The sequence below is a fragment of the Triturus cristatus genome, chromosome 3_1 (genome assembly GCF_964204655.1).
Source record: "Triturus cristatus chromosome 3_1, aTriCri1.1, whole genome shotgun sequence".
Taxonomy (NCBI): domain Eukaryota; kingdom Metazoa; phylum Chordata; class Amphibia; order Caudata; family Salamandridae; genus Triturus; species Triturus cristatus.
The window spans coordinates 1,102,628,914-1,102,701,002 of record NC_140583.1 but is presented as its reverse complement, the minus strand read 5'-3'; positions in this window follow the sequence as shown (position 1 = coordinate 1,102,701,002).

Genomic DNA, 72,089 nt, shown 5'->3' with positions numbered 1-72,089 from the left:
GTTTTTCATATTTTGCTGCAATACTGGGGCTGTTGGGATATTCATACAAAATTGTCTCTGAACATACATGTTTTGTATTGGAGTTCATTGGGCTGGGGATAATGACTATATCTTTATCTGATTCACATTTCCTTGTATATGAGGAACAAACTCATTCTGGATTTCATTGGATTTTGTCAGCATTCCTGCTTCTAGTCCCCGATTTTACCACAGAAATGACAGGCAGTGCTCTTCATCAGCATGTCAGCACTTGTGTTGTAATGGCATGCGATGTAACAACCCATCGTTGTAACGACTTGCGTTGTAATGGCATGCGTAGAAAACGCATGCATTGTAACGAGAGCTATTCTTTTTATCATCTTAAAAAGAAAGCATGTTGCTGGAAATAGTAATGTGTGACAAATATGCTTGTGCATATTTGTTGGGAGACATTTTATATACAGTAGTAACATGTTATCTTGTTTTTTTGTTCTGTGTTTTGGCACTGTGGTTATGTTCTGCATTGATTCTTTTGTTGTGTTGTGCTTTGTTCTATTTCATTGTTCTGTTGCTATTAGCACAATATTGCATTCAGTTGTTTAAATATGTTTACCACTTGCTGCTACATTTCCAGTCAAGAGCAGCATGTTCTTTTAAAAGTCTTGTGACACGCAACTGCTTACCACAGTCTTAGGTGGGAATTTAGCGCTGTACCAGATCTTCAACTATAGAAGATACATGTCAGCCTAAAACTGTGGCAAAGACCTTGTTGTTAATTATCACTGGCAGTGCTCTTTTTGAAGCAGCCCCCTTATCCTCACCGTGAAGGCTGCTGCCAGAAAAGTTGCAGACATCCCCTGATACCTGAGTAATTCTTGGGCTCTTGCACTGATACACTTTTTCCGAAGCTTCTCCAACATTGGTATGGAACTTACATTTTTATTTTTTTTGTTCAATGAATTTTGTGTGAGGTATTCACGTTTTTGGTTCCACCCTGTGTGGAAGGCATTTGGTGGCCTTAGAGGGTAGCCGCAAGATGAGCTTGTTTCCTGTGTCTGTTGCCAGTTTCTCTAATGGCATCCAACCTGGATGCTGCTAATCACAATGCCTTAACCACATTCTCTCATTGAGCCTTCACTTTCTTTCTTTTCTTTTCAGGGACATCGATTGGTTCTTTTTTATGAATTGCAGGCTGTAGTCAGATGATCAGTGATAGGGCAAGTAGTGTTCAGTGGTGACCACTGGTACTTTGAATGGGTGCTGTATTGCATGCATGGGCAGAACCGTGGTTTGTCTTTAACTATGCTCCCACTGACTCACCTGACAATAGATTTTGCTTCATGGATTCAGCTTTATTCTTTCAACACCAGGGGCAGCTGACCACTTTGAAACATCGGAGGATGAGTTTAGGAGAAGTGGTTCTGAGGAAAAGGGAGAATGTGGTGAGGTGCTGAAAAAGAGTGAAAGTGGCAGGATGAGATATGTGAGTGAAGTCTCATGGGAGGAGTGAGTAAGAGTATTTAGTTGAGAGTGAGACGATTGTAAATCAGAGTTGAGGAACTGAAGGACTGGGTTATTCTAAGACCCAGCGGTGCCAGGGGACAACACCTGAAACCTTCGTGGGTTACCTGTTCTGGCGTACAAAACACAGAGACACGGGACACTTCCAGCGACGTCAAAGATCAGCGTTTATTACTGCAGGGATACAGAAATCACAAGAAGTACACAACGTGTAGGTTCTCGGAGACTGCGTCGAATTGTAAAAGTGGATCGCTCCTTTTATACACGTTTTTGCCATTGCACAACATGGCAAACAAAGGTTACAACTCAGTTCCCACAATAAACCTCAAAAGAGTCGCGTTCATGTTTCAGGAGGCCGGAACATAATTACGGCAGCATTGCCGGTTCCCAACTGTAAAAACATATCATCCCCACAGTTAAACACATTCCATTCTGACCGTAACGAATTAGAGGAGGGGACAGAAACAGATGCAAAGGAAAAGACAAGAATGTATAACAGTTTAGAAAACAGTGTAGAGGGTGATACCGGGAACTTGATTGCAGGATCAAAGACCTCGTGCCCAATGCATGCACGACTGAAACAATAGACCAGCACGGTAAGATGAGCCTCGAGCGGGGCCATCTGCCTTTGCCGTGTCATTTCCCCTATCATAAAAGTCACCCTCAAAGAAACACGTGCCCTTCGTGTAAGCTTGGGAATCCCAGGGTCACAGAGCGGACAAGGTCCGTTCGCTGGCTACTTGAGGGCAAGAAACAAAATGGATGCCGTATCTAAAATGGAACCCGAAGGTTCGGATGGACAAACCCAAAAATGAGACGAACCATACGTGGTTGCGTAGCGAAAACGCGTACACCCACTAAACTCGTCATTTGCGGTTCGTAGACACCAAATTCATCCATATTCGACAACACCCAAAAAGTGTCGTTCTGTCTCGCACGGAACCTCAGACGCTCCTTTTGCCCTCATGTAGGCAAGCACTAGTCAATGTCAGAATCGATTTCGATATTCATCAGGTCGTTCAGCTGCTGCTGGAACATCATTCTATCCATCAATGTCTCCTTGGTAACAGATGGCCGTCTTATACACGTTGTAGCACAAAGGCCACATAAGGCAGGACCACACTGTACACAAAGACAACACGTGAACAGAAACGTTACAAGAATCCCTACAACCATCAGAATTTTCCAACCCCAAGTGGATATCAAGCCCCAAAACCATCCTAAAAGTGTCCAATTACCTTCGTCCACGTGTATGGACTCGGAAATCTTGTGCAACTTCGAGATGGCTTGGTAAACAGTTGGAGCATTGTCAGGGATGAAAATGCAACAACTCGAATGGATAACTTTGCACACTCCACCTCTATCTGCGAGAACAACGTCTAGAACCATACGGTTCTGCAACGTCATGAGTCTATCCGCCTGAAGTTCTGCCGTCAAATTACCAAGAGCACTCGCAGTTATGTTAGCAGTCAATTCTACCACACGGGTCAACTGTCTTAGGTTCCTACTATTAACCATAGGTCCCCAAAACGGCAAGAAACCCTTAAAGAAGTCTCCCGCTTCTTGACCCGCAGTGTCTTCTTTACTGACAACGCCTCTCACAATTCTAGTCTTGTGATAGTCTGAGGCAACTGTAAAAGTCGGTGGTAAAAGATTCGCAATATAACAGGTACCCGAAAAATCACGGGGTAACCATGTATATGCGCGTTCATAACATATGAAATAAGTGCCCTTAGCAGTCAGAAAAACAGGGGAAGAGAGCATTGGTAGAACATACGTGTCAGTACAAGCACTGTTCCCAAGTTGTGCTCTCGGATTTTGACCCAACCCTTTCAAGCAGAAATTACCAAGGTGTGGTACAATCCATATTGGGGACGAACTCTTGAGCTGTCTATCACCCACTGACGTACTATACTCAGCCTCACTCAGATCCTTATAGGCTTGCACCTCTTCATCTGGAATAAGCGATACATCAAAAACATCTCTATCTAAATCCGCAATCGCTATCGCCAAAGGCTTGTGGTACGGACCAGGACCAAAGTTTGCAGAGCATGGCTCTCGACTGGGGTAGGAATCTAGTGCACTACGAAACATAGTTTGGAATGCTCGAACTGACCCTTGGGAGCTATAAGGAAGAACCAGATACGGAATACCCCTATCCATGGTATGTGGCATTAACCCACACACCCAACAGTTGGTAGTATTCATCACCAACTGATGCTGATGCAGGAGTTGAACGAAGGAGTTATTCATAAATTCCGCACGTCTAACCTGTTCGTGTTGCGGCAGGGGATGAAAAGAATGTGGGGAAACAGTGGTGACGGAGCTTAGTTTAGGAGAAAGAGTAGGTGAAACAGAAGGCAATAATGACTGTATTCCAAAATACACTCCGCCCACCAATAACATAGACACAGTCAGAAACAGTAGGAATACCTGAAACAGAAAACATTGTGTGCGCACAATCTTATGCAACTTTGATCTTTGCGTCGACATCCTTTCTACTTCAAACAGCTTAGAGAATGCCATCCTCTACAAACCGTCCGTGACGTACTTGACGCACTTCGTTCTGAGTAGCGATTATCAATTCCCAGGAGTTCCCAGGAATCGACAAAAGTAACCGACCTAGTGTCAGAAACTTGCTAAACAGAAAGGAGTACCCGCACGGCCCTACGGTAACCCGGATGATAGGTTTTCTCAAAACTTTCAGTTTTAATACAAATCTCTTAGCAGTAAAAAGCACATAAAAAGGCTCAAAAAGAAAGGATGTAATTGTCCACAATGTTCATAGCACCAAGAAAGAAAAAATATAAAACTAAATTTTATTAGTCCTTGCTACGTGGACGAAGAAAGTATCGATTTCTTCCAGGTCGAGTCTGCTCTACAAACAATTGTTCAGCTGGTGTATCAGTGTTCGGTGGAGTGGATGATGATTCGGACCTTGAGTTCTCTACGACTGATGACTCCACAAGTGTGTCTGGCAGCGACAAATTGTCTCCTACAAGTTGAGCATCACTAAACGGCACAAAGCTTAAAGGGGTCTCAGTTTCCGTTGCCGCAATCCCAGTTCTCACCCAACCATCCGTTGGTGAGGGGATCGGCACTTTTTTCGTGTGGCTGGCGTGAACCCAGTTCTTCCTGCCTTCCAATCGAACTGCAGTCCTCGTTGTTAATAAGACTTGAAAGGGTCCCACGAATCTTGGCTCCAAGTTACGTTTTCGACCAAAATTTCGGGTAACGACCCAATCGCCTGGCCGGAGCTGATGTCCAGGACCCTCTGTCTGCGCCGGTAGAGCTTCAAAGACCTGTTGGTGAATTAACCTTAGTTTAGTGGTCAAATCATGAAGATAATCAATTAGCATTGGATACTCAAGACTATCAAAGGCCTTAGGTCTCGGTACTCCCCAAATGTTCGCAGGGCGGCCGAACACAATCTCATATGGGCTGAGCCCTACTCGAGAGTGTACAGTCGCTCTGGTTGATAGGAGAGCCAGAGGCAAGGCATCAGGCCACGATAGACCAGTCGTAGCTTGTATCTTTGCAAGTTTCAGCTTCAGGGTACCATTGTACCCTTCAACTAAACCCGCTGCCTGAGGATGATTAGCACTATGGAATTTCTGCCGGATTCCAAGGCCCTTACATACACTCTGCATCACACTTCCCACAAACTCACTTCCATTATCTGACCACACAATCCGTGGCATTCCATACCGAGGAAAGTATTCCTTCAGTAGGATTTTCGCTGTGGACAGAGCAGTGTTATCCTTAAGAGGATAGGCCTCGATCCATCTGGAGAACGCACAAACCACAACTAACACATACTTCAGATTATTGCATCTCTCCATATGGATAAAGTCCAACTGGATAACCTCAAAGGGACAAACAGGGGGAGCAAAATGACCAGGTGGAGTGGGGGTGCCCTTGCCAGGATTATGCATCAAACACACCATGCAATTTTTAACCACTCTCTCAGCACATTTAGTAATACCATCATTTTTCCATACAGGGGACAAGAACTTGCATATCCCTTTCGCACTAATATGTGACAACCCATGCGCCATCGTCACGACAGCTAATACGTACGCATCCGGTAACATCCACCTCTGACGTTCCGTCAAGTCAACCCAACATCCATGCATATCCAACTTTCCCATGCTTTCTTTCCACTTGGTCTTTTCAGCTTCAGTGGCCTCGTTCTGTATTGCTCTCACACTCTCGACGGAGTCCTCACACATACCAGTTTCCGTCGACCATCTCGTTGAACTTGTCACATACATTCGAGTTGCAAGATTCTTAGCCGTTTCCTTAGCAATCTCATCCGCAAATGCATTACCACGACCAACATCATCCGTCACTTTCCGATGTGCACTACATTTAACGATCGCCACCTGTTTAGGCAATGTAAGTGCATCCAAAAGATCATTCACGAGCTGTCCGTGCTGGATCTTCGTACCATGCGATGTCATAAATCCTCTTTCTCTCCACAGTCGTCCAAAACTGTGCGCAACGCCGAATGCATACTGACTGTCGGTAAACACATTCACTCGCTTTCCCTTAGACAAAACACATGCTCTTGTCAATGCAATCAACTCTGCCGCTTGCGCTGAATTCTGATTCAATCTCGCAGTTTCCACAACCGTGCTCAACGTCACTACAGCATACGCAGTCGTCACATCGCCATTCGGCAATTTGAAGCAGGAACCATCAACATACAAGGTGCCATCGGGTTCTGTCAGTGGGGTGTTTTTCAGGTCCACACGACCCTTTGTTTCTTCCTCAGTTCGTAAATAACAATCATGTGGTGGTACATCATCTGATTCCATATTAGTCGGCAACAATGTCGCCGGATTCAGTACATTACAACGCTTGATCTGTATGTGACTTGCCAAAAGGGTCAGCTCATACCCAGACAACCTTGCACTCGTCAAATGTTGAGTCTTTGTCCGATTCAGGAGAGTGTCAACTGCATGCGGAACCATCACTATGAGCATATTATCCATGACTAGACCTGCGGATTGTCGAATAGACGCCGCAGCTGCCGCCGTCGCCCTCAAGCAACTCGGCAACGCTCTAGCTACCGGGTCTAAGGTCGAGGAAAAATATGCACATGGACGCTGCTTACCACCAAATTGTTGCGTTAAAACACTCAACGCACAACCTTCCCTCTCATGGACGTATAGTGTAAATGGCTTACTGTAATCAGGAGTACCTAACACAGGAGCCGAACACAACGCATCACGAAGTTCAGAAAAACTTTTCTGACATTCTTCCGTCCATGGCAAGGGAGTCGAAACGTCCTTGCACGTGAGAGCTATCAATGGCTTCGCTAACAGTGAAAAATTCGGGATCCACTGTCTGCAGTATGACGTGATACCTAGAAAGGCACGCACGTCTCTCTGAGTTGTTGGCACAGTCATTCGAGCAATTGCTGCAATTCTTTCAGGGGTCAACCTTCTTCCCGCCTTTGACAATAAGTGACCGAGATAGGTTACTTCTTGACAACAATATTGCAGTTTAGAAGGTGACACTTTGTGATGTAAGTCACAAAGATGTTGTAACAGTGACACTGTAGCAGCTTTGCAAGTGTGTTCAGTGTCTGCAGCTACCAACAGATCGTCAACGTACTGAATCAAGGCCGCACCAGTTGGCAGCACAAACGCATCGAGTTGACTCTTAAGAGCTTGGCTGTAGATCGATGGACTCTCACAGTAGCCCTGAGATGCGCGTTTGAACCGGAAGCTACGACCACCTAATGAGAAACCGAACAAATCTCTGCTTTCCTCAGCAATCGGAATGCTAAAGAACGCATTCTTCAGATCAATTACCGAGAACCATGATGCAGAGGCTGGAATCAGAGTCAGTAAAGCTGTAATGTCTGGTACCACGGGAAACTGTGGGACAACAATTTTATTTACCTCCCTTAAGTCAATAACGAGACGGTACACAGGAGGCTTAGAGGGATCAGTTCGCTTCAAAATAGGCAACACAGGACTATTACACACGTTACCTCGTGTCTCCTCAATGACATCTTTATCGATCAAATCATAAATGATCGCTAATAGTGCTCGTTCACCATCAAGGGAGATTCGATACTGAGGAATGCGCGGCAGTCGCGCGTTGGATTTCAATTGAACGACATAAGGTGGTATATCCAGTAGGCCCACATCATTGGGACCTGTCGCCCACAAAGAAGCCGGAAGAGAACTCAATTCCGGTGGGAGCTTATCGATCGACAAATACATAGGAGAGATCACTCGCTGACCCAATGTAAGCTCCACTCCCGCAGGAGAGCAATACAAAGTCGCATGTAACCGTTTCAACAAATCCAAGCCCAAAAGATTCTCACCACAACCAGTAGTCAAAATCAAAGGAGCTTCTAACTCATGAGACCCAATTGTAAGGGGCAAAGGGCTAGAAACTGGATTGCTAACGGGGGCGCCAGAGAATCCAACGGAAACATTCGTTAAGCCAGACAAAGGCGCGCCAGGGAGTTTCGAATGCATGATGGAACTTTTCGCTGCACCAGTGTCCAACAGAAAAGGCTCAACTACGCCCAATGTGGCAACTGCGACATAAGGCCCTCTCTGATCAACCGGAACTGATACTTCTCCCTTCCTCTGTCTACGGCTGTCCTAGTAGATACCATCCGCATCAACATCATGCTCGACATAATAGTCATCCACATGATACTGTGCAGATCTACCAGACGAGAGATCGCGTCGATCGAAACAATTCTGCGAGTCTGACGAAGTGGCAAAACGCTCGGCCTGATTCTGAGTAACACCGCGACCTCTACCACGTGAAGCTTGCTGAGGACCACTACGACCTCCTCGAGCCGAAACACCATTGTTCCTGTCACGTAAAACTGGACAATTAAACTTCAAATGGCCCTCACCTCGACAATATGCGCATTGATTATACCCCAACACAAAGCGAGGTGCAGAAGAGTCATTACGCCCCTGTGATCTAGAAAACTGCGATTGTGATCGATTTGGCTGTTGTGAGTCATTTTGATTCGAGCGCGGAGGATACGCTTGCTGCAATAAAACCTTAGTTTTAAGATCCTTCGTTTTCTTATCCGCGCGTTCGCGTTCTTCTTTCTCTCTGTTTTCGTAGTATTGGGCCGTGGCTAAGATCTGAGCAGTGGTAGAAACAGCCCACGAACTTTCAGAATTCTTCAACTTATTGCTGAGTTCAGGCAACAAGTTCGATACGAATTTATCAACAAACAACCGCTGACCTCCTTCAGAGCTCATGTCCTGACCGCTATGATCAATAAATGCCTCCTCGAATCTCGTAAAGAAATCGGAGACACTCTCATCCCTCTTTTGTTTGCACGCGGACAACTTGTCCCAATTAACGCGTATTGCTGGCATAAGTGTTTTCATAAGGATAATTATCCTCTGGGGCAACTCCACAATAAGCTGTTCGGGTTTAGCCCCACCAACTTGCTGGGCATCTGCCGCCACAAGAGCAGCCCAGTCACCGCCTAACTCAGCCGCGTGATTCTCATGACGGATTTTCGCCCAAATCGGCTGAGGCACTACATTACCAAACAACATGTCAATATCGGCAAGGTTCATAACGGTAGCATCCACTAGTTGGGACAACTCCTTATAATAACCTACAGGATTTTTACGGGGATCGGGCAAAGTTTGCTTCACCTGCAAAACTTCCGATCGCTTCCAAGGGAGATGTATCCAAACTCTCTGAAAACGTCCTGGAACAGCAGGATTAGCATTAGGATCGCCTGGCATCCATACTGGGGGAACTTCCCGCATAGGATACTGACCAGGTTTTGACATCCACTCTGCAGTCTCGTCCTTAAATAATGCTCGAGGTTGCACTGTACATCGAAAAGATAACAGGCATTCTAGAGCACATCGGACATTATCACCTACAATCACACCAGTCGTAAATTGATTCTGGAGCTCAGAGACCTCGGGCGGTACATTATCAACCGCATCATTATCCCACTCTTCTCTCAAAGATTTACACATTTCCTCAAACACGAATCTTTGTGTGGGCGCATTAAACTGAGAGAATGTCTCAAACACTATACGCGAAGTGTACTTTACAGGATGGCGAATCCATCTACGCGCCAGTTTTACCAACGACTCACGTTCCCTACCATCAGGAATCTGACTGCGCCTCTGAGCAACATCAGAAAGAGTTGACCCAAGTATTGGCCCAAAAAGCGGAGAATAAAGAGTAGCAACAGCATTAAGGAGACGGCTACGAACAGAAGGAGAAGAAGAAGGAGGTACAGGAGCAACAACAGTCGGAGTAGAGACAGTAGAAGTGGACGGGGTAGCAGGAGTAGCGGGAACGACAAGCTGAGGAGGGACTGGCAAAGGAGCAGTAGGAAGAAAAGCCGGTAAAGGAGGATGAACAATTTGCGGCACAAGAGGATTCGGGAGAGCAGGAGGAACGACGGGCTGACCTGCAGCCGCCAGAACAGCAGGTTGAGGAATAGGAAGAATCATAGGACCCACGGTATCTGGAGCATAGGGAGGTGGTGATTTCAATAAATAAGACAATAGCGAATCTTCTATCACTTCCTCCCCCGTCTTATCAGAATTAGACGGTAACACCGGATAACATTTGTCCACCGCCATATGGTGAAGTCTAGCACTGACTTCCTGCTCCTTCTCATCTTTGTCTCGCTGATACTGTTCTGCATTTCGCATCACCGTAATAACACCTTCTCTCTTATTTTTCTTAGTCTGTTTGATTTCTTTCTGCTTGGCCTCTTTGCGCCATAACCGGAAGGAATCAAACATGGCTGGCCTAGCCTTCTTTTTAAACAGTTTAGCTTCAAGATTATCTAAGACGGCAGTTTCGAAACTACCGTGCGATGGCCAACTAAGAACGCCATCATTTTTAGTGTAACGAACCCAATATTCATTATATACGATAGGACCTACGCCATGGCGACTATAGAGCTCATAAATTGGAGTTCCAACCAGAGGTATCGGGCATGAATCCTCCAGCCGGGAATCTGTTCTGCAACATTTAAGGAACCCAAACAAAGTACTACGGCCAGGCATCGTGCACACTAACCGAGTTTACAAACTTCAAGGGCTATCGAATTATGATGTCCTCGCACAAAAAATGCAAGACCCTCGGTTTTTGGCAATTGCAATCGTCAAATAAAACCCAACAACTAAGAACCAACAACTAAGAACCACAAATGCAATGGAACCATGCAAACCACAAAGGAACTCTGGGAGCGACCCACAAATACTTAACTGAAAGATCAATGGCGTCACCAGGAAGGCCCGTCTATCGTCTCGCCGTACAAAGGACAACGCCAGGCGCCAAAACAGGTCGACAGTCAGGGCATCAGTCCGTCGCAGCCGTCTGGAGGCGAGAATCTTCGCGGGAAAAGACTTCGGGCCACTTATTTCGACAACTGGATCGATGAAGCGGGGTGCACCTTCCCTCGGAGATTTCACACGAAGTTCCTCACGATCGTCGGGCTTTGGACCGGTACCGCTGATGTCGCCCTACGTTGGGCGCCAACTGAAGGACTGGGTTATTCTAAGACCCAGCGGTGCCAGGGGACAACACCTGAAACCTTCGTGGGTTACCTGTTCTGGCGTACAAAACACAGAGACACGGGACACTTCCAGCGACGTCAAAGATCAACGTTTATTACTGCAGGGATACAGAAATCACAAGAAGTACACAACGTGTAGGTTCTCGGAGACTGCATCGAATTGTAAAAGTGGATCGCTCCTTTTATACACGTTTTTGCCATTGCACAACATGGCAAACAAAGGTTACAACTCAGTTCTCACAATAAACCTCAAAAGAGTCGCGTTCATGTTTCAGGAGGCCGGAACATAATTACGGCAGCATTGCCGGTTCCCAACTGTAAAAACATATCATCCCCACAGTTAAACACATTCCATTCTGACCGTAACGAATTAGAGGAGGGGACAGAAACAGATGCAAAGGAAAAGACAAGAATGTATAACAGTTTAGAAAACAGTGTAGAGGGTGATACCGGGAACTTGATTGCAGGATCAAAGACCTCGTGCCCAATGCATGCACGACTGAAACAATAGACCAGCACGGTAAGATGAGCCTCGAGCGGGGCCATCTGCCTTTGCCGTGTCATTTCCCCTATCATAAAAGTCACCCTCAAAGAAACACGTGCCCTTCGTGTAAGCTTGGGAATCCCAGGGTCACAGAGCGGACAAGGTCCGTTCGCTGGCTACTTGAGGGCAAGAAACAAAATGGATGCCGTATCTAAAATGGAACCCGAAGGTTCGGATGGACAAACCCAAAAATGAGACGAACCATACGTGGTTGCGTAGCGAAAACGCGTACACCCACTAAACTCGTCATTTGCGGTTCGTAGACACCAAATTCATCCATATTCGACAACACCCAAAAAGTGTCGTTCTGTCTCGCACGGAACCTCAGAGCGTGGGACTGTACCAGGCAGGCCCTCCTTGATCTTGGATTTATCAAGGATCCCAAATGCCCTCAATACATGCTTGCATGCATTCCGGTGGCACATCAACAACCAACATCACTGAGCATTCATTTCTAAGTCAAATTAGGTGAGGAGCTGCGGAATGGTGGCAGTTCTGGAGAACATTCTTAGAACACAAGTCACATGAATACATGAACCCACAGGCAACACCCGATGGTCTCTGGCACCTAAACCTGTAAAGCATAGGGTAATTTGAGCTGAATTATTAGATAGAAAAAACAAATTTGATAGAATTTATTTTTATGTTTGTTTGAAAATCTTATTAGAGGTCAATGAGAAAAAATATTTTAGTTACAGTGTCTGATTCATAATCAGAGGTTTTCAGTAGTACATCATTTATAATGTAGTACATGTATTTTTTTTAATTCCAGCTTGAATATACTTTATTTACAGCTGTTTCATAAAGTAACAGAAAAAAACACGAAGATACACTCTTGGGTAATTCATTTTCCCTGTCATCCTCATTATCTCCAATAATAATACACTTTTCATTCAGCCAGGTGTCCAATGGCAGCCATGTTAAGTGGCATATTTTCTTTGCATTCCTCCCTTTACTCTGATAAAGGGCCAGCCAGGTCAGTGTGGTGGCAAGATATATACCGCTTCATCCACTCTTGAAAAGAGGGGGGTTCTGGGCTCATCCACTCTGCGGCTATATAAAGTTGACCAATGGTAACGCCAAAAAAGAGTGGCAGACGTATGCCGATATCATCATTCTGATCCAATGTAATCAGCTGCAAACCTGATAAAATCTGCATTTGAATTAGTGTCCGATAAGCTATAAATGACACAAACATGTGAACTATATTGTCCTATGCCTCTACACAGCAAGGGCATTGAGAGTTGTCCCTGAGGCCCAATCTACAGAGCTTCATCAGGGTAAGATACAATTTAAAAATCATTTGAAGTTCGGAAGGTTAAACTGCTTCACTTCATAGGTTCTGCAATATTAACTTTTTCCTGCATTTATGTTCAATGTTCTACCCCAGAGTTGATTTTGAATAGCTATGTGATCATTTTCCTAATCCATACAAACGTTATAAAACTTTTTAATATTGCATTTGCTTTGAAAGTTAGTTTTGTGTAGCACTGTAATCTGAACCAGGGTCACTCCTCATTAGCTCTCTTTATTTTCAGGTATTTGAAAACATTTTGTTTGGGCAAAATTAATTTCTCCTGGAAGGAGGAAAAGCAACATATTGGCACATTGCTTCAGATATCTCCTAAAGGTTGAATACCCTAGCTTCCCATGTCTTGAAGTAATTATCTCTAAAACTCAAGAGAATAATTTAGACTTCCATAAGGGTATATTAATATTGTACAACATAGTGATCTAATTTTTCCAATGCCTACCAGCAGATACCAGAACCTTAAACCGTCCTCTTTTATAATAGCTATATTCCAATTGCCTTACAAAAAGTCATTGGTGTTGTGACACAAATATAGCTCATTGATGGACCTCATACCAGTTATTTTTGAGTTATGGTTTTAAATCAAATGTCTCATAATTATTAATGCTGCAGCATAATAATAGTATTTAAAACGGGGGAATGCCCAACCACATTTATCATTTGGTGACCTAAGATACTTTAGGGCCCTTCTAGGTTGCCTATACCCCCACACAAAGCTGCCAGACAGAAAAATACAAGCAATATTGTCATTTTTGTGACATTAACATCGTCATTTGATTGTAGGATGTAATTGATTTAATAATTTTGCTTGTTTTCCCTCTTGGCCATTAAGGAGCCATAGTTTAAAGGTATTATCTCTTTAACCTCGAATGACCAATTCACCCCTAATTATGTAGCTAAAGTGATTGTCCTAGGGTTCTGCATTTTGCAAAAATAATTAGATAATATGTATGTTTTGCTACAATTCAACAAAAAGCCAGAAACCACCCAAAGCTTTCTGCCTCTGCTTCTATTTCCTATTTTGCCAAATCGGGTAACGAAGCCATAACAGAGATATCATCAGCATATGTGAGCAATTTGGTTGCATGCCTGTTAAGGACAATTGACTTAATGTTTTTATTTTCCATTAATTTCCGTACAAATGGTTCTATGTATACTGCGAAAAGCAATAGTGAACAAGGGCATCCCTGTCATGTCCTTCTTTATATATCAATTTTTCTGATTCTAACCCCATAAATTGTCGTATTGCTTGAGGGTTTTGGTGAAGAGTCTGAACAGATGCCATGCACACATTGTTTCTGACATATAACCCAATCCAACACTGCCAAAGGCTTTTTCTGGATGGAGCAAGATCATTGCCAATTGGATCTATATCTGGCGGCTAGATCAAACACAACTATAGTAGCCCTGTTAGCATGATCATTTGTACTTCTACCTAGTACGAACACGTTATCGTTTGGAGACTGCCTGCTCATCCATGTAGCCAATATCTTGGAATACATTTTACATCAAGATTTATTAGAGATATTTGTCCCTGTGACCCTGGATTTGATGCTGGTTTATTTTTTTAAGAACAGCAATTATATTTGTAAGTGTCCAGAATTGTGGAGAGTTTCTGGCTTAAGCTGCTGTAAACAGGGTCAATAGTGGCCCTGATAAAAGAGAGAAGAACTGCTTATAATAAAAAATCAAGAGGGATGCCATCAGGGAGAACCGCTTTTCCAGTCAGTAGTTATTTAATGGCTATTTTGATTTATTCTAAAGTGATTCAGAGTCTCACTCGCGTGATAGCTAAAGTTTTATCACTACTGCGTGCTACCTGTGATTAATTTAAAACCCTGTGCCGGGTTAGAAATCATGGAATTGGATTGATGATTAATGATACTGATGACTTTAGAAACCGTGACTTCATGCTCAGCATGTATGCCTGTCCCTTTCTTTATTTCCTGCTGATTCTCTGGTGTTTTGAAGCTTTGTGTGACATTGAATCTTGTCACCGCCTGCTCCTATGTAGCTATCACACTTGAATTTGCCTGTGCCCATTACGAGTTTGTTGTATTGGATTCAGAGAATATTTCAACACATAGCCCTTTTGCTGCTATGTTAGTGAAATCAGTCTTTTCCTGCACAAAGGGGTGAGATATCAGCTTCACTGTTTCTATCACTTGGGTACCCATTACTAGCAGCCAGGGCAGCTGATCCCAGAGCACAGGGCGCATGGTTCAATCCCTGGCACTGGCGGCAGCTCAGCTCAGCACCATGTGACTCTGGGCAGTATCTCACTTAATCTCCCTGATGGCCCCCAGTTTCTTGAGACCCTTAGGGGTGAGTAGTTTCGCTTTACATATAATGGATTCAGATTTAGTGTAGCAGGCAGTGCCAGCTCTTCTCCCGTCGAATCTCCTAGGTCTCCAACGGTGGACGTAAGAGGGTCAGCATGCGCGGCCACTCTGTTTATAGGAGTATCAGTTAACAGTCTGGGAGTGGTGAGTTAGAGGCTCTGTCACTTTGTGACATGTTCATGACGCTGACTTACAGCCCTTCTTTCTTATGGATGCTCATTTATGTCACCTGTGGCTTTAGGCCAGTGAGTGGTACTGCATAGGTTCCACCTAAATGAAGGGGCATCTCAGTGGATGCACATGGCACACCTAATTTCCCACAGTGCATTCCACAATGCCTCAGCATTTGCTTAGCACTCCTAATATTGGAACAAGTGTACGACCATTTCATTTTGTGAGACTCTAATTGCGTTTTTTTGAAATTTGAAATTAGGAACTCGCAAAATGCGATGTACTAAAATGTCACAGACACATTTAACGATTTCCAAAGGGGTTGCAAATGAAAATTACCTACCTCATCAATATTCATACAGTAGGTCGCAATTTGCAACACATTGGGAATGGCCTGTTATCATAGTGATGGTAGCCTGCTGGGTCAGCAAACTACCATGTCTCTGATTGCTTTTTAACAAAGCATTTTTTTAGGGAGCCAGTTTTCCTTAAAGGAAAATGGGATTCATTTAAAAAATAAAAATGAAAAGCTAACTTTTCATTTTTTTAAGAGTAGGCAGAGGTCCGTGGGAGCAATACCTGCTCTTAAAAATGTGGGCACCCACATTCACAAAAGGGAATGGGTCCCTTCGGGACCTCTTCCCATTTGTGAATGGGTTACCACCTCCTTCATGGAGTCGGTAACTTATGAATGTTTTGCGACCACATTCTGGTCGCAAAACATTCACACATGCCCCTGCGACTTGCTATTAGGGTGGGGCGCCTTTGGCATGCGCCTTTCTAATACCAACTCTCAAACCCTATTTTGCAAGTCAGTAATAGGTTACCGACTCGCAAAATAGGCTTGGTACATGCTAAAATCCATTTTAGTAGTCGCAAATGGCCCTATTCTTCATGTGTGATTGCTTAACACAGTTGTGCATCTTGCCCGTTGTTCTCAGTGCCCCCTTTTAAGGAGCTGGGTCTGTGCTCCTCCGTGGCAGAGTTCATGATCATCAGGGAGCATGGGCTATTCGTTACAAGTGATTAGAAGTTCTGCACCATGCTGCCATGTCTACCTGCTTCGCCAATCCATAGCACCAGTTCAGCGTATTAATTTTTGGGGTAAGAACTATTCTGGATGGCATCAACTTCATAATTTCTCAGAATGTCCTGTAGAATAAAGCCAAGCAAAATTCATAGAAGCAGGCATCATGACATTGCTCTGTGGGTCTCTAATTTGTGGCTGCATTGTGAGTTGGTATTGTATTAAGGAGGTGAATTAATTGCAGTATTCCTAGATTTACAACCCTCACATTAGATTTTGTAGTCTCCCACTAGCCAGCCTCAGCCTGTTCCCACCAGTTTATTTGGGATCTTGAAGATGTTTTAGCATGTGACGTGCAATGGGGTCAATGTGCTTCACCTACTCACGTGCCCCCCTTACACCCCATAATCCCCCCTGTGACTTGGATCTGCTAGCCAACGCACCTCTAAACTTGTCCTTACAGTGCCAGATTGTGGTTAGCAAGGTTTTTCTGGCTTCCTAACTTGTTGCAGTGAGGATACCTAACATCCAGCAGTTAGGTTGGCCTACCAGGCTTTTACATAGCAGCTGCAAATAGGCAGTTCCCACCATCAGCTTTCTCATGGCTTTTCTGCAGGAATAATGGAGGATGATATTTTTGGTTTATGAACCAACAGGCATATGGAGTGTTTCCACAGACATCACAAGTAAATTAGAGCAATCACATACTTTTCTGAACTACACAGGCTGTGGTCAAATATTGGGTCGAACACTTGGCGATCTAAGGTAACAGTTACTATAACGTAACATCTTGACACAGATAAAGTTTATCAAGTGGTTACACTGAGGAAGACATTTATGGGGTGATAAAACACCAACTAGAGAACCAAGCACACCCCTGCAGCACCAGCTGGTAAAGGTAGCAAGGGTATATGAGTTCATTGATTGGTAGCACTTGGGTAGGGATTTATGGGACAAATAAAACACCAACTAGTGAACCAAGCACACCCCTTCAGCACCAGGCAGTACAGGTAGCAAAGGCTAAATTAATGTGGGGAGTTGATCTAAATAAGAATTCTGGGCCAGGTATTTATTAGGTACAGCGTCACCCAAACTTGATAATCAAGGACTCTTCTTCAACACCGGACTCTGAACAAGGTTTACCCAGGATGGTGTTTGGAAACCCAGAACATGATAACACACTTAAGCTAATAATATGCATCCAGGCAGCGCCATTAATTTTTTTGTCACTTTACCACTTGATACCAACCTAGGACATGTCAATAGGAGTAAATGTATGGCAGGCTTCTAAAGTAAATAGAATGGATTGGTGACAAAGACTGTCCTAATTAGCACTGGCATGTTACAGGGCACAAGGTGATGTAGCATAGGAGGTTCAGGGAGATACTAGATGCCTGATAGTTATTGGAGGGAAGGGGAGTTTCTCAAATGTAAGATACATCTGAGACGCCAAAGACATGCCATAGTAATGTGGACATTGTCCCTCCACGTTCAGACAAAAAGAAAAAAAAAGAAAGAAAGAAAAGAAAAGAAAGGGGTGGGTATAGCTAAACAAACTTGATTTTCCAGCAATTGGGTAGCTACTATGGGTTTAGGAAGGTAGAGTTTGGATACCACTTGTTTCCGTGTCAATTTCTAGCATAGAGTTCAAATGACATTACAATTTATTAGGAAACACTATGCATTTCCATATTTTAGTGAAGCACTTATACGTTTGTCCCATGTTCCAACCTTCACAAGCCTTCTCCACTTGTCAGGATTTTGGAAATATCCTCTTCAGAATTTCGCACTGGGCTACACACTGTTGGATGGCGGGCATCAGCACTGTGACTCAGCCTCAACAGATTTGTGTTTGCAGATAGGATTGCAGTCAATATGGACATGAAATGAAGCATAATGCTAGGAAAATGCAATTTCAGCTCCGCATATGCCTGGTTTTGGGTGGAAGAGTCACAATTATCTATTCCACAGCTCTAATTAGATATGAGACATATCATCAAATGGCCTATGTCTTGTGCGTTTGCCACACCTACTCACACAATGAACTGGTGCTATGTAGCACTAGGCTCTACTCTGTACCTAGCATTGGAGCGGCCAGTGGGGAAAAAAAAGGTGCTTGACAGCAAAGGCTGCCCTAAAAGGGTGGTTATGTTTGCTTCAAACCTAGGACCCAATCACCCAGTCACATTTTTAGGCTTGACACCTGAAATCTCACTTTGGTTCTGCTTAGGGTAGTAACCATCTGTCACTTAACAAGAAACCTCCCCCCCCCCGCCCCAATCAGGCAAGCGCTTGATCTGAATTGCAAGATAAGCAGCATTACAGCTACAGCCCTTTGTCCGGTCCCAAATCCTAGACAGAGAATCACAAATTTTCACACAGTGCACAATAGAGTATATCAAGCAGAACTGAGATTACCAGTGGGGATAGTAGTTTACAATCTATCCCAGGAGACCTTTTAGAAAATAAATAAATGGCTGACATGCAAGAAAAATGCACTTAGACTGACCAAATGCAGTAGTCCATTGGCATATCCATTATTATGCTACTTTTGGATGTTATTACCTGTTGAGTGTATTATACCAATAAGTACCAGTGAATAACTAAGCTTGCCCCATTGATTTTGGGGACACATTCATAACGAAGTCAAGAAATGTACAATTCAATATGATGGGCGATCACAGCACCAGCAAGTACATGTAGGATCTGCAGCAAGTCTGGGGTAATTTTGTCTGATGACTCAGACATTTAGTTACTTTAGCTTGCATATTTACTGTGTTAAGCTAAGGATCCTAGTGGGCAGTATGAGGTATTCAAGATATTACGATATGATTAGCGCAGTATATCTAATGATAGTTTACCTCGTTATAGTGTATTAAACGGTTCGAAATCCCCGATTATGTTTAGTACGACAAAAAGGGCCGAGAAACTGAACCGCCTCCATCTTGGATTGCGGCTCTCTCTCTCACTTGGGAGTCACGTAGTCTTTTCCGCACACCCCCTGCTTTCCCCTTTCCTTGCATTTAATTAGGAGACAGGCTGAGTTGCTGAGAAGCAAGGTCACATCTGCTAAAAGGGAGTATCAGGCAAATTCCTCTAGGCCTGGGACGAGAAGGGAGTCACCCTTTCGACCTTCTCTGTAAAGATAGTAACCCTTTGTATGTGTAACCGAAACTAGAAATAGGCATGAGCTCATTAGGGGCGCCAGGACTAACTGGTACTTTTCCACATATATGGTTTTGTATGCTGTACTGATAATGTATAAAAGTGTGTTACTGTCAAGGAGCCAGCAGTCTTCCTCGGCGTACCTGATGGGTGAGGATCGACGAGGCTCCTCTATATAGAGTTCTGTGGTGGCTAATAAACGTTTGAACCTTCCACGTTGCCAACTGCTCCTTCTTACCTAATATTGCGGGCCAATGGTAAGTGTGGCCCTTGGGATAATTATTTTGGACACAACAGTTGGCGACCACGAAGGGACCCCGTGAAAGGGTCTCCCCCCCCCGTATTCGGGTGGTGGGGTTGGGGGCGTCCTGACCGGTTGGCGGGAGAGGAGCCTGAGGATTTCTCCCACCCTGCACGACTTTTCGGTACGTCCCCTGCTGCTAGTTACCCTTCACCGGGGTCCTACGGGCTTAACCCAGAAACTGGATCGATTTGGTCGGGAGGAGTTGGCAGCGGAGAACGAACATTCGTATCTGGGTGCACCCGGTGAGTATTGATTTGATTTTGACGCACGCGTTGTAAACGGTGCATTATTGGTTAAGGCACGCGTTGAAGACGGTGTGCTATTTGATTGATTTGAGAGCATTCGTTGAGAACGATGCGTTTTTGATTTTGAACACGGATTGCATTTGTTTGAAGCTCGCACTGGACAGCGGTGCATTGATTTGAAGACACGCACCGGAGGGTGGTGTCTTGCTTGATCGAGGTTAGCATTACCGTGGTTTGACTCGAAGTACGTACAGGTTGTATTTGATTTGAGTAAAAACGGCGCGCCGAAGGATTACAAACGGATTGCACGTGGAAGGACCCGCGACCTAGACTGGGTAGCCACAGGGCATACTCCTGACGGGGCAAGTCCTCGTTGGGGGCTGGCCTTAGTGGTGAGCCAGGAGGGTGGCCGGAATCCCGCGTGTAGTTTGGTGTTTGGACTGTGAACAAGAGTCGACGGGCTTGGTTCTCTGATACTGATTGTACGTTGTGTATGATTCGTGTTGATTGTTGTTTGTGTATACATGTCTGAAAACTAACCAAAATTTCCTGTTTTAGTAAATTGAATTGTTTTGGCTGCTGCTGTCGAACAAGTGACTCCAGACTAGCGGAGAGCCAACCCGCCCCGCCAGAGGGCAGTCCTAGCCATTTTATGTATGTCAAACATGGGATCTCTCCGTTGTTGTTTTGCACTCTGTGGCATAAGTATACCAAGGGCAATGAGGAGTTACGCTGGCCCAAAACGGGCTCATTTGATGAAAAGAAAATTGCGTTCCTACAGGAACAGCTGTTTTCTAGGCGAAGTAGGCAGGCCATGTTTGACGCCCTCATTGCATGGCAGAAGGAGGCCAAACAACGGCGAATAAGGGAAGAGAAAGTAGCCAGAGCCAAGGCAGGACAGAATGTTACTCAGAAAGCTATGGCCTATGACCGAGACAGAGTAGAAAGGGGATTGGATTGCATGAATCGTGAATTTCGACTGAAGGTGGATAAGAGCTATGTGAACCGCCCGAATGCAGAAGATGAGATAGAGGATTTACTGGACACCAGACCACCACCCCCTTATGTGCCACAGAGGATATATCCGGAGGTATCAGGGGCCTCGGCTCCGGATATGTCCCTGGGGGCCTCGGCTTCGGCTCCCCCGGCCACCACTACCCCTCCCTCCCTGCCGAACCTCTCCCGGTTACCGACATCTGTGTCTGAAGTTATGGCCATACTGCCTAATTTATTGACGACAGCTGCAGCCGGGACCCCTCAGCTGTCGCTGGGGTCAATGCCTTCCCCTTCTGTTCTGTCCTCCTCCTCCGCCAGTACCACGCCGGTAACAGCTGCAACTACTCCGATACGTCCGGCCAGTCTAACTGAGGGTAGGAAGTTGTTCACTCGTTCGGCCTTGGGAACGGAAGAAAGGGAAACTATTGCTACACAAGCATCCCAGTGGATGCGACATCCCATTTATACGCTTGCCGATATTTGGAGTACTATGAGAGACTATGAACCGGTGATGCAACAGCATGCTCTGGAGCATATGGCCAACCGTCCTATTTCTGTGTGGGAACAGGTACATCAGGAAGGGAAGGCTCCGGCTATATTATATGATATTCTTGATCAGGTCCATAAATCTCAGTTGACACCGGAGGAGGTGTATGGGAAGGTACAGACTTTGGTCTCTTATAGAACTCGTTTGCAGTCTGCCACTCCCGCCGGATTCTCCCAGTTCCCTATGCGGGAAGTGCACCCTATCTTCCATCCAGAAGTTGCCGCAGTAGTAGATGCCCACGGCGTCGTTACCCGTCCCGGGGTAGACGGCCGGTTCCAGGAACAATGGGTCTATACCCCCTGGAAGCGGAGTGAGGTACTATCCCTAAAAAGCCAGTTGCCAGATCCTAGAAAAAACCCCACCGCATATTACAAGGAACTGACCGAGGCCGCCTCGTCAGCGGTAATGACGCTGGCAGATATTGAATTATTCTTTGCCTTATTAGTACCGGTGGACATTTGGCGCCAGGTACATGACCAGGACCATGTTACGGAATTTGGTGGGACATGGGATCAACTGAGAAACTGGGATAGAGATCGGAAACCAGGGAACAAGCCCCGACCTGAGATACTGGCCTTGCCTGAGACAATAATAACCTATATGCATTCACTGATCCCACCCAGGAAAGTAGATTGGGACAAGCTGACGGCCTGTAAGCAAAAGAAGGACGAGAGTGTCTCTGATTTTTTCACGAGGTTTAAGGGAGTGTTCATTGACTTCAGCGGACAGGACTTGGCAACGGAGGGGGGTGTACGTTTATTTGTCAATAGATTCGTAACCAATTTGCTACCTGAGGTATCGGCTCGGTTACAGGCAGCTGAGAGTACCTGGACGACCACCACGCCCTCCACGATACTGAGCATGGCTCAGTATTATGAGCATCGGGAGAATGAGAGCAAGGATAAGACAGAAAGAAAGTCAAAAGAGTTGAAAACACAAGTGTTACTACAGCAAGTGGAGAGGGGTAGAGGAAGAGGACGAGGGTTGCAGAATTTCGCTCCAAGAGGGGCGGGACTGACGCAAACAGCTGGGCGAACAGATTTGGGCATAAATCAATGTGCTTTCTGTAAAGAGGAGGGGCATTGGAGAGCGCAGTGTCCGTTACTATATGAACAGAATACGGCTTCAAGGGGTCGCGGACGGGGAAGGATGAGTGGGCATCGTGGTGGACACACGAGACAAGAACAGGCAGCCCGAGGTGAGAACAGTCAGAATTATTTCGACCAAAACCAGGGTAAACAGTACTACAATGATGGACGTGTAACGGACGAAGACGCCGGGTATACTCAAGCATAGGACAGCCAAGGGCAGAGTAAGGGGCATGTGTCAATCCCGATAGATCAAGCTGGACCTTATGTCCATGCACGATTGTTGGATGCATCGGGAAAGTTTTTGGTTGACACAGGGGCTATGAACAGTTCTGTTTCACGTGCCCTGGTCCCGGGGGTCGCTCTGTCTGGCCAGACTAATGTGTCCGTGGGGTTCTCTGGAACTCCGGTGGTGAGCCCCATTTCAAAGCCACTTTCCCTTACTCTAGGACCGGTTTCGATAGAATCACCTTTCCTCCTCACCTCCCAGTGTGGGGAAAATCTCCTGGGTATGGATATATTGAAAAGATTGCATGCCCGCATCTATTGCTCCCCTGATGGGGTTTATCTGACCATCCGGAATACCTCTATCCCCTCCGTTCAATGTTTTTCGAAAACGGACTCACTACCTCCTGAACTTGCACAACTCCCAAAGGATCTTTGGGCCCTGGGGGACACTGACGTAGGATTCCTACAAATTCCCCCGGTGTCCATCACCCTGAAACAGAATGCCAAATTACCGAAGATCCCACAGTATAAAATAGCCCCCGCAGGGGAACGCGCTTTACTGGCCATTATTTCTGACTTGATTAGAACAGGGGTGGTGGAGGAAACGGCTTCTAATGTCTGTAACAGTCCCATTCTTCCGATTCTTAAACGAGCCCCTGTACCCCAATCCCCTGATTATGCTGATACCTATCGATTTGTGATTGATTTGCGAGAGATTAACAAGATTGTGGTACCCCAATATCCGGTGGTACCAGACATTAATTCCATTTTGACCATGATTCCTCCCACTGCAACATTTTTCTCGGTGATTGATTTGAAGAATGCCTTTTTTAGTATTCCCATACATCCAGATAGCAGACATTTGTTCGGTTTCTCATTGGGGGGCCGCAGTTTTAGATTCTGTCGCGCCCCCCAGGGGTATACCGAAAGCCCCAGTATCTACAGCCAAGCCCTAAAAAGAGTATTGGATTCTTTACAATTGCCGCCAGGTAATGTCCTATTGCAGTATGTTGACGACCTCCTTGTGGCCTCTGATACAGAACAGGGTTGCCGCGATGCTACGGTTACCCTGCTACGGCATTTGGCCACTCATGGTAACAAGGTGTCGCTCTCTAAATTTCAATATTGTCGACTGGAGGTGACCTATCTCGGTCATCTCCTGTCGAAGGAGGGAAGACGGTTGACTTCTGAGCGCATCGCAACCATAACTAACATGCCTGTTCCTCGCACGCAACGCGATGTCCGTGCTTTGCTTGGTATAACCTCCTACTGTCGCCAATGGATTGCTAACTATTCTCTCTTGACTAAACCTTTCTTGTATCTAACTACGAAGGATGTGCATGAACCTTTACCTTGGACTGATGAATGCCAGACTGCCTTTTCTGCTCTGAAAACTGCTCTTTGCTCTGCTCCTGTGCTTGGCACCCCTGACTACCGGAAACCTTTTGTGCTCTACGTGCATGAGGTGGACGGTTGTTCTCTTTCAGTGTTGACACAGGACTTTGGTGGTAAGCAAAGGCCTTGTGCATATTTCTCGGCGGTTTTGGATAATGTCGCCAGAGCACTTCCCAGTTGTCTGAGGGCTACAGCGGCAGTGGCTGTAGCGATCAGACAATCGGAAGGGCTAGTCCTGAATACGGATCTGACAGTGATGGTGCCTCATGCTGTGGACGTATTATTGAACAGGACACAGACGCAGCACTTAACTAGTGCGCGTCTTACAGGGTACGAATTGACCCTGTTTGCACCTCATATAACGATCAAACGATGTGTTAACTTGAACCCTGCCACGCTGTTGCCCCTCCCTTCAGGGGATGGTGGACAAGACATACATGATTGTATTTTTCGAACTGAAGAAGAAACCAAGGGCCGGATAGATCTAACTGACACCCCACTATCTGATGCCCAAGGAGAATTGTATGTTGATGGGTCCTGCTTTAGATTACCGGATGGTACGACAGCTGCGGCTTATGCGATCACTACCCTGCAAACGGTAGTCGAGGCAGCCAAGATACCATACCGGTCGACCCAGGCGGCCGAATTGGTTGCATTATTCAGGGCCTGCGAGTTGGGGAAAGGCTTGAAGCTAAATGTCTACACCGATAGCCAATATGCGTTCGGTGTAGCACATAGCTTCGGGAGGTTATGGGTGGAAAGAGGATTCTTGACATCTCATGGCGAAAAGATAAAGAATGGGCCATTAGTTGACCGATTGCTGGCTGCATTAACGTTGCCTAAAACCCTGGCCATAGTGAAATGTAGTGCACACAAGGTTGTAGTGGATGATGTGGGGAGGGGAAATTCCTTTGCGGATAGGATCGCCAAGGAAACAGCCCAGTCTGACACCATTTCCATGTTTGTAGTGACAAAAATGATAGAGGCAGGGGTTTTTAACAACACCATAGACAGTGTGAAAGAGCTACAAAAGGAGGTGACCCCGGAAGAACTGACATACTGGCAAGAACAGGTGGGGAGGCTTGATGAGAATGGATGTTGGACTGACTTGTCAGAGAGGTGTAGATGGTTACTGCCAAACGCATTTGTAAATGGAGTAGTAACTATGGCGCACGGACCTTCACATGTAGGGGTCCAGGGCATCTGTGCCACATTGGATCCTGTCTGGTATAATGTTAATATCCATAAGACAGCTAGGAACCTGGTTCAGCATTGCATGATTTGTCTCCAGCATAATCCTGGGGTTAGCATTCCCGTCTTGGCGGGTAGTTTTTCGCCGCCCACCCTGCCTTTTGAAGTACTTCAAATGGATTACATACAGCTAGAACGAGTTAACAATCTGAAATACGTGCTGGTGGTGATCTGTACTTTTAGTAAATGGGTGGAGGCGTATCCCACAAAGGAAAATACTGCCCTGGCAACCGCGAAAGCTCTGGTAAAGGAGTTTTTCCCTCGATATGGGTTGCCACGGGTGATTTGGAGTGACAACGGGACACATTTTAATGCTGACTTAGTTAAGCATGTATGCAAGGGTCTGTCCATTCAGCAGAAGTTTCACGCAGCCCGACATCCTCAATCAGCGGGCCTAGTTGAGAAATATAATGGGATTCTGAAATTGAAACTGGCTAAACTTCAGGACACGACAGGATTAAAATGGCCTGATCTCCTGCCCCTGGCCCTGTTGTCCGTAAGAACTACTCCCCATTCCCGGAGCGGTATCTCCCCTTATGAGGTAATCTTTGGCAGACCTGCCAACGTGTGGGGAGTACCCCGGCCCAAATCCTTCAGGGACATCGACCATCCTATGTTGACTGATTATTTGTATGCTTTGACTAAAGATCTCCATTCCATTCATCAACAGATATCTGCCGTACTGCAGCCCCTGCCGGAGGGACCCGGACACAGCGTGGAACCTGGACAGTGGGTCTTGGTTCGAAACTACCAACGAAAATCGAGTTTGGATCCGCGCTGGTCCCGACCGTACCAGGTGCTCCTGGCAACGCGAACGGCGGTGAAAGTCGAGGGTAAGCAGCGCTGGATCCATATCTCCCATCTTAAGCGAATTCCTCTCCCATTGCCAAGGGAGCAGCTTGACCAGGAGGAAGGCCTGCCAACCCAGGGCGAACCCAGCACTAGAAAACGACTTTCCCTGGACACCCGCAGAGAAGTTGACGGGCGAGGGGAGAGTGCTGTGAGCCTGAAAGACCCTTTTTGCGACCACACAATTGCTCCAAGTGAGGCATCTGGTCGGGAGCCCAGCTCCTCGTCTGATCCCACTGTGCCTGCTTTGTTTGTGAATCCTGAAACCCCTGGTCGGGATCGATATCACCTGCGGCCCCGGAAATAGGGAATCCCAGGTCTAGCCTTGGCGAGTGAAGTTGGAAGCCTCGGCAAAGACCTGAGGATTGGTAGAACACTGGACTGAACTCGTTGAGAGCATGGAACTTTCAGTAAAGCTCTGTTCAGAACGAAGGTAGAGACATTGGTCGGTTGGTGGGGGCCCAGGTGGAGTTTCCTTTCAACAAGGGTTGCGTCAAGTGCGACCCCAACGCGAGAAGTTTTTATTCTTTCTTTTTTTTTGTTTTTCTGAACAATAGGAGTCTGCCTGTGAGGCTCTATACGGACACAGGAAAGAAGCACCCTCCGGCAGGTCGGACTGCTCGTAGCCCTCTTCCCGAGATTATATTGGACTTTTAGTGAGAAAATGTACCCTTTTGCTCGTTTTGTCCCTGAAGAAGGGCGGCCCATAGTACCTCGTGCCATTCCCTCGCATTTGCCAATGTTCTCCTCATGGAGCTTGCGTGTTAAAATTGTTTTCATTTCTATATTGATTGTATCATTTGTACTATGCTTAGGTCTGTTTATATATCTAGAGTTTCGCCATCCTGTGCACACCTTGATAGTGTCTACCCCTGCTCCTAAGGAACATCATTTCCAGACTTTTGCCCCCCATAAGGAGAGACACCGACAGACATATGTACATAATGCTTTCATTGAGATGCTACACCAGACTCATAGTTCCACAAATGTTACTGATTGTTGGGTCTGTGGTCTTCTCCCGTCAGTGATGCATAAGCAAGATTTGTTCATATCAATGCCCTTGTCTTATTTAGGTAGTTGCGAAGCCTAGTTTAAAATGTTATCCATGCTATATGAACACTACGCTATAGATGAACGTCGATTCTCAGAGAAGGATTACGCCTTGATTTTAGCCTATATAGAGACACACCAAGGTTTTACTCCTAATGCTGAGGGGACGGATGGTACCCTTGATCCTACCGCCTGTATGAACGTATACACTGATCATGAGAATGATACCTGGTTGAGGGATGAAGTGTTGGATTTCATGACCTTTAATTTTATTGAGTATTTCAAGTATTTCCAGGAGCGAAATGTCTCAGATGAGAAAATCATTCCGGTCCCGGTATTGAATACGTCCTCTTCCTTCTGCGTGCAGGGTACTGGACATCTATCCGTAGGTTATAGTAGATGTAATTACACTTATAAACTACAGACTTTCAGTAGTCCCCCAACACTCACCCCTCCCAATGTTTATTTCGTGTGCGGTGAAAATGCATACACTTGGCTACCCAGGGGATGGGCAGGCCGATGTTACTTATCTTTTCTTTACCCACCGGTCTACATAGCTCCTTCCGATTATCACAAATCTCATTCCTTAAATCGGCGGAGCCTAAAAGCTGAAGCCGCCAGTAATGATGCCACTGACCAGACTGACACTCCAGCCCAACACTTCGTTGATATCATAAAAGGGGCATTGCCTATATGGGGACCCATCCTCAATAGTAAAGAAGTCAGGAGGCTATCTAGAGTAGTGGAAGGGGTGGTTAATACTACTGCAGGAATATTAACTAATATCACAGTGGAGCTCCAGGCGACCCGGCTTGTGACCCTCCAAAATCGTCTTGTTTTAGATGTTATCCTAGCTGATCGCGGAGGAGCTTGTAGAGTCATCGGCAGCTCCTGTTGTGTATATATACCTGACTCCGCCCCTTCTGTCCATTTAGCCATTCAGAAACTGCATCGGCTAGCCTCTGAAATTCACACCGAGACTGGTACTTGGTCTTTGTCCAGGTGGTTTTGGGATCTGGTGACCACCTGGGGATGGAAGTTATTCATGATTCTTTTGGGAATAGTGGGGTTCATTTTCACCTGCTGCCTTTGTCTACAGTGCGGGCCTGCTTGCTGTGCATATTGTGCCGCTCAGGTTCGCCGATCCATCCCTAGGCCCGAGCCCGTCCAAACTAGAATAGATACCCAGCGGTCTCAGAAGGAGACGCACGACTTAATGCAGATTGATGAGGGTATTTTCGAAGACTAACCCTGTTATTAGCTATGCTGCGCTAAAAGGGCCGTTCTGAGGTATTCAAGATATTACGATATGATTAGCGCAGTATATCTAATGATAGTTTACCTCGTTATGGTGAATTAAACGGCTCGAGATCCCCGATTATGTTTAGTACGACAAAAAGAGCCGAGAAACCGAACCGCCTCCATCTTGGATTACGGTTCTCTCTCTCACTTGGGAGTCACGTGGTCTTTCCGCACACCCTCTGCTTTCCCCTTTCCTTGCATTGAATTAGGAGACAGGCTGAGTTGCTGAGAAGCAAGGTCACATCTGCTAAAAGGGAGTATCAGGCAAATTCCTCTAGGCCTGGGACGAAAAGGGAGTTACCCTCTCGACCTTCTCTGTAAAGATAGTAACCCTTTGTGTGTGCAACTGAAACTAGAAATGGGCATGAGCTCATTAGGGGCGCCAGGACTAACTGGTACTTTTCCACATATATGGTTTTGTATGCTGTACTGATAATGTATAAAAGTGTGTTACTGTCAAGGAGCCAGCAGTCTTCCTCGGCGCACCTGATGGGTGAGGATCGACGAGGCTCCTCTATATAGAGTTCTGTGGTGGCTAATAAACGTTTGAACCTTCCACGTTGCCAACTGCTCCTTCTTACCTAATATTGCGGGCCAATGGTAAGTGTGGCCCTTGGGATAATTATTTTGGACACAACAAGTACCTTAACAAGGGTAATTCAAAAAACAAAGTTACCACTCAAATCCATATCACATTCAAAGCATTGTGATATGGCAGTAGTGTAAATGAAGGAAGGGTTTAACACAATTAGTCTCTCTGTCGGGTCAGGCACTTCAACTCTGTGCAATGACTTTGAGTCAGTCTACTCAAATATAACAAGCTGCCGCAGGAGTGATCTGTGCATTCACTATAGGCAGATTGTTATAGCACCACTAAATGAACTATCCTCAGTTTGATCATTTGAGGACATATCAAGATCAAGGATCTGGGTAACAAGTTCCACATTTCAAGAGAGAGGTCAATGCAATTGCGTGTAGCAGATTGGTTCTGGAGGTACAGATGCCAGTCACAGCAACTTTAATCAGTGTGTGCCTATACAACATGAGCTATGCTTACTGTACATAGCAGTAAAATACTGCTGAACTAATGGCGAGCAGGGATGGATGCTCTGTGAAGGCAACAAGAATTAATTCAGGTCACATAAAGTTACAGGTAATGGTGAGGGGCCTCTGTACTGGTGGTTCCCACTACTGAGGCATGACGGAGTTACAGGGCAATCCAAATGACTTTGGTGTGAAAAGCAACCTCAAGAAAGGGCCCAGAGGGGATTTCATGCCAATATCCCAGGAGTCCTTACGGCAGGTTTCTGGGATGAAAGCGAAAGTGACAGCGCCCTGTTATTACCAAAGGTAGTTGTAAGCCTGAGTTACTGGTGGCTGCCCCTCTCCGCACAAGTTCTTTTTTTGAACTATGAGGTTCAGATGTGGGGTGAATCCCCAAAGGTTCAGTAACAGATGTGTGTATTCCTGGTCCTCTTTGGCTAATCTGGTTGGCAGCCAGCTTAGGTTACATTATCACTGGCTGCCCTTGGATCACCCATAAGTTTACCCATTACTGTACCAAGTAAACCTGCAACATAACTTTCTCCAAATAAAACTTCTGTGGTCTCAGACACGTGTGGGCTTTTTCTTTGCATGCATTTATTCAGTGTAATTTAGTGTGCATGTGTGTCTTGCTATGGGATATTGGCACTATGTTGATGCCTGCATTACACACAGGGGAAAATTTGACAGACAGCAGGTTAGTGCAGCATTCCCCTGCCAGGTAGCACATCTCTCCTGCTACCATATCCCCCTCAAAGCTTGATGGAAAAGTGCTGTAGCCTCAGGAGGAGGGCTCTAGTAAGTCACTTCCAGGGCAGGATGCTGGTTCAATACCCTGGGGCTACAAGGGCATCTTCTTTGGGCGATGTGTGTTTTCCTTGTCCGCATTGGCTAATCAGGCAGGCAGCCACCTTAGGTCACATCCTCACTTTCTGCCCTTTGATCGCCCATAAATTAACACATTTACTGTACTAAATAAACATGCAACATAACTTTCTCCAAACAAAACTGCTATGGTCTCAGCCATTCAAGTGTAACCAGCAGCGGTTTGTTTATTGGGGCGTGGGGCTGTTTGTATTGTTGCCCCCAGACAGAGGGCGGGCCCCATATTAAAGGTTTGCTTTACAGTGGATTTGTTTTTGATCATTTTTGTTTTTTGCTGTGTGTGGTTGGAATGGCTCGGCAAAGTTTCCTTTTATTGCAGGATAGTGTGGTGAGAGAATGTGAGGACGTGGGGTGGGGTGGGACTGGGAGCTTAATGATTGACAGGCACCTTGGGGTGATGTGCACATGTTGGGTTGGATTTTCCCTTTGCCATGACCAACCCGACATGCACACTTAAACCCTCGCCTACCCAAGCAATGTAGGAGCCCAGGATTGCAGCCACAGTCCCCAAGCCCAATAAGAAGAGTGGGCAGCACTTGAACAAGCCAATCATTGCGCTGCTCTCATGCTGTTTCCTAACATAAACAATAAAGGAGCAGCGTCTTGATTGGCTCAGGAGTCGCTGGGTGGGACTAGGGACCGAGCTGGTAGGCACAAGTTCCATGCACTCCTGGAGACAAAGTCACAACGAGTGTTCTGTCCTAGACGGAATGGGACCAGACAGTTAGTGAGTCATTCATGTTGTGGAAGGTGTGCCTCATTAAATAACATTGGTACATTGATCTGAAGCTGTTCTGAAGGATTTATATTCCCCAAAGATGTATTGGCTCGCTGTGTTGAAGCAGCCAAGCATGCATGCAGATCCAAATCTGCAGTGTAACTGAAAGGCAGTCGGCCAAACAATGTCCACAACCATGTTCACTCGTAGCACTCTTTCTTTTTTGTCAATATTTTCTATGAATTTTGTTTTTCAGCAAAATAGAATTTGCATTTCTAGCATTTTTTGGAGCTATAACCTCTAGGAAATGTGTTTAATTTAAAACTGAGCTTGAGATTTGAGAAAATGAGCAAAGCCTCCGACAGCTGAGATTAAAGTGTAGTTTCTTGCTACAATTACAGTGAAGATGTAGGTGACTTGGGCCATTACTTATCGCATCAGGGTCAAGGGCTGGCCCTGATAACACGTTTAGAGTATTCAGAAAAATCTGATTTACTGCTTCATGAGCAGTAAAAAATCAGTTTGAGAACATACCAGGTCTAGTATGTTTGAATGAAGTTCAACACTCTGAGGGGAGGCCTAAGGCTGAATTTTGCTTGTGCTTCTAGTCACACCCCTATCTTGAGCTTTAAATTTCCTCTTTTTTGAAGACACCATTCAAAATCTCCTCTCCTAATTGCCGATCTTACAGTATATATGATTTTAACTTCAGTAAGCAGTGATTTCAAGACCAAATTCATGAACAAAAGCAGAAACTTGCAAGATGTTTTCGACTACATCAGGCTTATAATCAACAGGAACTTATACGAACACAACCCGGCTATTACTTTTTAGCTTGAATTAATTTGACCTGAAGGTTTTGTACAGGCTTGAGGGTGTGTCTGGGAGTGCCTGTTGCAGCTGAAAATAAGCTGGACATTAACTTTTCATTTGGACTGCTAACTTGCCCCAGATGGTGAGTTTCTGCAGTACATTATTAAATCCAAGTCTGAAAACGCTTGCATGTGTTTGAGATCGTAAGGTAAAAAAAAATACTTTTAATGCTTACATACTTTCCAAACACATTATTGCATCATACTGGCACAAGGAGGCTATTAAATAAGAGGGAAAACCTACATGCAGCCATATGCATGTAGTGCAAGTGGGCTCCAAGCCCTCAATGTAATGAAGTGGGCCCCAAGGGACACAGATCACACTAAGCATGGGCAGCAGAGAGAGATGGGAGGCAAGGTTGGGAGACAGAGCTGGGATCTTGAAAGAATAGGGGAAGGAACAAGAGGGGTGTATGGGGAGAATGTAGTGTCACAACGGTGGCCCCCAGTTTAGCTGGAGATGGGGGGGTTGGTTAGAAAGGCCCTCCTGGGGCTGCGATCACACTAATTGGAGGCGGGAGGGTAGAAACAGGAGGAGGTACCGGCTACAGGCATGCAGGACAGAGAGGAGCGCATCAAGATGGCGGGCACCACCAGGGGCCAAAGGGTTGGCCCTGCCCCACATTAGTGGTGGCTATGTTGGAATAGAGTGATGAGGATGAGCAGGGAGGCAGGGAGGGGAATGGTAAAGGGTGGAATGCGGAAGGAAGGGGAAGTTAGGCCACCCCACAGGATATATATGCACCAAAGGTCAGGAAGGTGCATTTGCCACTGTGGCGGAGGCATTCGGTGGGAGCAGGAAGTGCAGGGAGGTAGAATTCCACATGGCAGGGCAGCAAGTGGAAGAGCATGAGGAGGACGTACAGGGAAGGAAACGCCAGGGCAGTGGAGGGAGCTGACACTGGGTGCTTGAATAAGAAAAAGAGTAGGCAGGCAGGGATACTAACCCCGATTGCTGGACCTCCCCTCGGTATTACAGGATCATTAACACCGCGGGCATGCAGCTTCGGGAGAGTAATATGCGGCTCATGCAGCTTCGGGAGAGTCATATGCTTCTCAGAGACCCCGAGGGTAAGAGAATGCAGGAATTTGCGCAGCCAGCCAGATGCCAACACGGTAGGGCTACAACACTGCCTCACTTAGATCTGGGGGGGCCTCAGCAGTGCATCAAACTAGATGGCTCAATGAGGCCTCTGAGATGGTTGGAAGTGTGGCAGAGCGACTGGGGATTGGGCCATGCCTAGGAGGGCGTACTATGGGCCACTGGCATCACACAGAAGATACTGAAGAGTTTACACAACAAGCGGAAAGCAGTGTGGCAGCACAGGTTGTGGTACCACAGGGTTGTGGACGTATGGATGAGCACACACACCTAGATTACGACAAACGGAGCATGGAAGAAAGTGAAATACTGGATAATGCACCTGTGGAAGAGGACCACAGGTGGCGGAAAGTGGTGAACGCGGGGGTCCAATACTAAGGTTGTGTCTAGTGTGTTGCAGGATTGCCGGGAAGATGAGGTATCTCGTTTGCAAGCAGCTGTGGTTGAAGCCCCTTCACGCCTGTTTAGGCAGCTGGATCCAGACCGGAGGCTGAGCTTGATGCCAAGTAAGGGGACTGGGTGTTCTGGGGTGCAGGGACGTGACAAGTAGAAGTGTCCGCAGGGGTAATGTGAGGGTAGACGGGGTAGTGGAGAAATACAGCTAAGGAAAGGTTTGTGTGTAAAAGATGCAGGGGTGGGTGAAGAGCACAGACGGCTATCAAGGAGACTGGGATTGGTCATGTGCAGACAGAGGGAGTAGGGAAACGGACACCGTAGGTGGAGATTTCGGACACCGGGGGAAAAGACCCATCAAGTGGAAAATGGTGAAAGGTTGAAAGGGCAGGACCAGACAGGAGCACAAGTTGATGAAGCAAAAGAAAGTAAGATACTTAATATTTAAAAATTGCCCTATATGGGGGTGATGAAGGCCCTTGAGAACACATTTAATGTTGGCAACCAAGGAAAGGATATGGAAGCGGGAGTGTTTTGAGATGTTAAAATTGCTACATCTGGAGCTGGGGGCGAAAGAAGTGTCAAAGGAGGAAGACTATCAAAATGGTCCAAGGCACAGACAACAAGAGAGAATTGGAAGGCGGCCTTCTTAATTTTCGCTAGTGAACACTGTGAAAAAAACACAAAGAGGTGTGTGTCATTATTTAAATATATGGATGTGATTAGAGGAGCACAGATCACGTATGGGGTTACGCATGGTCACATTATGATGAGAAATTTCAAACCCACTGAGCATGGGATCCCGAGGCAAAATGGGGGAAGATTGATACAGACTTAAGTCAACAGACAATGGGTTCTGTTAATTTGGGAAGATGACATTTACAGCAAATGGCCTTCCTTTGGTGTACCGGCCCTTTCAAATGCGACCTAGCTGTGGGGGCATGGGAACGTGGCCAAGGAACCAGGTAGGAGTGCAGGGGACATGCTAGGACTTTAACAAACGTCTCTGCACAAGAGAATACTGTAGATTCAGGCTTCAAGGCATAGTCAAACACCCCCTTGTGCAGTGGTTCGGGCTGGGGTCAGTGGCCAGGTGCAGCAGACAGGGCAATGGAACCAAAGCAACAGCTCCCCTGCCAGTCAGCAAGGGAATCAGGCAGCAGATGGCAGGAGAGGACATGGGGCACATGGGAATATGGCCAAAGGCTCATATACGCCAATTAACGTACACTGTTTAGATAATTAGTTGGCTCACTACCCCAACAGAGAGGATGCAAAACTGTTAAGCAACGTTTTTGGAAGGGTTTCAGGCTGGGAAAGGATGGTCTGAGGTCTAGTAGGTGAGCAGACTGTTTAAGGTCAGCACAGTCACATAAAAGGGTGGTGCTGGGGAAACTACTAAAGGAAGTCCAGGAGGGCAGGATGGCAGATGTTTTAATACATGGCGAATGCAGGATTTGATCGTGTCACCCATTGGGATAGTACCAAAAAAGGAGGAGGGTCAATTATTTTATCAAAGTCACTTCGGTATCCGATTCATATGTGGCCAGGGCTTCTGTGGAACAGGTGGGGAACGGGGGACAGTTGGCAAAAAGAGACATTAAGTCAGCTTTCAAGATGTTGCCAGGACACTTGGAGGACTTTCAGTTGTTGGGAATACAGTTCAGTGGGCAGTGGTATGTCGATAAAGCTTTATCCAAGGAGTGTTCCATCTCTTGTGCCCTATTTGAGCATTTCAGCTCATTCCTACAGTGGGTGTTCACATGGCAGACAGGCAAGGAGACGGTGGCGCATTGCCTTGATGATTTCTTCTTGGTGGGTCAACTCTATTCAACGGACTATCAACTGCAGCTGGCAAGTTTTCATGAGTTCATGGGTGAACCAGGAGTGGTGCCTGTAGGAGAATAAGCATGTCTTTAGCTGGGCTCTCACTGCAACACCATCACATGTGATTGTCTGCGGGCACAAATGAGGATTTATGTATGTGGCACAGGTTTCTGGAGGAATTCAACGGCATACCAATGATGGCTGTTTGTGTCTGCAAGAGGGGGACAAAGGGGCTTTTCCCTCTCTCACGAGAGTGGGAGGTCCAGCATATGTGCCCCAGAGCCAAAATTCAAAACGAAAGATATGCTGTTCCTCAATGGTAGGGTGTCAGAGTCAGGGAGGTTGTGACCATCTTAACCCACAGGGGTTTAGAGTTGGGAATCCATGTATTGGATTGTAATGCCCTCACACACCCTTTCAGGTGTCATGCTTCATCATCTGGGCTGCTCCTCGTCGGGTCGGCAGTGCAATACCCAACGGGCTCCCTGTAGTAGGGGCACTTTAGCGGAGATCTTTTTCCAATCGCCGTATGGTGAAGTGGGGGTGAGGGGCCAGAACTGTGTAGATGTATAAGTTTTGAGATGTGATTTTAAAATAGGGTTCGGAGTGCCAGAAAAGCCAAATTGTATTCTAGGGGTCTCCTACCCTAAGTAAAGACAAGCAAAGAGGCGCTCTCTCAAGCTTAATGTCTTGGGTTAGAGCGTCCCTCCTGATAAGTGAAGGTTAACATGTTTCTCGCTTTGGGTATATTCTACCTGCGATTCTTCAGGGCCAGAAAGGTAAGACTATCTACACTTTTAAATTTGAAGTTAGGTGACATGGAATCATACTCACATCTACCAATTATCTACCTATTAGTGTATCTGTTAAGACCTGGAACTACCTGTATGAGGAGACAAAATGTGGCATCATTCAGATTGATATGGTACACATAAATACACAGGTGATGTTCCTTTGTGACTCTGACCTCTTATCTATAGTGGTGAACAATAAATGTCATTGCATTGATGTTAGACCTGGCACCTTAGCGTGAGTCTCCCTTCCACTTTTTGTCGCTGTGCCTCATGTGTTTTGCTGGTGTTAGCCGCTCAGAGCACTGTGCCACTGCCAACCAGTGCCACAGTGCAAGGGTTCCCTATTTAAAATGTATATGTTGGTTGGATTCCATGATTGGCTTATTTGGTTTACTGTCAGACCCCAGTAAAGTGCACCCGGGGTGCCCAGGGCTTGTAAATGCAAATGCCGCTGGTGGGCTTGCAGCATTGGTTGTGCCATCCACAGACATATAAGGTATAAGGTCTGCCATTGCAGAACCTGCGTGCAGTCTGGTACTGTCATGCTGACTGGCAAGTGCACCCACTTGCCAGTCCCTAAACCTTCCCTTAACTTCATGTTAGTCACCCCTATGGTAGGCCCAAGGGCAGGGTGCATTGTAAGCATAAGGTAGGACAAGCCCTGATGTGTGTGGCATGTCCTAATAGTGAATTACAGCCATCTTCGTTTTTCACCATTGTAAGGCTACCTGCTCTCATAGGCCAGAATGGGCTGTTGGAATTGTTACATCCTATGATCCTAACAGACCCAGGGAACATGGTAGAAAATTGAGTTTAGTATGCCTGAACTCAGAATAGTAAAATACATCTGTTAGCAAGGTTTATTTTAATGTTCTGTGTTTGCAAACGCCACTTTCAGAAAAATGGCCTTTGCTTGCCTAACCATTTCAGCCCGCCTCTGCGCTGATGTGTATCTGCTGTCTGGCTTGTGTGAGTGACAGGGCTGGGGAAACCCAGAGGGGCAGGGCTAGGTAGCCTGGTGGTGAATAGAGAGATTGACATATAGATGGGTGGGAGGAGTACACCTGGACTCTGAATAGGGCTGTGCTCTGCCACCACAATGCTGGCTCCACCCCCTGCGGAGCGTCTGATGACTCTGCCCTGCACACTGAAAGAAGAAGCCTGCATCGCATCAACAAAGTGCTCCAGAACTGGACTGAACTAGGCAAGAGCCCCCCTGGCCTGAGAGAACAAAAGATTTGTGGTATAAATGTAGGAGCCCTGCTCCTAAGAAACTAGATCCTGTCCTGCCAAGAAGAAACCTCTGTCCGACGAGGAGGAACCGGGAAAGCTGCATGGAGGAGTACTGTCCCTGACCTGGGGGATTGGCCTGCAGTGGTTGCCTTGCTGCTGAAGAAGAGGAAGAAAAGACCCAAGAAACTTTTATTTGACTTGTGCTGAAGATCTCCAAGGGCTTGTGAGCGAGCTTGCGCCCTGAACGAAGTCCCAGGACCAGTGGACTTCACCGCCGTGAGAGCGCACCGGAAAACGGACCGTTTTCCCCGTAATCCTGAAGCGAACTGCTGTGTACACCTCGACGATCGAAGCGTACCCCCCTGAAAGCCTGCACCAACCTGTCTGGCCCGAACAAAGTGACTAAGGCCCCTCTACGAGCCGTAGCTCGCACCGCAAAGGAAGGTATTGTCCGGCCTGAGCAACGCGACTAACAGGCCCCTACGAGCCGTAGCTCGCACCGTAACGGAAGGACTGCGAACCATACATGCTTCTATCCCCTACGAACCGTGCTGCCCAGCGTACGCTCCTTTCCCCGGCTTTGGAAAGGCTGCGGTGCGTTCGTTAGTCGCGTACGTCTCCCCTGTGCGGAGCGTACTGTTCGCTTGTGTCCAGCACTTCAACTCAAGATTGCCGATCTCATGGTACGGCGCGAACGCCGCAACGAACATTGAAAGCACTGTACCTATACACCGTCCCCTGAAGCTCTGCACACCCAAGGTGTAACGTACCCAGGAGGACAACGCACCGTACATCGCGCTTGATGCCCGTGCAGCCTTCGTGACGAACTCACCAAAGACAAAGGTACTGTGCCTGTTCGCACCGTAGGGTGTACGCTTCATCCCGAAGCACCTACAGTGCGTATAAGAACCATTCCCCAAGCCTATTTTTGACGCGTACGAAGCGTACTGGAAGGAACGAAGCGCACAGAACATTAACACTACGCTAAAGTAAAGAACTCTTTTTGTAAATCGTATTGTGGGCCGTTTAAACGTTATCTGGTCTTGTGCTAAGCCTAAACTATATATATAAAGTGCTATTTTTATATACCCCAGTGTGGCGTCCATTTGTGGTGTTGTCACGGAGTTACTGTGTGTGTGTTTACAAATGCTTAACCTAAACGCTCTGAGATGGGCATTGTCTGCTCGCGCCAAGCTATCTAGTGGGTGAGCAGGAGTTATTGTTGGAGTGTAACCCCTTACCCTGACTAGAGGAAAGGTTCCCTGCTTGACACAAGTACCTACCTGTGCCAACCAGAGATCCCGGATTCTAACATTGGTGGTCAGCGGTGAGGATTTCCAATTTGTGATACATATACAGTGATTGGTGAACGCCACATAGTGAAGGGAGACCAATAGCGCAACCACATACTTTTTTAATTTTCGTTTTGCTGGAAATCGCCATTTTCTAAGAAATCATGCCTGATTCAGTCGTTGTGGAGAGAGCAGCATCTGTAGTCTCTGAAATTGAAGATATTGAATGGGAAGAGGAGAGACTAGAGAGCTACACCAAGGCCCAGCTGAAGGGATTCTGTAAAAAGTTCAAAGTCCCCGTTGTTGGATGTAAGCTCAAGGCAGATCTACTCAAGGCGCTGAGGGCCTGTATTGAGTCAAGATCGCATGAGGAGGCAGAAATAATTGAACCAGCGGGAAGGGTCCATAGTTTTGGCAGAGGCCTGTCGCCAATAGAGTTGGCAGACAGGAAAGAAACCAGGATGCATGAAATGGAGATGGCAAAACTTAAATTGAATGGGCAACTGGAGCTGGAAAGCAAAAATCTGGCTCTGGAAGAGAGAAGAATCCAAATGGAGCATGAAATGAAGTTGAGGGAATTAGATCTAAAAGCTAAAAGTTTAGAGTCTACTCCCTCTGGTGGCAGCACACCGTCAGTGCAGACAGAATCAAGGGTGTACATACCAAAGGATGGGCTAAAGGATTTTTTTTGTAAATGATGACATAGGGCAGTGGTTCAAAGCCTATGAGGTAGCCATGTCTTCCCACCGGGTCCCTGAGAAGGATTGGGGAGCGGGGTTGTGGGGACGGTTCCTTAGTGAGGGGCGGGACACACTGCTAGATTTGCCTTCAGATGATTACAATTCTTATCCCCATATGAAGACAGCTTTGATGACTAGGTATGGGTTGACCCCTGAGTTGTATAGGCAAAGGTTCAGGGGTTGCACAAAGATTCCAAACAGTACGTATGTTGAGTATGTAACTTTTTTTTGCAGAGCACTGGATGGTTGGGTGAAGGGTAGCAAGGTTGATGATTTTCAAGGGCTTCTTGATTTAATGGCATGGGGGCACTTGTCCAGTAATTGTTTTCCTGAGCTACGCCAGCACCTGATTGATAGTAGGCTGACTAACCCTAGAAAGCTTGCTGAGGAGGCGGACCGCTGGGTCAGTACCAGGGTCCACAAGGGTCACGTGGGAGATTCCGCCAAAGGTGGACAGGGTCCCCAGCAGAAGAGTGGGGGGGGACAGGGGTAACCAGAGGGAGTTCCCAAAAAGGCCCCAAAGTAATCCCCAAGGGAACCAAGGGAAAGGTTCTCAGCCTCCCCCACCCCAGAAACCGACCGGGGTCCCGACAGGTCCACCTGTTTAAAAGGGGCCCATCGAATGTTACAAGTGTCGTACCATAGGGCATTATGCCGCTGATTTAAAGTGTCCTTTATATGGTAAACCAGCACCCACTGGTGCTCACCCCCGGCAGATGGCTAGTGTAGCCTTGGGGGAGGAGATGGCAGTCCAAGGTGGGTGGGGTCCCGCAGAGATGTCCCTTGTCTCATTAGGAGACTGTGAGATGGTCCCCCAAACCCAGCTGCCTGATAACACTAAGAAATACAGGCAGTGGGTGACCATTAATGGCCGTAGAGTGGAAGCTCTAAGAGATACAGGAGCCAGTGTGACAGCTGTCAAGTGTCACCTGGTGTCTCAAGAGCAGGTTGTCCCAGGAGCATTCTATCCAGTTGTTGCCGCTGACAACACAGAGAGTCACTGCAAGGTGGCTCAGGATCCCTTTGAGTGGGGGGGTTCTCGGGTACTCTTCAGGTAGCTGTGAGACCCGCCATGCCTGTAGACTGTCTGTTAGGGAACGATTTGGAGAGCTCACCTTGGGCTAAGGTGGAGCAGAGTGCTCACCTGGAGATGTTGGGTATGCCGGATTGGGCGTGTGTCACCACACAATCCATGGCAGCAAGTAGAGGTGCTCAAGAGGTCCTGGAGCTTGAGAGGGAGGCCCAGGGACCGGCCTTAGAGAGAAGAGGCAGGGGGCGTGGGAAACCGGCCCCTGCAGTTCCCACAACCCATGAGGAAGCAGACCTTGAGGGGGATGCCCTGGAGCCGACCGGGGAACAAATAGCTGAACTGAGGGACCTGCCGGAGCTGACCCATTGACAGCAGGAAGGAGGCCCCTCCAGGGAGGACTTTTGTAAGGCGCAGAAAGAATGCCCTTCTCTCGTGGGTATGCGGCAGCAGACTGCATACCAGGCCACAGGTGATCAGTCTGGGTCACATTTCATTTACTGGGAGAATGACCTCCTATATACAGAGCCTAAGGTTGCTGAGCCTGGGTAAGCCCATGCGCTGGTGGTACCCCAAGACTTCAGAGCCTTCCTACTGGGGCTGGCTCACGATGTGCCATTGGCAGGGCATTTGGGGCAGGACAAGACCTTTGAAAGGCTTGTCACCCACTTTTATTGGCCCCAAATGCGCAGGAGTTCAGACACTCACTGCAGGACCTGTCAGACTTGCCAGGCAAGTGGAAAGAGTGGGAGGAAGCAGAAGGCTCCTCTCCAACCATTTCCCGTGGTCGGTACCCCATTCCAACGAGTGGGGATTGACATTGTGGGGCCACTGGACCCCAGGACAGCCATGGGCAACAGGTTTATTCTGGTCCTGGTGGACCATGCCACCCGGTACCCGGAAGCCATCCCTCTGAGGACAGTGACGGCCCCCGTGGTGGGACGTGCACTGATGGGAATTTTCTCCAGAGTAGGATTCCCTCTAGAGGTGGTGTCTGACCAAGGTACCAATTTCATTTCCAAGTATATGAAATCCCTTTGGCAAGAGTGTGGTGTAAATAACAAGTTCACCACACCTTACCACCCCCAAGGAAACGGGTTGGTTGAGAGATTCAACCGTACCCTCAAGGGCATGATAATGGGTCTGGAAGAACCCATGAGACGTAAGTGGGACGTCCTCTTGCCATGCCTTCTCTTTGCGTACCGTGAGGTGTCACAGAAGTCTCTAGGGTTCAGCCCCTTTGAGCTCCTGTATGGCCACCCAGTGAGAGGACCTCTAAGTCTGGTCAGGGAAGGCTGGGAGCAATCTCCCAGGAAACCTCCCCAGAATGTATATAGCTACATGCTGGCCTTCAGGAATCAGACTAGGCGATTCAGGCAACTTGCTGAGGCAAATCTGGAAGCCAGCCAGGAGGAGATGAAGCGGTGGTACGACCAGAATGCCACTCTGGTAGAGCTTCAGCCTGGACAGAAGGTGTGGGTCTTGGCCCCCGTGGAGCCTTGTGCACTCCAGAATAAGTGGACCGGTCCCTTTGAGGTTGTGGAGCGCAAGAGTCCTGTTACCTATTTGGTGGACTTGCGGTCTCCAAGGAACCCCTTAAGGGTCCTTCATGTCAACCGCCTCAAGCCCCACTTGGAGAGGTCCCAAGTGGGCATGCTCTTGGCAACAGATGCTGGGATGGAAGAGGAGACCGAGCCTCTTCCTGACCTCCTGTCAGCCCAGGAGCAAGATGGGTCAGTGGATGGTGTCATCCTCTCTTCCGCCTTGACCCCTGAGCAACAGAAAGATTGTCGCATCAACAAAGTGCTCCAGAACTGGAGAGAACAAAAGATTTGTGGTATAAATGTAGGAGCCCTGCTCCTAAGAAACTAGATCCTGTCCTGCCAAGAAGAAACCTCTGTCAGACGAGGAGGAACCGGGAAAGTCAGACGAGGAGGAACCGGGAAAGCTGTTTGGAGGAGTACCGTCCCTGACCTGGGGAAAGGCTGCGGTGCGTATGGTAGTCGCGTACGTCTCTCCTGTGCGGAGCGTACTGTTCGCTTGTGTCCAGCACTTCAACTCAAGATTGCCGATCTCATGGTACGGCGCGAACGCCGCAACGAACATTGAAAGCACTGTACCTATACACCGTCCCCTGAAGCTCTGCACACCCAAGGTCTAACGTACCCAGGAGGACAACGCACCGTACATCGCGCTTGATGCCCGTGCAGCCTTCGTGACGAACTCACCAAAGACAAAGGTACTGTGCCTGTTCGCACCGTAGGGTGTACGCTTCATTCCGAAGCGCCTACAGTGCGTATAAGACCCGTTCCCCAAGCCTATTTTTGACGCGTACGAAGCGTACTGGAAGGAATGAAGCGCACAGAACATTAACAATACGCTAAAGTAAAGAACTCATTTTGTAAATCGTATTGTGGGCCGTTTAAACGTTATCTGGTCTTGTGCTAAGCCTAAACTATATATATAAAGTGCTATTTTTATATACCCCAGTGTGGAGTCCATTTGTGGTGTTGTCACGGAGTTACTGTGTGTGTGTTCACAAATGCTTAACCTAAACGCTCTGAAATAGGCCTTGTCTGCTCGTGCCAAGCTACCTAGAGGGTGAGCAGGGGTTATTGTTGGAGTGTAACCCCTTACCCTGACTAGAGGAAAGGTTCCCTGCTTGACACAAGTTCCTACCTGTGCCAACCAGAGAACCCGGATTCTAACAATTGAGGACTCTAAAAGCAGTTAAAATCAGTGACATGTAGTGAGTGCACACAGTGAGCTAGTGTGAACTATAGCCCCTGAGGCACATAAGTACTGCAGCAGAGGTACATTCATCTGAACTCACCCAATTCGAGAGACTAACCAGGCTTCAACAGTACCTGGTAGGTCATGCATAAGGCAATGCTCATATGTAACGCTAGATAAAAAGAGAAACAAGAACAAAAATGGACGGCAACATACATAATATACATCCCTCAACATCGAGGTCTTTTTTAGCTCAGGTCATGGACAGCAACTTACCACCTGGAAAAACAGGAGGAAAACAAGGAGAAGCAAAAGAAAAATCAAGACAAAATCTGAGAAGCCAGAAAACAACTTAGTAATTAATATTTCCTCTACAGAATTATCCAGCCACCAAATCAGGATTTTAAACAAAGGATTGGGGTTTGTCCCTACATATCAAACCAACGCATTGGAAAATGAAATAACGCTTTTCAGGTTCATGCGGGTTTTACGTTTGAAATATTTCTTCTCTACACTCACCACTACCGAGTTTAAGTATCCTGAAAGTGAATTTGAAAAGTTCAAACGCAAATCTACGTTCCAAGCACCAGTATCGCAGAAGATTCTAGATACATTTGAATATCAAGTAGAAAAAGATCTGTGTAAGACCAATGTCAAACGACAAAACATAACCAATCTTACCAGACAAGAACGATTTACTCTAAGAACCCTAGCAAATGATGCAGATATCAACATAAAAAAAGCAGACAAGGGAGGTGCAATCGTAATTATGGATCAGTCTTTCTACAACAGAAAGGTACTAGAACATATTTCAGATTCTATCACTTATCTTTTACTTGATGGAGATCCCACGGAACAACTGTCAGCTACTTTGAATACCATTCTTAGTAAAGCCATGGATATGGGATGGATTACGAATAATACCCGTTTGTTTCTAACCAAAGAAAATCCGAACAGACCTGGATTATACATGCTACCAAAGATCCATAAAGATCTTTCAGATCCACCATTCAGACCTATAGTCACAGGTTGCTGGACCATTTTTGAACTGATCGGACAATACATCAACCATTTTCTACAACCATTTGTCCAAGTATGGACATCTTACATTACGGATACCACCCATTTTTTGCAAAAATTGCAAAACGTAAAGATCACCAAAGACACTCTACTTTGCACGCTGGACGTAAAATCATTATATACTTCCATCCCCCATGTAGAAGGGATGGAAGCAGTAGAATGGGCATTATTAAGACAAACCACTCTAAGGGTGGACAAAGTTTTCTTACTGGAAGTGTTACATTTTTGTTTACACCATAGTTATTTCGAGTGGAACAACCAGTATTATTTGCAATTAAGAGGTACATCCATGGGTTTTGCCGGGGCACCTGCGTACGCAAATACCTACATGGCCTATTTTGAAGACCAGCATATTTACCGAGACAATGAATGGATGGATAATCTTTTGATGTATGTGAGATACATTGACAACATTTTCATAATGTGGAATAGTAGTTTTGAAGTTTTGGAGAGAAAGATAGCTCAACTCAATCAAAAGGATGAACACATCCAATTTACAAGAACTATTGATAAGAATTAATTACCATTTTTGGATGTATTAGTTAAAATAACTGATGGAACCATTCATACAGAGATTTATCATAAACCTACGGACAAGAACAATGCGTTATTATTTTCAAGTTTTCATCCACAGAATTTGTTACATAACCTTCCATTTTCTCAATTTTTACGTGCCAAAAGAATTTGTTCTACTGAACAAACGTTTCAAGAAAACATTAGCAGTATGAAGGATAGGTACTCATCCAAAGGGTACCCAGAAAACATTCTCAGAGAAGCCGTTCAAAAAACAACACAAAGAAACAGAGAAGATCTACTACAAATTCAACCCAAGAAGAAACCTACTAGACAGGTTTTTGTGTCCACATACTCGACATGTTCTAGGCAAATTAAAAAGATTGTTATGAATCGGTGGGAAATGTTACAAAATGAAGAAGATTTCAAAAATGTATTCCATGAAAAACCTTTGTTTGCTTATAAAAGGTCGAGAAACATAAAAGAAATTCTTTCCATTACCTCCAAGACCAAATATACTGGATTCAAAGGCATGCAACGATGTCTTAATTGCGTACATTGCAATGACGTAATTTGTGGTAATGAAGTACATCACCCCTCAACGGGAGAAACAATCAAATTACGACACAACTCAACATGTGATTCAACTAACCTGATTTATGCCATAAAATGCCTGTGTGGATTTCTTTACATAGGCAAAACTGAGAGAAAAATGAAAACCCAAATCTCTGAGCATAAGAGTACGATTCGAAACGCCAATATGAAAAGCAGTTTGGCGGCTCATTGGACCACATTCAAACACTCCATATCTCAACTAAAATTTCAAGTTATTGAGAAAATGGCCCCGACCCCTGGCAGAAACTTAACAAAAACGCTTCTACAGAGGTAGATCTTCTGGATTAGAAGGTTAAATACTCAAGATCCCCATGGGATCAATGATAAAATAGACTTAGGATGTTTCCTATAGTTCGATATATAGCGCATTGATGGAGGCATGTTGACCTATAGTATGGAAAATGTTCACTGCATTATCAATTAATAGAGTGCTCTTGACTTTCCTTTTACACTTTCTTCACCTTTACCATTTTTAGAACATTTGTAGTATTCTTCTACACAATCTATGTAGTGTGGTATCCCTTTTTTTAATTCTATATTTGGCTTTTTTCAGTTTTTTTACAACAAGGTCCACCTGGGAAGTTTCCCTATTGTTAGTCACTTATACTGTTTATCGAAGTTCGTTGAGCTTCCCCTTTCTAAGATGGCGGATGTTTAGTTACGAGGATCACGTGATTTAGTCCGTTTTTGACTATGCTGGCGCAGTTTCCTTATATGGTAGACGCTGAAGAGGTTTTTACACCGATACTGGAGAACCGATCGGGTTCATTGTCGTCACCAGTTGTTTGAGCTGAAGGGTCGGGCGAAAGGTGAGAGTGAGACTATTCTGATATTCACCGGTTGTAAGTGCATTTTGTTTATTGATGGGGACGGTAACTCGTCTCTTTAACTTTTGTTTTGTTTTCAGTAACCAAGGTTTCGGTTGTGATCCCACCAGGCAGCATTAGCACACGGGTACCGGCTCCAGATAGAAGGTTAGTTTTTCGGCAACATTTAAGTTGGCATTTAGTTACGTTGTGGTTTTCATATTCCTCTAGAGTTACGGATGTGCTGTATTTCATTTTTTGCAGAGAGTTCACAGTACATAGCAATCAGGTATTCCCTTCATTTTCTCAGTTTTTCTCATGACTTTTTTCATACACGTTGAGTGTATTATATCAGCACACAGGGTGTTTGGTTTCTACAGGGTTTTATCTTGATAAGTCACCATGTCATGTTATTCGATGATTCATATGATGGAGCATTTTAATGTATAAACCTACACAAAAAACATGTTATTTTTTCAAATGGATAGTATGTTGTTGATAATGGAAGTTTCCCGCACGGACATGCTAAAATGTTTGTATTGTTTATATTGTTTTTAGATCATTGCCCCTGAAGAAGGGCCTCAGAAAGACCCGAAATGCATTGGGCAAGCATGAATCTGATCAACAGCAGATCTATGTACCATTGTTAATTAATATGGCATAAATTGTGATATAAACAATAATAAAATGTCATTTTATGTTCTAAGAAGCTTACCAAATGTGGTTTCTTTGATTGTGAATTATAATATGAAAAATTGATGCTTTATTACGATCATTATATAGAACATTAGCATTAGCCCTTAGGTTAGGTTGCTCCGAGAGCAAGATCCTTTCTACTTGCATTATTTCTCATTAAATTCACGGGCTTGCCCAGACAGCAAGCCTTTCTCGGAAGCACCCCTGGATAAATAAATTCAAAAGAGTGCCTTTCGCATATCATTCATTGTCTTCGTATTACTACCTTGAATGGGCCCTCATCAAGTAGGTTCATGTTCTGTATGCGTGCAATCCGGTTGTAATATTTTTCCTGATTTGAGCATATTATTTTTCACGAGCGTTCCCCACGAGCTGTCAGTTCGCTGTCGCCCGTATACACCTCTCGTTATATAGCAAGCTGTCAGTGGCGTGCGGGCCGGTCTCAGGGGCAAATCGGTGTAGGCAGTTTTAGCTATGAAACTCATTCGCACTAAGCTGTTGTTGGCTCCCCAGGGTAATCATGGGGGCTGGTGTGTGTGGATGATAGGGGTTATTTTAAAAAAAGAGAGAGTGCGGTATCAGAAGTGGGCCTGTAGTGTCCGACTCTGTACCAATGATGGCCCCAAAAGATTGCGAATGGGATGTGCAGATATATTCTAATGCCACACGGCCATTGATTTCAAGCTGTGCTGGCAGGGCAGGTGGTGTGCAGAGGAATGGCCGGTAAAGTGGAAGCATGGGGGTAGGAGCATTGCTTTACTAGAATGTTCCCTTCTAGTGGTAGCACTGACACTCTGGGTGCAGGAACTGGCACATAAGAAGGTGTTGTTTAGAATCGCAAACATGGCTGTGGTACACGTGAACAAATAGTCTGCAAGGGATGCACAGGTGCATCCGCTGCTGCGTGTGTTCGTAATGGGCTGTATGAGACACAATCTTGCATTTAAGGTGAGACATGTGCCTGAGGTGGACAATGTCATTGCGGATGCTTTGTCTCGTTCACAGTTGGAGAGGCTCCATGGGCTGGCCATAGAGGCGGACAAGGTCAAGACACCTGTGCTGGCGGGCATGTGGACCATAGGCGAGAAAGGATGCTTTAATTGGTGGTAGGGTCTCTAGTGGAAACCACCCAGAAAATCATATATGCAGGATTGGCAGGAGGTTCTATCCGGTGGGTCCAGACGGAGGTTGGTGGTTTGGGCCAGGGAGAAAGACGTTGTTCAGTTTATCCTCGCGTTGATCGAAAAGGGGTTATCTCAGATTATGTTTACAGAGAAGCTAGTGGGGATTAGCTTCATGGGCAAGCTTTTTTGGGGCTATGCACTATCAGCAGTGGAACTGGGGCAACGTATGCTAGGAGGATGGGTGAGGGAAACAGACAGTCAGTCGTGAGTCAGGAGGCCATTGTCTAGAGACCTTTTTGGCAAAATATTAGGAATGCTGCCTGAGATATGCAGCGGGAGAGGGGAGATAGTTTTAGTTTCAACTTTGATGTCATGGATGTTCTTTGGGGCATTTAGGGTGTCTGAGCTGCTGGGGAGGAAAGGAGTGCCGGAGCTAGATTAGGCAGATGTGGGGAGCACGAGCAGGGAGTGGGGCAGTGTAGAGCTTCACCTTCTTCAATCTAAGACAGATCAACAATCCACAGGAAAGATAGTGTTTTTACAGACTTTTCCCTCTGCTGGCTTGTGCCCAGTTCTAAACTAAGCTGAAGGCAATTGGTGGTGCCAAGAATGGCACGTTTTTTTGTCACAATAATGGAGAAAAGGCAACCTCTTATCAGTTACGGTGGGGAATGCGAAAGGCACTGGCTCAACTGGGGTAAGGCCCAGGGGATTTCGGGACCTCCTCCTTCAAGATTGGGATGGCCACAGAGGCAGTCCGGCAGGGTTGGGGTAGGAACAGGATCATGCAGTTGGGGCGGTGGTTATCTGAGTGCTTCCGCCTGTATGTGCAGCTGATGAAACAAGGTTGTTGATGAGGACGTCAATATGTTTTCTCTGACACATGTTGCTCTCTTCTGGTGCAGTTGCTGGGCCGGAAATGGCTGAAATATCTGTTTGGATCATAGGACACTTGTTCGTAAAATGGGCCGAAAGGCATGAAATCCAGAAAGGTAAAGATGCAAATCTCGGGCTCGATGGTCACTTGTTTAAAGTTACATGGCATGGCAAATGTGGTATGAGATGGTGAGAGTTCTTGCAATGTTTAAATTGTTGAAACAACATAATTGCCCGGATTAGTTAGTTTAACACTTAGGGGAAAATTACTTGTGGGTATGTAAAGGATTAGCATTGATAAACAAATTGAAGAAGGACATACTGAAAATCAGGCAGCAGTGGTCTGGAGGCTTCATCCTGTGGACGGAATTTATCCCGAGGAGGCAGTGGAGGGGGCCATTTAAGCCATCTGCCATTGACAAGGCCAGACAGAAAATTAGCAGCTATGCAGGTTTTTTTGTAGGGATGAAGGTTTTGGTTGGGTGAAACACACAGTGTTGAAGTATGAAGCTGTGGATTTTGTTAGGGGAGACAGGTTCACTTGTCTTGCTAAGGGGTGGAGCTTTAGTTGACTCAGTTGAGGGAAGTGCTGGACAGGACATTGAACATTAGAAGGTATGATAGCTGCTCTTGGGGGGGAGGGAGTTTAAAAAAGCCTAGGGAAGTGGGGGTGGGGGGTTCTTAGTGGGAGCTGGAAGTTACTTTTGACACGGTTGCAAGTTAGGATTGTGAACAGTGTTGACTCAGAACAGGAGGGGGTGGCAGGAAAGCTACACCACGAGCAAGCAACACAGTTTAAGTTAAGATGCAAGATACTAAGATAGTTTGATGTTAATAGATGTAGGTCAAAGGTTAAGGGAGTTAAAGGTCAACAGTTAAATATAGAGTAGGAGTTACACAGTTACAAGGAAAGGTTGTAAGGGGGTTGGGAATGTTAGGGAGGTAAGTGAATGTAGGTGACTAATTGTATATAGTGAGGTGTAGTTTTGTAAGGCGAAGGCCTAGGTTTATTGTTGTGTTGTACACCTGTCTTCAATAAAGTGGCCATTTTCACACAGTAGAGTGAGTATGTAGTCTGTGCTGCTCCCCTTTGGCCCAATGGGGATTTGGGGGGTATCCAACCTCAAGGAGGCGTTCCACCCCCCCCCCTCTCCCCGGGTTATTGGGTCAATGGATCAGTCAGTCCGTTTGCTTGAGCAGAGGTTCGCAAGGGTGGCGTTTGTATATGCTTGTCACTTGAAGCAGGTGCAAGGCAGTCGGCAAATACTTTTGACATGGCGACAGGTTAAGATTAGGATTGTGAACAGAGCTGAATCAGGGCAAAGGGGTGACAGGAAAGTTACTCCGGGAAGAAACAACAAATTATAAATTAAGATGTAGGCTAGTTAGATAGTTAGATTATAATAGATGTAGGTTAAAGGTTAAGGAAGTTGAAGGATGTGGCCTAATGGCTAGAGCAGTTGAATTCAAAGCTGGGGAAAGGGGTTCGAATCTCAGCAGGGAGCTCAACATCATGTGATCCTGGGCAAATCACTTAATCTCCCTGTGCCTACCAAAAATGAATGTGTCCATCTGTAATGCAACTGGTTTTCATGTAAGGTGTAAAGAAGCCGTTAGAGCAAGTATGTGGTCTATGTTGCTCCCCTTTGACCCAATCTAAATATCCTGAAGCAGCTTAGGCGGCCCTAAAGGTCAAACGCAATAAAAAGGCAGCAGTCCCAATTGTGTCAAGTAATCTTGTATGTTGCCACTTAAACCAGCAGCTGGTTTTATCGGAGCAGCTGGTACAAGCTCCATACAGCTGCCTTAGTGGGTCACATCTTTTTAAGTTTGACAGAATATTAAGGAAATGCTAAAAGCTATAGCACCGTGTAGGAAATGGCGACTACTGAAGTGGTACATCTCTAATAATGACCTGTGTTAAAATCTTGGAAAAACTGATAGTAATAAAAGGAACTAATATCACATCCCACTTGCACAAAAAGCATTAGTGCTCGGGCACGACAGAGAGCACTTCAACGGGGCGCTATCAGATCAACCGAATGGTAGCTGCGGAGAAGGGTCACTCCACGGCAGACCCAGAGACTTACCGGTATCAGCCTGTGGCGCACCTGAGCAACAGGGCCATATGTCGGGACACATGGGTGTCTGAGGCCATGTCAGGTTTCCCGGAGCTCTGACATGAGGCTGGTCCATTTTAGTGAGACGCGTCACGCATGCTCGACTCGGGAGGAGGGTGGCTGGCTGGAGTAGAAAGCACTGGAAGGTGGGAGGGGCTGCTAAAGTCGTTTCTCTAAGCAGGAAAGTGAGGAATTTGAAGGAAAGGTTCTCAGCCAGTCCGCTAGTGGAGTTTGAATTCCAGTATTTGTCACAAATTGATCCTACAGACAATCATCTAAAAAGATAGGTTTTTAACAGAGAAAAACAATTATTGAAGGGGGCAGGAAGAGGGTGTTAAGGCTCCCACATGCTGCCAACAGGAACGGGAAAGCCGGAGATTCCCAAATGCAGTCAGACCTATTTCAGCCTGCATGCTGGATGCTCTGTTACGGATTCCCAGAAGAGCCGAGGAAATTCTTTGGTTCTCTAATCTATTTACATTGGCTGGTCTTCAGTAGAAAATTAAGACACTTGATCCTCAGAATAAAGCTGTAAACGCTGTAAATATTTTAGCTGGGCTAACTTTTGCCCAAGGTGGAACGGTGCTTACATTCACCACGGAGGATGTGAAAGTGCTTTCATGTGGTTGGTCCATCCCTCTCTGGGACTAGCTGTAATCCTAAACCGCCATATTTTAAATTGTGGATAATATCTGTCTTTGTGCTTTTTTCTTTTAAGTCTTTTTTTTTTTTTTATTCTTTTCTTCACATGTTCTATTGACCGATATTCGCCTCTCAAGCTCTGCAGCTCAGCTGAATGTGCCCAGGGTTTTGTTATGTTATTTCACATTGACTATGGTTTCAGCGGCCATGGTGCGCGAACTAAATAGGAATTAGTGGGTACAATCGAAGTAAGTTAGAGCAGAAGTAATTTAATTCTATTTCTGTGACCGCAGATACAGCAAATTAAAAAAAACACATACGTTTAAAACAATTAATGTGGTTTCTAAATTGACTCTTATGCGGTCAGATCAGAGGCACTTTAAAACTGCAGTAAGCGTATTAAAGCTGCGTGGGCTTTTTGTATGTAACGTACCTTTTGGCATTAAATCAGTCGCAGAAGAAGGGGGTGTGTCCTGGTAGTTGAGAGGCAGACTGTTAAATCAGGAAACCTGACTTCTTTTCCTATTTATCTCTTATGACTGTATTTTGTTAGACTGGGCAAATCACTGTAGGCTTGATTCACAAAGATATGTGCATACCCGAGTGCAATTGAAGTACTAAGTGGACACATTAGCAAGGGCATAAACTCCTGCCCCTGATTTACAGAATCCGGTTTGGTGATATTTTGCCTTTTGAACGCTTTACTCACACAATCTATATGTTTGCATGTATTGATAGAGACAGCTATGGGGCTTTACATTTGATGAACTCTCGCAAAAGAACAGGAGGGAGGAGGCATTCCAACAATTAGAGCTGCGGTAGGGGACTGTGCTTTGCATGGAGAAAGATATTCCCCAAAAGAGAAAAAAAAAACATGTGTAAATGTAATGCATAGGAGCAAACACGCTTTATGCATTGTAATTGTGGACTTGCTACATTTCCGTCTATGTCTACACTTGTGAGTACTCTTGCGAATATGGACCAGTTGTTACTTTACAGGGGTTCATCTGGAATTTCTTGAAAATTAATTGGAGGTTCGATATTTACACCAAGCACAGGTTAAAACCTGTGACTGTGTATTTCTGAATTTCCTGCTCTGACCTTTAAGAATCTTATGTTATGTGTATTTGAGAGTGAACGACTCACCCTGGTGTGTATCCTGGAGTTTAAGGCAGGAGCTACATAGGCTAGGCCACGACCCAGATTAGGTGAAGAGCTAGGTCTTCAGTTTCTGGTGGGATTCAAGAACTGAGAAGGAGGCTCTTGTATGCATGGGCTGGTCGTTTCAGGCTTTAGGCGTGAAGTTGGAGAAGGCACGACCTCTGAGTCTGGTTCTGCGTATGTAGGAGATGTTTGCGATTAGGAATATAGCTGAGCAGAAGTGTCTGGTAGGATTGTGGAAGCTGATGAGGTCGTTGAGGTAAGTAGGGCCAATGTTGTGCAAGGCTTTGTATATGCATGTGAGGAGTTTGAAGAGTGCTTGTTTGTGAAATGTGAGCCAGTGGAGTTATTTGAGGTGAGGGCTAATGTGGGTGCAGTGTGAGTTTGAGTGTGAGTTTGGCTGCTGAGTTTTGTATGGTCTGCGGTCTTCTGATCAGTTGTGCGTCGAATCTGACATTGAGTGTGTTGCTGTAGTCTAGTTTGCTGGTGATGAGGACTTAGGTGATGGTTCTGCAACTTTTGGCAAGGAGCCATTTGAAAATTTGGAAATGTTTTTGAGTATCTTGAGTGTGTGGAAGCAGGTTGCAGAGACCACATTCTTTTGACCAGTCATAGTGAGTTGGTTGTCGATTACCATTCTAAGCTTCTTTGTGTGGGTTGTCAGGTCAGGTATAGGTCTGAGTTCAGCAGGCCACCAAGTGAAATCCCACAGCAGAGTGTCTTTGCCAAAGATTACTACTTCAGTCTTGATGGTGTTGAGATTGAGGCAGTTGTTTTGTATCCGTCTGACAGCTTGTGTTATGCAGGTGGAGAAGTTGTTCCTGGTGCCTGTTGTCTTGTTGTAAGGGAAGAGGATGAGCCGGATGTCATCTGCATATGATATTACATTAACCCCTTGAGCAAGGGTGATGCTGGTGAGTGGGGCCATGTAGGCTAAATGATGATCGTTATACAACTCTGCAGATGAGGTTGATGGAGGTTGAGGTTAAGGTAGCCAGGCTGACACACTGGTTGCGACCTGTAAGGAAGGAGCAGACCCAATCTAGTATGGGTCTTTGCATGCTGTCTTCATGCAGTGGTTGGATGAGGATGAGATGGAAGGCGGTTTTAAAGGCAGTGGATAGACCCACCAGGATGAGGGCAACGGTGCCTCCGCTCTCCATCATCAGTCAGATGCTGTCTGTGGCAGCAATGAAGCCAATCTCTATGAAGTGGTTGTGACAGAATCCAGATTGAGTGGTGTCGAGGAGGTGGTTGTCATTGAGGTGGGTTCCTAGACATTTGTTTATCATCTTTTGCACCACTTTCACTGGGTAGGGCAGTAGGGGGATCGGCCGGTAATTGGCTAGCGTCTTCGTGTCTCTTGGGGGTTTCTTAACAAGGGTGAGTACTGTGGAATGTTCCTAGACATGTGGAAAGGGGATGTGTTGAATGAGTCATTCAGGATCAGGGTGAGGGCTTAGCTGATGGAGTCCAGTCCTTTGGTGACGACGTGATGAGAGCAGGGGTCCAAGGTTGCTCCGTAGTTCATGAACTGCAATGTTGTTGCAGTTTCTATAGTGGTGATGGTAGGCTAGGTAGTCAAGTTGGATAGACAGGAGGGTGCTAAGGTCAATGGGTCTGAGTAGTGTTTGAAGGTGCCGTAATGCTGGTAAACTTGTTGCTGAAGAAGAGGGAACATTGGGTGCAGAGGTCTTATGAGGGTGTGGCACTGGTAGAGTTTGCTGCTGGAGAGGTGAAATCTTTCAAGATTGTAAAGATTTCTGTGGGACAGTTTGTGCTGCTTTCAATGCGGTTGCTGAGTGTGGACTGTTTGGTAGCTCTGCTTTGTTGATGGTAGCATCCCAGGGCATATATGTAGGTACTCTTGTCAGTGTTGCCCTGGATCTGTCTCCATCTGGGTTCAAGTTACTTGCAGTGGTATTTGGAGGGTCTGAACGTATCTGTGTACCAGCTACCTTGCAGTCTGATTCTTGAGACTTTGATGGTTTTGAGGGACCCAGAGTATCTCTGCAGGTGGTGGTCCAGACATTGAAGTTGGAAGTGAATCAGGGGATGCTGTGGCAGAGTTGTGGTTGTTAGAGTAGGAGCTCTGAAGACCAGGATTCTTCTGAAATGTGTTCCTGTTGTGAAGATTTAGCAATGGCATGTCTGTGGTGGTGTGCGAGGGGTATGCCAAAGTGGAACTGTTTTGCAGTCTTGTATCTGGTCTTGTTGCTGTGGTGATGTTAGGGGCTGAAGAGGGGTTCAGCCAGGTGTCAGTCAGGAAGAGCAGGTCTATTGAGCATTTGTGCAGAGGATCCCAGATATAAGTGGTGTGTTTGGGGAAGGAGGTTCTGCTCAGGATTAGGCAGGTGACGGGTGAGGTGCATGGGGGTGTGTGTGTAATTGTGTGTGTTGTGTATGTCACGTGAAGGAGGTGTGGGTGGCATGAGGAGGGTGCAAGAGGGAGCAGGTAAAGTGGCAGGTAGTGATGGAGAACATATCTTTGGTGTTGCCTGGTGAGGCACACCAGCATTACTGGGAGTAATGACCGGGATTCAGGGTGTGGAGGGTAGCGCTGGAGTAACAGTGAGGGGATGGAGGGTGAGAGGAGCGCCCAGGGTGCCTGACACATGATGCAGGCAGGGCACAACCCACTTGCCTTTGGGACACATTTGTCATGCCAGCGGTGCATCTCCTGCATGCTTCTGGCTGAGGAAGCCATTAAGTGGGATCAGGAGAGGTGAGAAACTTAGGGGTGGGACTAAGCAAGCATTGGAAGGTTGGAAGTTGCCCAGCATGAGAAAGGGGGCAGGAAGGCACTTGAGGGTGCTAAAAAACAAAAAACAGGGTACAAGTTTACAGAGTGTGATGTCAAAGAGGCCAAAAAGTAAGCGAGGAAAGCACATAAAAGGGATGCAAGGACAAAAATGCTAAAGAGTGAACTGGAGATGCACAGAAAAGCAGCATAGAATGAATGAAAGAGGACAGAAAAATGCTAAAGAATGAATAGAAAAAATTAGAGAAAAGCGGCACAGAATAAATGAATGCACACAGAAAAGCACAAAAGAGTGAGTGCGAAAATCCAAATACAGTGGCAAAGCAGGTCAAAGGTCAAAGAGGCAGAGAATGTTGAGCAGAAAGAGAGCAAAACAAAAAAATAGAGAGAGAGAGGACAGTTGGGGAAAATACGGAGAGGAGTTGAGCCTTTGGGAAGCCCTGGAAGTGGACCCACAAATGCTAGGCCAGGTTGGGGGACCGGCCCTGGTAAGGGCACAGCCAGGTTAAACCTCCTTAATGGTTATTTGGTCCTGCTACACGCACTAACTAGGAGCGTGGGGAGGAGTGTTGGGGCAGTGGGTGGGGAAAAGCGAGTTGTGGGAGGCTGGAAAGGAGTGCACCATGGGAGAGGAGGCAGGAAGGCAGGAAGGTGACTCTGGGAGGCAGAAAACTCAAAGGAGAGCAAAAAGAGCAGGAAAGGGGAGACAAAAGGGCACTTGAGAGTCTGTAAAAGTCGACAACAGAGCATAAGGGCAGAGAATTAGGGACATATGTACAAGGAGTTAATGCTGCCGTAGTGTACATTTTTTGACGTCCCGGCAGCTTTTTTTTAATTACCTTATTTACAAGTTGCCGCTAATCGCAATTAGTGGCAGTTTTCCGACGTAAATGGGAATTTTTAGGATGGCCACTTCTGTTAGCAGGACTTAACGAAAATCACATGTAAGTTAGGCTTTCCCGTGCAAAAACTGTTGCTAAACCCGCTTCGTGATATTTACAAGAAATTCCTTGTATGGTGCAAAACCAAAAAACTGCCTCTAACTCCAGATAGAGGCAGTTTTTTAAGACCAGAAATAGCTGGTCTTAAAAATGGTGCAAACACTTGGGGCCTAATTTCAGAAGGTTTTGGTGCTGGACAGCGCTGCAATGAATGTTGCTGCGCTGCACTGCGACAAAACTACAGGTCATGAGTGCGCACCATCAATAAGATAGGGCGCATTCCTGGGCCTCATTCATGAAAAGTGTTGCGCTCCTGAGACAAAACAGCGTTGCAACACTTTTGACTATGACCTTCAATCGACACCATGGATGCGCTGTATTCACTGTATGGCGCTCCATGACGCAATTAATGACAAATACGTCTCGAATCCTAATGTATCTGTCTGCTCTAAAGTCATGCATTGCTGCAGTTGTGTCACAAGCATGTCGCAACTCCAGCGATGCATGGGGCCAGCCTATCCCTTTGACTCTGCATCACCCTTATGCCTGCCATGAGGCAGGGATAAGGTACTGACGCAGTTGTGTCCTACAATTGTTGCAGTGAAATCTGATGGATTTCACTGCATCACTCCTATGAGGCTTTGCTGCGTGGGAATGCCCACCCTGCATATATAATGCGCCCACCCTGATGCAAGTATAATGTGGTACAGGGCTTCACAAGGTCACGCATAGGCCTAGATGTGTCACTATGCAAATACAATGTAATAGTAGAAGGCCAACAAGGGATTTTGTTCTAGCGAGATTCAGTTCAATTATACTGTACAAAGTAACCATTACATAAGTACTAGATAGAAACTCGACCAAACGTAATTCAATTGAATTCAGTCAATGATATATAGAAACACACACGGGGTATTTTTTAAAGTGAAAGAATCACTAATTTTTATCTGGAAACAATTCATAAAAAGGAGTACAGAAAACAAGTAAATGTATAATGTAACATGAAGGGAAAGACAGCTTAATATTATCCACAAATCATGACATTACAAAAATCCAATCCAATAAATTTAACAGAGATCTATCTCGTATTTAGAGAACAATCAGCTGTGCAGCTATGCTGTGGAAATGGAAAATACAGTCGACGTTTCGGTCTGTTGAGGCGTCAGTCGGTCAGACCATCTTCAGGACAGATGAACAATACAAAAAGACTCTCGTAATTTGTTGTAAGAATTTAGAGGAGTAATCACTTCCTCATTGGAGATAGATTGTGCTTCATCCGATCTTAGTTGGATAGGTGTAAACCATGCGAATGCCCGTAGCAGAATGGGCAACAATGGACTTCAGAATGTCGACTATTCTGGTTTTGTATGACTCAGAAGGCCAGATGGTCCTTCGTTGATAGATTTCTTCACTCAAGGAAATGATTTCAATCTCTCGGAGCCGAGGAGAGGTCAGAGTACCATCCGTCGATAGGAACTCGATCGAGTTCCTATCGACGGATGGTACTCTGACCTCTCCTCGGCTCCGAGAGATTGAAATCATTTCCTTGAGTGAAGAAATCTATCAACGAAGGACCATCTGGCCTTCTGAGTCATACAAAACCAGAATAGTCGACATTCTGAAGTCCATTGTTGCCCATTCTGCTATGGGCATTCGCATGGTTTACACCTATCCAACTAAGATCGGATGAAGCACAATCTATCTCCAATGAGGAAGTGATTACTCCTCTAAATTCTTACAACAAATTACGAGAGTCTTTTTGTATTGTTCATCTGTCCTGAAGATGGTCTGACCGACTGACGCCTCAACAGACCGAAACGTCGACTGTATTTTCCATTTCCACAGCATAGCTGCACAGCTGATTGTTCTCTAAATACGAGATAGATCTCTGTTAAATTTATTGGATTGGATTTTTGTAATGTCATGATTTGTGGATAATATTAAGCTGTCTTTCCCTTCATGTTACATTATACATTTACTTGTTTTCTGTACTCCTTTTTATGAATTGTTTCCAGATAAAAATTAGTGATTCTTTCACTTTAAAAAATACCCCGTGTGTGTTGCTATATATCATTGACTGAATTCAATTGAATTACGTTTGGTCGAGTTTCTATCTAGTACTTATGTAATGGTTACTTTGTACAGTATAATTGAACTGAATCTCGCTAGAACAAAATCCCTTGTTGGCCTTCTACTATTACATTCTACTTGCCCAAGCCCTCAAGGGTATATTGGGTGCTACCCCTTAATTTAAATACTATGCAAATACGGCACAACGTGGCACAAGAATCATGCTGCAAGTATGTCAAGAAAATGACACACCGGTGGGGTGAAACTGTCAGAAGGGGCTCATGAATAAGCCCCCCTGTCTTTTTCCCCTATGTTGGCGCACAATGGCTGCCATGTGCCAACGCAGGAACTATTGCGCCAATTTTTGGGCTATTTTTCATAAGAGGTGGACTTATAGGCTATTTTTGCCTCTAGAGACAAAAAAAGTCACGTTGGGCTGACTAACATGAATTTTTTTGCTGCTAATGGGCCTTTCGTCAGTTTTGCCCGCTAACACCACAATTTGTATCGCCCTCACGATAGTGTTACCGGCACATTTCACCATGGCTACCTGAAACTATCCTCATGTAGCGACGTATTGTGAATACATCGCTAACAGGGCGATAGTTTTTGGTGATAGGCCGCTAACTAGTGTTAGCATTAGTCAGCAGCAGTTCTTGTACATATAACCCTTAGTCTGAGGCCAAAGAGGTCACTAAACAGAAAGGAGTGCGTGAAAAAAGCACTAAAGAGAGTGGCAAGGAAAAAAACAACCTAAGCGTGAATAGGTGAAGCTGAAAAGCAGAACAGAATGAACGAAAGTGCACAGTAAAGTGCTAGAGAAAGAATGGTAAAATCACAGAAGCACAACACAGAATGAGTGAAAGAGCACAGAAACACACTAAAGAATGAATAGAGAAAACCACAGAGAAGCAGCACAGAAACATGGCAAAGGAGATTAGAGGACTATTAGGCAGAGAAAGTGGAGAAATTAGAGAGATAGTAGTGAAAAGAGTGACAGAGAGGAAGTTCGATGAAGAGAGGGGGAGAGGGGGTTGAGGAGTGATACTGGGTCCAAAATAGCTAGGCCGGGTTGGTGGACGGGGAAGAGGTAAGGGCTAGACGAGGTCTTCTTTGCATTTGTTCCTTAAGCTTCAGAAATTTGGATTGCTCAAAATAAGGCTCAACATAAGTATTGCACACTATATAAATATTTGCAATTTACAAAAAATGTACAATTAACCTCGTGCTGCAAATAATTCCTTCACCCAAACCTGTAACTACCGTTCAAATCACAGCAATACAAATCAAGTTTGATCAGACACCATAGATCAATGAACTATAAAATCTAATTTTAGTACAATTTGGATTGTTCTATGGAAAATCCATGGCATATTATTGTGACAATATTATTGAGGGACAAAATATCTAGGCGGTAAGTACACAGAGAGAGGTCAGGAATTACTGTTCTTAAAGCTTCACGTCTATGTGGCATTAAATTTAGTAAATGTATACAAACTTACCTTTCAATATTTTGTTTCTCGATATTCTTGTCACAATATTCTATTCCATTGATATCCTCCCTTCGATAGTCTTGACCTATGCCAAATCAATTAAATTATCACGTAAATTGTAATACATGCAATATTTTACCTAGGGCAAAAAACAGGAAACACTTAATTGACTGTCAAATTCCTCCTGAGGTTAATACACTGACCAGTTTTCAGCAAACCAACAGTTCTTTTTCCTAATACACATGGCTTATTTTAATATTGCAGCAAACAAATGATAGATGGAATGCTGAACAAATCAAACATTCACTCCCAGGTACAGATCTGAGTTAAAGTCATTGTTTGTTTGCTCACCACGTTATTCCAGTTTACACCCAGTCATATGCAAATCAGTCTTGATCCAGCTCCTCATGGGAACAGTCCAGCCTGAACTGCCAGGCCAGGTCCTCCCTGGACCGGAAACAAGCATTCTGGGACCGGTTTCGGGTATCATCCATCATCAGCCAGGCTAGCTTGAATCTGGTGGTATAGCGAGTATGGGACCCACATCTGGGCATACCCATAACTCTAAGGGAGAAAACTACTGTGTGAGAAGCTGGTCTGATATATGATGTGCGCTTATGTAAGTGGGCACCTTGCACCAGTTCAGACAACCCTTATGGTGATTTAAGAGGTCTTAGACAACCTTAGAAAGCTCTCTAAGTGGTAGCTGTAGAGAGCAGCCTTCAGGCTTAGTCCATCAGGAATGTAAAGCAGCTTGTTTCACCAGAATACAATCTTATTGTATAGATTAAATGAAAAAGAATCACACAAGACATTTATAAAAATATGTATTTATTATAAAATACTCTCTAACACTTTTAGATATCTCCTACCCAGAGATAAACACAATGCACACAATACTTTGCAAAGAAATACAGTGAATAGCACAGAATACACAGTGGATCCCAGGGGGGACCAAACCATATACTAAGAAAGTGATGTAAGAACCATGACTCAGGTGAGGACAATGTAGAGAGGACGTAGAAGTGCTGGGGACCCAAGGAACCACCCAAGTTGTGTGACTAGGAACCCCACGGAGAGCGTGTGCAGTGTGGAAACAGGATTGCGTGCTCCATACAAGTCTACGTGTAAGTCGCAGTTGTTTTTTTAAAGATTAAGGACCCTTCCCAGTGGACCCTGAAGAAACCCCGTAGAAGACAGAAGTTTGGAGAGCCACCCCACCCATGGATACCCTAGTACCCACATTACCTACACCAGGGGAGCAGGGTGCATACATGTGAAGTGGTGTCTGAAACCGCTGTTGAACCCAATGGAGGACTTCAGGAAAGTGTCGCTGCTGAAGAAGGAGAAAGTGTCCGGTGGAATCCGAAGGTGGATTCTAGTTGAGAGGTACCTGCAAGCAGGGGGACAGAGTCTATGGGCCCGATTCACAGAACTAACTTAAGACAAAATCCTAAACTTACTACCATTTTGGTATTCACAGAAGGCACTTACTCATTTTGGTATTCACAGAAGGCACTTACTCATTTCGGTATTCACAGAAGTTAGGACTCCTAACTTTAGGACTCCTAAATGCCTTCTGTGAATACCGAAAGTCTTAAAATTAGGATTTTTCTCAGTTTAGTAGTAGTATAGTTAGGAGTCCTATCTTTAGGACTCCTAAATGCCTTCTGTGAATACCGAAAGTCTTAAAATTAGGATTTTTCTCAATTTAGTAGTCCTAAGTTTAGGACTCCTAACTTTAGGACTCCTAAATGCCTTCTGTGAATACCGAAAGTCTTAAAATTAGGATTTTTCTCAATTTAGTAGTCCTAAGTTTAGGACTCCTAAGTTTAGGACTCCTAAATGCCTTCTGTGAATACCGAAAGTCTTAAAATTAGGATTTTTCTCAGTTTAGTAGTAGTATAGTTAGGACTCCTAACTTTAGGACTCCTAAATGCCTTCTGTGAATACCGAAAGTCTTAAAATTAGGATTTTTCTAAATTTAGTAGTCCTAAATTTAGATTTAGGACTACTAAATTGAGAAAAATCCTAATTATAAGACTTTCGGTATTCACAGAAGGCATTTAGGAGTCCTAAAGTTAGGAGTCCTAACTATACTACTACTAAACTGAGAAAAATCCTAATTTTAAGACTTTCGGTATTCACAGAAGGCATTTAGGAGTCCTAAAGTTAGGACTCCTAACTTCTGTGAATACCGAAATGAGTAAGTGCCTTCTGTGAATACCAAAATGAGTAAGTGCCTTCTGTGAATACCAAAATGGTAGTAAGTTTAGGATTTTGTCTTAAGTTAGTTCTGTGAATCGGGCCCTATGTCACTCAGGAGTGACCAGGAGACCTGGAAGACAAATGCCCTCCGAAGTAGGGTGTTGCAGGAGAGTTGATGATGACCTTGACTCTGCGGCTATGGGACTAAGCTACACTGAGGAAGACCAGGAGCCATGCACAAGCTGTCCCATGAAGAATGTTGAGTGCTAATGGGTTGGTGTCCGGTGGGAGCACCAACAAGCCTTGGCAAATGAAACCAACGCAGGAGCTGAAGAAGGAGCAACGTCGGGACCAGAAAGGTCCAGGGGACTCACCACAAGCAGGGGAATCAGGGCAGGCCCGAGCAATCTGGGGAGGCCAAGAAAAATAAAGCTGACCCTCAAATAGACCCATAGGCCAGAGGCACTGGAGTCACGAGAGGACATCAAGCAGCTCACCAAAAGATTCCTCCCACTATGCACACGATGCTGTGTGGCACAAGATTCTGGTTGCAGGAGATTCTCAAGGTTGGGTTAATGCAACCCCCATGAGGGATACTGGCCTCAAACTTGGTAAGAGGGTGGGACAGGCTTCAAGAGCTGTGGACAACCACCACCTGTGTTGCAGAACCTTACGGAGTCCAGAGGAGCTCAGGATCAGCAGACCGGTCAACTTAGTTCTGGTGCCTTCGAATGCAGGGGAGTGACTCCTTCACTCCAAGGGAGATACCTTCAGCTGACTGGAAGGGAGACAAAGTCGAGCCCAAACAAAGTCCAGCGAAGTCCAGAGTGCCCAGATGGTAGAAGAAGAAGTGGTGGCTGATCTGAATGTAATCCCACGACGAATCTAAGGACCTACTCCCAGGTAAGCCCTTCAGTACCCTAAGGAAAGGGCTGGGACAATTCAGGCGACCCTCCCAGGGGAGGATCTGGACAGGGGCGATGTTACTCCCATGTCCTTTGTCCAGTTTCACGCCAGAGCTACTGGTTTGAACTGGACTATGCACGGGAACACCAAATGTGCCCCTCATGCAGACTTAGTGGTGCTGTCAAGTGCACCCACCGAGTCCCAATACACTAAATCCTGTCTGGTAGGTGGTCAACCTCCATGGGACAGGATGCCTATTGTTCTGCCTTCCCCTGCTCGAGCTTGATTCAGCAGCAGGAGGGCAGAAATGTGTCTCTGGTCGGCAGCAACCATTTTGTGCTGTCCAGATCTATAAGGTTGGCACCGGGAACACTGAGAGCATAACTGAGGGCTCTTCCAGTGCTTCGAATCATAACTCCCTCACTCGTCACCTGCGGAATTACCACTTAAGTGTGCCATGGATGGTACAAAATACTTGGGTATCCACATCCATAGAGACAAAGAATAGGTCCTACAACATAATTATGGCCCAGCAATGGCTGACCTTAACACACAAGTGGATCATTGGATCTGCCTACCCCTGTCCATGGCAGGACGGGTGGCTAATAAAAATGGTTGTCCTTCCATGCTTTTTGCACCTCTTCTCCAACATCCACGCCCCCTTGTCACAACTCTTTTTTGCACACTTCACAGAGTTTTTCTGCGACTGATATAGGCGGGGTCCCGACCCCGAGTCCAGTGGGACAGGCTCACACTTCCCTATGAGCACGGAGGTCTTGGAGTCACGGATCTACACTTCTACTGCTTGGCATCTCAGTGCCACTACACATATAACTGTTACCACCCAGATGCCTGGATTCCTTACCTGTGTCTGAAGCGTGCCCTGTTGGAGGGAGTCCTGCACTTCCAGATATTATCCAAGGGCATACCACTCAACACTGAAGATATACAGAAGGTGTCCACCAAGTGTTGGGCATGGCGATGCCTATGACGCATGCTGGGTAGTGGCCCTCTTTACTCTAAGGTCATCCTGGTGCATGACAACCCATGGCTCCCGCTCACCCGGGAGAAACTAGTGCAATGTACCCTAAACCGGCATAGTCTACATATCACAGTGGACCTATTCCCAGATGGGAATATGACATTTTTGGTGGAGGGCCCGTGGTGTGGGGATGTATCCTATATGGACCGTTTTGTCTTCAGGCGACTATGGAACACGCTGAGATTGCTTGTCCCCTCCTAACCCCTAACCCCTGAAGGCTTCTCTCCGTTAACACTGACCATAGCAGATATGGACGGAGACCACATGACTTTAAGAATATACCGAGCGTGTATCGCACTGAAGCCTGACACTACTGCACAGGTGTTGGAGACCTGGGTGACGGAACTGGGAGTGACAATCACGAATGAAATGTGGACATACTATTGCACACAAACGCAGCACATATCAATCAGTCAGCAACACAAATGACTGCATTTTAATTTTCTGCACCACTATTACCTATCGCCATTTGAGATTGCAACATTTGACCACACCCCACCTGACAACTGCATGAAGAGTAGGGGATCAGGAGCAGACTTTGCACACCTCACCAGGACGTGCCCGGTTGTACACTCATATTGGGTAGCAGTGTTTGAACACATCACTGTCATGACAGATACTTGTTGTGTCCAAAATATTTATTCCAAGGGCCACACTTACCATTGGCCCGCAATGTTAGGTAAGAAGGAGCAGTTGGCAACGTGGAAGGTTCAAACGTTTATTAGCCATCACAGAACTCTATATAGAGGAGCCTCGTCGATCCTCACCCATCAGGTGCGCCGAGGAAGACTGCTGGCTCCTTGGCAGTAACACACTTTTATACATTATCAGTACAGCATACAAAACCATATATGTGGAAAAGTACCAGTTAGTCCTGGCGCCCCTAATGAGCTCATGCCCATTTCTAGTTTCAGTTGCACACACAAAGGGTTACTATCTTTACAGAGAAGGTCGAGAGGGTAACTCCCTTTTCGTCCCAGGCCTAGAGGAATTTGCCTGATACTCCCTTTTAGCAGATGTGACCTTGCTTCTCAGCAACTCAGCCTGTCTCCTAATTCAATGCAAGGAAAGGGGAAAGCAGAGGGTGTGCGGAAAGACCAAGTGACTCCCAAGTGAGAGAGAGAACCGTAATCCAAGATGAAGGCGGTTCGGTTTCTCGGCTCTTTTTGTCGTACTAAACATAATCGGGGATCTCGAGCCGTTTAATTCACCATAACGAGGTAAACTATCATTAGATATACTGCGCTAATCATATCGTAATATCTTGAATACCTCAGAACGGCCCTTTTAGTGCAGCATAGCTAATAACAGGGTTAGTCTTCGAAAATACCCTCATCAATCTGCATTAAGTCGTGCGTCTCCTTCTGAGACCGCTGGGTATCTATTCTAGTTTGGACGGGCTCGGGCCTAGGGATGGATCGGCGAACCTGAGCGGCACAGTATGCACAGCAAGCAGGCCCGCACTGTAGACAAAGACAGCAGGTGAAAATGAACCCCACTATTCCTAGAAGAATCATAAATAACTTCCATCCCCATGTTGTCACCAAATCCCAAAACCACCCAGACAAGGACCAAGTACCAGTCTCGGTGTGAATTTCTGAAGCTAGCCGATGTAGTTTCTGAATGGCTAAATGGACAGAAGGGGCGGAGTCAGGTATATATACACAACAGGAGCTGCCGATGACTCTACAAGCTCCTCCGCGATCAGCTAGGATAACATCTAAAACAAGACGATTTTGGAGGGTCACAAGCCGGGTCGCCTGGAGCTCCACTGTAATATTAGTTAATATTCCTGCAGTAGTATTGACCACCCCTTCCACTACTCTAGATAGCCTCCTAACTTCTTTACTGTTGAGGATGGATCCCCATATGGGCAACGCCCCTTTTATGATATCAACGAAGTGTTGGGCTGGAGTGTCAGTCTGGTCAGTGGCATCATTACTGGCGGCTTCAGCTTTTAGGCTCCGCCGATTTAAGGAATGAGATTTGTGATAATCGGAAGGAGCTATGTAGACCGGTGGGTAAAGAAAAGATAAGTAACATCGGCCCGCCCATCCCCTGGGTAGCCAAGTGTATGCATTTTCACCGCACACGAAATAAACATTGGGAGGGGTGAGTGTTGGGGGACTACTGAAAGTCTGTAGTTTATAAGTGTAATTACATCTACTATAACCTACGGATAGATGTCCGGTACCCTGCACACAGAAGGAGGAGGACGTATTCAATACCGGGACCGGAATTATTTTCTCATCTGAGACATTTCGCTCCTGGAAATACTTGAAATACTCAGTAAAATTAAAGGTCATGAAATCCAACACTTCATCCCTCAACCAGGTATCATTCTCATGATCAGTGTATACGTTCATACAGGCGGTAGGATCAAGGGTACCATCCGTCCCCTCAGCATTAGGAGTAAAACCTTGGTGTGTCTCTATATAGGCTAAGATCAAGGCATAATCCTTCTCTGAGAATCGACGTTCATCTATAGCATAGTGTTCATATAGCATGGATAACATTTTGAACCAGGCTTCGCAACTACCTAAATAAGACAAGGGCATTGATATGAACAAATCTTGCTTATGCATCACTGACGGGAGAAGACCACAGACCCAACAATCAGTAACATTTGTGGAACTATGAGTCTGGTGTAGCATCTCAATGAAAGCATTATGTACATATGTCTGTCGGTGTCTCTCCTTATGGGGGGCAAAAGTCTGGAAATTATGTTCCTTAGGAGCAGGGGTAGACACTATCAAGATGTGCACAGGATGGCGAAACTCCAGATATATAAACAGACCTAAGCATAGCACAAAGGATACAATCAATATAGAAATGAAAACAATTTTAACACGCAAACTCCATGAGGAGAACATTGGCAAATGCGGGGGAATGGTACGGGGTACTATGGGCCGCCCTTCTTCAGGGACAAAACGAGCAAAAGGGTACATTTTCTCCCTAAAAGTCCAATATAATCTCGGGAAGAGGGCTACGAGCAGTCCGACCTGCCGGAGGGTGCTTCTTTCCTGTGTCCGTATAGAGCCTCACAGGCAGACTCCTATTGTTCAGAAAAAGAAAAAACAGAAAAAACTTCTCGCGTTGGGGTCGCACTTGACGCAACCCTTGTTGAAAGGAAACTCCACCTGGGCCCCCACCAGTCCAATCAATGTCTCTACCTTCGTTCTGAACAGAGCTTTACTGAAAGTTCCATGCTCTCAACGAGTTCAGTCCAGTGTTTTACCAATCCTCAGGTCTTTGCCGAGGCTTCCAACTTCACTGGCCAAGGCTAGACCTAGGATTCCCATTTTCCGGGGCCGCAGGTGATATCGATCCCGACCAGGGGTGTCAGGATTCACAAACAAAGCAGGCACAATGGGATCAGACGGGGAGCTGGGCTCTTGACCAGGCACCTCACTCGGAGCAATTGAGTGGTCGCAAAAAGGGTCTTGCCGGCTCACAGCACTCTCCCCTCGCCCGTCAACTTCTCTGCGGGTGTCCAGGGAAAGTCGTTTCCTAGTGCTGGGCTCGCCCTGGTTTGGCAGGCCTTCCTCCTGGTCAAGCTGCTCCCTTGGCAATGGGAGAGGAACTCGCTTAAGAGGGGAGATATGGATCCAGCGCTGCTTACCCTCAACTTTCACCGCCGTTCGCGTTGCCAGGAGCACCTGGTACGGTCGGGACCAGCGCGGATCCAAGCTCGATTTTCGTTGATAGTTCCGAACCAAGACCCACTGTCCAGGTTCCACGCTGTGTCCGGGTCCCTCCGGCAGGGGCTGCAGTACAGCAGATATCTGTTGATGAATGGAATGGAGATCTTTAGTCAAAGCATACAAATAATCAGTCAGCATAGGATGGTCTATGTCCCTGAAGGATTTGGGCCGAGGTACTCCCCACACGTTGGCAGGTCTGCCAAAGATTACCTCATAAGGGGAGATACCGCTCCGGGAATGGGGAGTAGTTCTTACGGACAACAGGGCCAGGGGCAGGAGATCAGGCCATTTTAATCCTGTCGTGTCCTGAAGTTTAGCCAGTTTCAATTTCAGAATCCAATTATATTTCTCAACTAGGCCCGCTGATTGAGGATGTCGGGCTGCGTGGAACTTCTGCTGAATGGACAGACCCTTGCATACATGCCTAACTAAGTCAGCATTAAAATGTGTCCCGTTGTCACTCCAAATCACCCGTGGCAACCCATATCGAGGGAAAAACTCCTTTACCAGAGCTTTCGCGGTTGCCAGGGAAGTATTTTCCTTTGTGGGATACGCCTCCACCCATTTACTAAAAGTACAGATCACCACCAGCACGTATTTCAAATTGTTAACTCGTTCTAGCTGTATGTAATCCATTGGGAGTACTTCAAAAGGCAGGGTGGGCGGCGCAAAACTACCCGCCAAGACGGGAATGCTAACCCCAGGATTATGCTGGAGACAGATCATGCAATGCTGAACCAGGTTCCTAGCTGTCTTATGAATATTAACATTGTACCAGACAGGATCCAATGTGGCACAGATGCCCTGGACCCCTACACGTGAAGGTCCGTGTGCCATAGCTACTACTGCATTTACAAATGCGTTTGGCAGTAACCATCTACACCTCTCCGACAAATCAGTCCAACATCCATTCTCATCAAGCCTCCCCACCTGTTCTTGCCAGTATGTCAGTTCTTCCGGGGTCACCTCCGTTTGTAGCTCTTTCACACTGTCTATGGTGTTGTTAAAAACCCCTGCCTCTATCATTTTTGTCACTACAAACATGGAAGTGGTGTCAGACTGGGCTGTTTCCTTGGCGATCCTATCCGCAAAGGAATTTCCCCTCCCCACATCATCCACTACAACCTTGTGTGCGCTACATTTCACTATGGCCAGGGTTTTAGGCAACATTAATGCAGCCAGCAATCGGTCAACTAATGGCCCATTCTTTATCTTTTCGCCATGAGATGTCAAGAATCCTCTTTCCGCCCATAACCTCCCGAAGCTATGTGCTACACCGAACGCATATTGGCTATCGGTGTAGACATTTAGCTTCAAGCCTTTCCCCAACTCGCAGGCCCTGAATAATGCAACCAATTCGGCCGCCTGGGCCGACCGGTATGGTATCTTGGCTGCCTCGACTACCGTTTGCAGGGTAGTGATCGCATAAGCCGCAGCTGTCGTACCATCCGGTAGTCTAAAGCAGGACCCATCAACATACAATTCTCCTTGGGCATCAGAAAGTGGGGTGTCAGTTAGATCTATCCGGCCCTTTGTTTCTTCTTCAGTTCGAAAAATACAATCATGTATGTCTTGTCCACCATCCCCTGAAGGGAGGGGCAACAGTGTGGCAGGGTTCAAGTTAACACATCGTTTGATCGTTATATGAGGTGCAAACAGGGTCAATTCGTACCCTGTAAGACGCGCACTAGTTAAGTGCTGCGTCTGTGTCCTGTTTAATAATACGTCCACAGCATGAGGCACCATCACTGTCAGATCCGTATTCAGGACTAGCCCTTCCGATTGTCTGATTGCTATGGCCACTGCCGCTGCAGCCCTCAGACAACTGGGAAGTGCTCTGGCGACATTATCCAAAACCGCCGAGAAATATGCACAAGGCCTTTGCTTACCACCAAAGTCCTGTGTCAATACTGAAAGAGAGCAACCGTCCACCTCATGCACATAGAGCACAAAAGGCTTCCGGTAGTCAGGGGTGCCAAGCACAGGAGCCGAGCAAAGAGCAGTTTTCAGAGCAGAAAAAGCAGTCTGGCATTCATCAGTCCAAGGTAAGGGTTCATGCACATCCTTCGTAGTTAGATACAAGAAAGGTTTAGTCAAGAGAGAATAGTTAGCAATCCATTGGCGACAGTAGGAGGTTATACCAAGCAAAGCGCGGACATCACGTTGCGTGCGAGGAACAGGCATGTTAGTTATGGTTGCGATGCGCTCAGAAGTCAACCGTCTTCCCTCCTTCGACAGGAGATGACCGAGATAGGTCACCTCCGTACGACAATATTGAAATTTAGAGAGCGACACCTTGTTACCATGAATGGCCAAGTGCCGTAGCAGGATAACCGTAGCATCGCGGCAACCCTGTTCTGTATCAGAGGCCACAAGGAGGTCGTCAACATACTGCAATAGGACATTACCTGGCGGCAATTGTAAGGAATCCAATACTCTTTTTAGGGCTTGGCTGTAGATACTAGGGCTTTCGGTATACCCCTGGGGGGCATGACAGAATCTAAAACTGCGGCCCCCCAATGAGAAACCGAACAAATGTCTGCTATCCGGATGTATGGGAATGCTAAAGAAGGCATTCTTCAAATCAATCACCGAGAAAAATGTGGCAGTGGGAGGAATCATGGTCAAAATGGAATTAATGTCTGGTACCACCGGATATTGGGGTACCACAATCTTGTTAATTTCTCGTAAATCAATCACAAATCGGTAGGTATCAGCATAATCAGGAGATTGAGGTACGGGGGCTCGTTTAAGAATCGGAAGAATGGGACTGTTACAAACATTAGAGGCCGTTTCCTCCACCACCCCTGTTCTAATCAAGTCAGAAATAATGGCCAGTAAAGCGCGTTCCCCTGCGGGGGCTATTTTATACTGTGGGATCCTCGGCAATTTGGCATTCTGTTTCAGGGTGATGGACACCGGGGGAATTTGTAGGAATCCTACGTCAGTGTCCCCCAGGGCCCAAAGATCCTTCGGGAGTTGTGCAAGCTCAGGAGGTAGTGAGTCCGTTTTCGAAAAACATTGAACGGAGGGGATAGAGGTATTCCGAATGGTCAGATAAACTCCATCGGGGGAGCAATAGATGTGGGCATGCAATCTTTTCAATATATCCATACCCAGGAGATTTTCCCCACACTGGGAGGTGAGGAGGAAAGGCGATTCTATCGTAACCGGTCCCAGAGTAAGGGAAAGTGGTTTAGAAATGGGGCTCACCACCGGAGTTCCAGAGAACCCCACGGACACATTAGTCTGGCCAGACAGAGCGGCCCCCGGGACCAGGGCACGTGAAACAGAACTGTTCATAGCCCCTGTGTCAACCAAAAACTTACCTGATGCATCCAACAATCGTGCATGGACATAAGGTCCAGCTTGATCTATCGGGATTGACACATGCCCCTTGCTCTGCCCTTGGCTGTCCTATGCTGGAGTATACCCGGCGTCTTCGTCCGTTACACGTCCATTATTGTAGTACTGTTTACCCTGGTTTTGGTCGAAATAATTCTGACTGTTCTCACCTCGGGCTGCCTGTTCTTGCCTCGTGTATCCACCACGGTGCCCACTCATCCTTCCCCGTACGCGACCCCTTGAAGCCGTATTCTGTTCATATAGTAACGGACACTGCGCTCTCCAATGCCCCTCCTCTTTACAGAAAGCACATTGATTTATGCCCAAATCTGTTCGCCCAGCTGTTTGCGTCGGTCCCGCCCCTCTTGGAGCGAAATTCTGCAACCCTCGTCCTCTTCCTCTACCTCTCTCCACTTGCTGTAGTAACACTCGCGTTTTCAATTCTTTCAAC